The 72,089-nt window shown below is 29.3% G+C and overlaps 1 protein-coding gene and 1 long non-coding RNA gene across 3 annotated transcripts; both read left to right on the top strand.

Moving 5' to 3' along the window:
• The first annotated feature begins 1,712 nt into the window (after window positions 1-1,712).
• LOC129959740 (uncharacterized) lies at window positions 1,713-3,743 on the top strand. Its single transcript, XM_056072632.1, has 2 exons — window positions 1,713-1,727; window positions 3,384-3,743. The coding sequence occupies exons 1-2, from the start codon at window positions 1,713-1,715 to the stop codon at window positions 3,741-3,743; spliced, it is 375 nt and encodes a 124-aa protein (XP_055928607.1).
• Window positions 3,744-38,039: 34,296 nt separating this feature from the next.
• On the top strand, window positions 38,040-54,899 carry LOC129960612 (uncharacterized). 2 transcript variants are annotated; one of them, XR_008783637.1, is made up of 4 exons: window positions 38,040-38,181; window positions 45,625-45,998; window positions 54,599-54,664; window positions 54,778-54,899. It is a non-coding gene; the product is annotated as an uncharacterized LOC129960612 (long non-coding RNA). The 2 variants fall into 2 exon arrangements; XR_008783638.1 differs by lacking the exon at window positions 45,625-45,998.
• The last annotated feature ends 17,190 nt before the right edge of the window (window positions 54,900-72,089 follow it).

Here is a 72,089-nt window from a genome sequence, read left to right on the forward strand (position 1 = left end):
GAGTGATCGAAAGGGACAACAAGCAAAGTTTTTTTTTAAAGACTTAGATAAAGAGAAAATTGCTCCGACTTTCCTGATACAACCTAAAAGGATATATGAGGTTTCGATTAGTCTTAATCTAAACCTTTTTTGCATATTTATTTTTTTATTAAAGAATTCATTAAAAAATTGCTGCGATCCAAGACAATGGTGGATTTCCAAATGGCAGCAAGATAGAATAATGCGTCTGAAAGTTGTAGTGCATGCAGGTCGATTAAAAATTTTATTAACCTAGTTGACAAATAAATAAATATGCAAAAAATTCAAATTCTATTATTTATAAAATTTTAACACTTTGCAAACCATCACTGGTCAGGTATAATATTTTTCATTACATTCACTTTGTTGCTAAAATATTTATAAAGATAGGGTATCTGCTTAGATAAAATCGTGTACAGACATAACAGTTATTATTTATGACTAATAAAAACATAAGCATTTTCGTAAAGTCACGAAAAATTATCTAAAAATCCTAATATGCTGATTAAGTTAAATATTGTTTGGGATTTCACCGCCGGGTTCGCTTGATAGTGGGTGTATGGTGTGAAAACACAATCAGAAGGCCTCAGTAGAAAACAACGACGACGTTTATTCACACGAAGAACACGAGCATACAGACGAGGCAAATATTTACAGCCGAGACGAACACAGGACAGCACACTACAGCAGACAGTAGCCCACAAGTAGTAATCGACCACAGCACACTAAGCGGTCAGACAGAATCCAGTAGGAGAGGGGATCCTCGGAGCTTCGCTCTACGGTCTCTCCTGTCCTTCTCACTGTCACCTCGTTTAGCTGCCGACTCACTACTTCTCACAACTGGCTACTACACAAGCGACAGTACGCCGCATCCATAGTAGACAACAGGACTAAGCACACAGATTAATTCAACACTCTTTCCACATAACGCTGGCATTTCACCGTTGCTTCGCTATCCTCTCGAAGACTCGTTACTTGTCTACGACTCCGCTTCTGATCACGATTCAATTCACCACACCTTGCAGCTTGAGACAGCCGGCCTTTTTCAGTTCTCAGGAGGTAGAGAGAGACCTTCTGGGCCAACCAGGAGTATCTGGGCGTATCTCAGTTCCTATTGGGAGGATCGTGAAAATTTTCGAAATTTCCATTATTATCCATTTTGTCGCCAAATTCGTCACCAAATAGTCGCCAAGTTTGCACACGATCAGCACCCACAGGTCTGAACGTACGACGGTCTTTCTTACGATGATACTATTCGTGCTGGGAAACAAAATTACAGGTTTGAAACAATATGTATTGTAATGCGATAAATTATATTGACCAGTTTATTAACAAACAGATTACACACGTACAATTCTTAAATGTTAAATCCGGCATTGATTTAAAAATTCAAAGGTTATAATTCCATTAAAAAATATTATTTTGATTTGTTGCTCAATTTTTGTAAGAATTCTCTTTCAAAGAAGAGTCAAACAGCATTTAATTAGAAAGCATACTCGGTTCTAGAGTCTGGAAATTCGAACACGTATACTAAAAAAACATTAACAATCCATGTATCAACAAGTCATTTTAAACTTCTTAAGAGTTCTGCGTAAGAAAAGTACTATTATACTGTTATCGTCAAAAAAATGTTTCTTCGAGATTTTCGTTACATTTTAGACAATCTCTTATTCGAAAAGCGCAAATCTGTGAGCATGACGAGGTGGAAGGTATGAAATTCGACTTGCGATGTTTATATAAAAATTATAGATTTTTATCAAATTTTGAACGAAATCCGTCATTACGATGTCTGCCAATCCATGAACATATAAACTCGAAAAGTCAATAAAGTTTCACGCTAATAATATTGAAATGTTTCTAAATTGCTATATGATATTTTATCTTCAGATTTTTTTTCATTGGAGCAAAATTTGTTCAATCTCCCTAAAGTACTTGTTATGCAGAAGGATATATCTGATAAAATTTTCAGATATACCCTTTGTATCTGTATTAACATTATTTTTCGAAAACTCTAACGAATATGAAGGTAAAGTCCTTCTATTTGAATTCTACGCGGAAATGAAAAAAATCCGTATTCTAACAGTGTTGCTTTACAATTTCAAATGTCTGCTGTATCATTATTATTAGGAAGTGACGAAACACGTTTTCCTATATTCTAAACTGTATACCATTATAGTCTATTATTATTATTATTATTGATGAAAAATAACATATAGTCATTTTATGAAGTATCTTTTCTCGAAAAATAATATAGTCTTAAATTTTGTGCTAAATTCGCATTTTGTATAACATACTTAAGTAGAATTGGAAAAATTTTTCTCGGATTAAAAAAAAACACGCATACTTATTTGTATGAAATAATCAAAAATACAAACATTATGAAATTTCAATTAAAAAAATTATTTCTGAATCAAATTAAAAAAAAACTAACAAAAATTATTTCTGAATCAAACTAACAAAAATGATTCAATTGTACAGGGTGGTTATAATAAAAGTTACCCTGCTTAGATCTACATAGCGTCCGCTCTAGTGGAAGGATGTCGAAGAAACTTGATATTGAGGTTGTATGGATCATGGGGAAAAGAAATCTGCAGTAAAAAAAATAGTTTAAATTTTTGCCGGTAGATGGAGGTTTTCATGTACGATAAAGGCCGTTATGCAAATTTAGAGTAGTTTAAAATGCCAGTACTCACTGCCACAAAATCATTCTTCGCCATGCCTTAGAGAAGAAAGGAAGAACTTTACTGATAAAGTTGTTTTATCAGAACAGCAGTAATTTGACAGCTGCACTGCGAGAATATCGGCGATTAAAAGACTTACGGAAAGGGCCTATGTCCAGGCAGGTTTTGAAAAAGATGATTATTAAATTTGAAGAGACTGGAGAGTTGGGTGTGGTACAAGGAAGAGGACGGAAACGGATTTCAAATGAAATTGCGGAAGAAGTCGCACTTGCCGCGGTCGAAAGAACGTCCGATTCGCAATATTCTTCACCAAGTGCACGTGATTTGTCCCTCCCTTGGTCTGCAGTACGAAAGGTTCTTCGATCCATTGTAAATTAATATCCGTACAAGATCCATCATGTGCAAGCGCTGCATCCTGCAGACCCGGAGAAACGAAATCAATTTACTACAATTTTTTTTTTAGCCAGAATAGGCGTTGGTAATTCATGGCCTTGGAACATTTTGTGGTCGGACGAGGCTCCTTTTACCTTAGGCGGAGCAGTTAATACTCAGAACTGTCGCATATGGGGTACTGCAAGTCCTAATAATGTGCATGAACAGTCTCTACATCCTGATTACATTACTGTATGGTGTGGTTTTACTGCTGATTTCCTTCTTGGTCTTTTTTTTTTTTTTTTTGAGGAGAACACTCCTCATGGCCCTCAAACGTGTTCCGTTACGGGTGCCCGTTACCGCGACCTTCTTCAACAGCAAGTCATTCCTGCGTTACAAGAACGAGAATGTTTAGGGACTACTGTCTTCATGCAAGATGGTGCACCACCTCACATTGCTCGACCAGTGACGGCATTGCTTCGTGCCCTCTTTGAAGATCAACGGGTAATTTCAAGAAGTTTTCCAACTGCCTTGTCTCCGCGTTCTCCGGACTTGAATCCCTGTGATTTCTGGTTGTGGGGATTCCTGAAAGATCGTGTCTATGTAGGAAGCATACGGACTTTGCATGAATTGAAAGCAAGCATAACACGTCATGTTGCTGCAATTGATTGAGAAACCCTTCGTGCCACTGTTGAACACGCCATAACACGCTTTGCACATGTGCTTGAAGTAAATGGAATGAACACTGAACATGTATTGTAATTAAATAAAGTTTTTAAGTTCCAAATTGTGTTTTTGTTTTTCATGCACCGCCTTCTCAACTGGCGGTTGAAATTTGAACTAATTTTTTTATTGCAGATTTCTTTTCCCCATGATCCATACAACCTACGTATCAAGTTTCTTCGACATCCTCCAACTAGAGCGGACACTACATAGGTCTAAACAGGGTAACTTTAATTATAGCCACCCTGTATATAAAGAGCGCTAATGCTGCAATTACTAAAATATAGATGAACTTTACCAAATTAGTAAAAATATTAAGTTAATATAATCAAAAAAAATTGATGAATAAGGTCTGAAGACTTTCTCAAGAGTCACCCTCAGGCACGGATTCAAGCAAGGGATTTTTTTCTGTGTAGGGTCTGACTTTCATCCAAAATATTGACCCCACGTGACCCGAAAATCCACTGAAATTGAGGCCTTAGAGATAAACCAGTTTCACAGAAATGAAACAATAAATTATAACTTCCAGATCCAAGCGAAATTACAATAACACAACACAAACTGCAAAAGATCACTCACAAACCAAAAATATCATTAAAATATAAAGGAAAAAACATACCCGTAGCAATTAAAACTCCAGACTACTCTACATAAAGGCACCACGCCAAACTATATTCAAGCTTCCCGCTTCCATAGCTGCACCTGCAGTATGACTCCCTGCAAAGTGCTTCGTCATTCTAAGTAATAATTGGAGGGCGTCAGCGCCATCTATTGAGTTAGTTAATATGTGCAAGAAAGCCTGTTTTTAGTTGTGAAAAAAGTTTAGAGAGAAAACAAACATTCTTTTATTAAAACTTCTATATTGCAAAAGTTTTGGGGAAATTCATTAGTTGTTAAATTTTTAATGTGATTATTTGTTGTTTAATCAATATAAAAAATTTTGTTATTGCAATTTTTTTAAAATTTTATTAAATAGTGAGAAGATTAAATATTTGACAATTTTAGAATTTAGATTAAAATGATAATTATTAAGTTTAATTATTTTAAAGTTGAATTCATCCTTTCATCGTAAATATCTAATAATGTTTTATCATTAGAAATTTCGATTTTTAAATCAGGATAGGTGGCTTTAAGTTAATATTCGTTTGTTTCAGTTAGAACTAAATCTTTTGGATAACAATTAATATTATCTAAGTTTAACAAAAGTAAGTCATCAATATATCTCCAACCGTTTATTAAACTGCGCTTAATTATTTTTTCTCATAGTAATATAGGAAAATATTTGATAAACGTGAGAAAGCTATTCCCATTGGAATGCCCTTCACTTATTTATAAAAATTAATTCCATTAAAAAGTAATTTTCGGTAATATTAAATTTATATAATTTTGGACAATTATTTTTTGTAATGATATCTACATTTAAATCTTCGTCATATATAAAAGTACAGACTTCTATTAATTTTCCATTTGGGTAGATTAGTGTACAATTTTTCAAAATCATAAGTATTAAGTTTATTAATGTTGTTATCTTTCAGAAAATCCAAAACTTCTTTGTTATTAATAATTATAAAGTTATCTTCATCTTTAAATTTATTCAGGATAATTTTCAAATATTTAAAGGAATGTTTCCCCGTATAGTAATTATAACTGCCAGTGCTACAAGTCACTAATCTAAATTGTAATGGTATTTTCTGAAATGGTACTGTTCGGAACAAATTAGGATAGTTCAAAGAGCAAGTCTAAATTTTAGTTTTTTTCGCGAAAGCTAACATTCTTTTATCTAATTCTTTTTTCCCGGTATTATTTAAAATGTCAGTTTAATTAGAGTTATATTGATTAATTAATAGTTCTCTATAATAATATTTAAAAAGTAAGCATAAATTATTTGCTTATTTATCTATTACTGTAATAAAAAATCACTCTTTTAAATTTTTTATTTCTTTTTTCAAAGTTTTTTTTAAAATAAATCTCTCGATCTTTAGATCTGCCAATATCTGCATTCATTTTTGTCTTAATTTCCTCTAAAATTCTCATATTCCATTCTCCGAAACCTTCCGAAGGCCAATGGTATTTTCTAGATAATTTAGAAATAAAAATATCGAAATCTTGTCCAATAGAAATTAATATTTTTTTAATTTTTATTTTTTCTCTCAATCTAAATTTGGTTCCTCTTTCCATTAAATCTCTTAAAGAGCTGGAATCAATAATTTTTAAATTTCTTGTTATAATATGGCCTTTATCAGCATCTATATAATTTTTATAAATTCCCTTGTTACAATTACAGTCTGTTTTGGTTTATCTTATCTAAATTTTTGCTATAGTAATTATCTTTACAAATTCATTTCCTTAGAGTTGCTGCATAACTAAGTGTTATTGTAACAATTGCTTTATCCTTTAAAAGAAAAAAGTACAATTTTAGGTAATTTTAGGTTTTCGAAGCTAATATCCAAAAATCTTAACACACAGAATTCTTTATTTAAATTCTTTTTATTTTTAAATAATAAATCGTTTTTTGACCAATATTAAATTTAAGTTTAATTAGACAAAAAATTATAAATTTAGTGAAGGAATTTTCAAACTTTATATCTTCTAATCTATTATTAATAAACCATTTAATTTTATTTTTTCTAATGCCAAAAAGATATTTCCTAATTTTATGAATATTCTCTCTATTATGATCTAGATTACAATAATTCTGAAAATCCTCAAATATAATATAATTGTCATCTGTACCTTTACCTCTCTTAACCATTTTACTGTAGTTTTCCTTATCCATAAAATCTTTAAAAATGTTAAATTTGTTATAAATGCAGACATTATTGAAATTCCCGTAACCCTCCCCCTTTAACTTACTATTGAGTCCGTAAGGAAACAAAGATTTGAAGTTACAAATATAAATATTTTCTAAGTCTAATCTTTTGTTTAAGTCAGTAACATTATCTTCCAAAATGTAGATATTAATATTATATTAATTTCAGAGGATTTTCGGGTCACGTGGGGTCAATAATTTGGTCGAAAGTCAGACCCCTCCCATAAAAAATCCCTTGCTTGAATCCCTGCCTGAGGGTGACCCTTGAGGTAGTCTTCAGGCAGGATTCATCAATTCCTTTTTTTTTAAATTCCTTTTGCTTATATTAACTTAATATATTTTTTTTTTTACTTATTTGTATTAAATACAAAATAGGCTCAATTGTGTAAAACCGTTTAAAAAAAATCAAAAAATATATACTTTGACAATAATAAAGAATATTCACTGTACAAATGAGGGTAAATAAACGTCATAAAGGCAATAAATAAAAAGATAGGAATCGCCTTCAAATTAAATAACAAATATTTGGCAACAAGAATAAAAGTAAAGTCAAAAGCGAAATTAAGTTCATTCGTAGTTCACTGTATTTTCATGTATCGATAGAATTTACATAAGAAGAGCCTCAAAATAATTTAGAGCCTATGGCCTCATATTGTTAAAATCTGCCACTGCGCATATAAAAACAACAACATCGTGAAAATTAGAATACAGAATCCGAAAATAGTATTTACGTTTCACACATTACGAGCCCGCTGGTCGCGCGTACGCGGCTCTTTAATAACGGCTCATAAAGTAAACTTGCTTCATGTAACATGAGTGTTAAAATGTTTTTACATAGTGTTTTGCTCTTGTCTTGAATTTAGTATAAACTGAAATCGCAATATAATGCGTAGCTGTAGTTTCTTTTTTCAGCTTGCTTCTAAATTTAGCAATTTTTGTATAACTTTATCTTCAGTAGCAAAAAAAAAAAAAAAAAAAAAAAAAAATTCTTAAAAAAAAGTAGTATTGTTCTAAAATGGCCATATGTTAGTTATATACTCCCTAAAATATTATTTTATTATTAACATGGTTGCCCCTCAAACCTGGAAAAAATGTCCTGTGTTTTCCATGTACATATATGCAATATAAGAAAAAATGCACGATGAGCACTCATGTACTAGTTATAATGTAATAACAATCCTCCATATTAGTGAGAAAAGCAAGGTTCTTTAATAAATGCAGTTTTGAACAAGATGCAGTTTTTAAAATAGTAAGATTTTTGGATGTGCATTCAGGTATATTTTTATGGTATTCTTCACAAGTAAAAAACACTCTGACAAAAAGCATCTTTTTTTTTTCAGTGTCAACGGCTCAACTAGTAATAAAGTAACTTGTAGTCATTATTCCAAAAACAGCATTTTATTTTATCCTTAGATTTTTAGGATCATCAAGTTCTATCAAAAATAAATGTCCAATGTTTTTGCTTCTTCGATTATGCTTCTTTTGACAATGTGTTTTATTAAATATTCAACAAATTGAAAAGATTTTTTTTTGAAAAAATGGCTGATGAATATTAGCAATATAAGAGAAGCTAATTTTAATTAGAATCAATTTATCCTGAGAAGAATTTATAACATTATAACTCGTAATAGATTGAGGGGGAAAAAATCTTTTTCTTGAAATCTATGTATTTCTTAATGTTGTCAAAAACCTTTAGAATACTTTCGCAAACACTAATTTTTTACCCGGTAGAAGGAACAATCTTCAATGAAAATTCAGAAGAACCAGTAACTGCCAGGAAATTAGCGCGTCTAGCTGCACTATCTTTAAATATTCTATACATTGCTCTTAGAGTAACATCTATTTTCCATTCAGAATATTTATGTTCAAACTGGAAAGCTCAGTGGATTATATGTAGTCCACAAGTATCTAGATCTAAAATTTTACAGTCATTTTCTCAGGAAAGTTTCTCTTGGAAATGTTTAAAAAAAATTTTAATTTACATTTCTCCATCCATACTAATTTGTAAAAATAACTGTATGTCCAAACTTATATAACTTCTTTAAAGTTCTCAAACAAATCTAGAGCAGTGAAATACCTTTAAAAATATTGAATACCAATATCTTGTGAACACTCTGTTGGTTGATTCATACTAATATTTTACAATAAAATCCATTTGGTGTTTTTATGAAATGTGGTTCAAAGTTTCGTCTAAACATATTACAAATTTTTTTATTGTTTAAAGATTTATTAAGAGATTGTAGAAAAAATGGAGCTAACCCGTAACAAATTATATACAATATTTTTGAACAACCTAATGTACATTTTTTGACTGTCTTTTATTCTTGTAATGTTCAAAGATTGACATTTTTTAGATTAAAAAAAGGAACAAAAAAAAACCCTTAAAATTCTCTGTATTTTCACGGTTTTCATTTATTTGTTCTAATTTCCCTATTTTTTTAGTCTAATTTTTAAACCCCTGTATTTTTTTGGTTCTCCTGGTGCCGTGGCAACTCCGATAAATTTATATTTATATTAATTATATCAGAGTGCGCTATCATCATTATAAGTCATGATTTAAAACAGCACTTTTTTTGTTTTTATAAAAGTTGTTTTATCAAAATTCTTCGACATAGTATCATTAACATGGCCAACGAGGAGAGTTTGTATCGATAAAATAAATTTAATCGCGTCGAACAACTTTAATGAACTACATCTCATCACAACAAAAGTAAATATACAATAATATAAGAAAAAGTTGCACAATAATGACGGAGCATTCTGATTGCTTAGTTATACTTCAAACCAGCGATACTGCCAAGTTAACGACGAAAATCGGCGAAATTTTTCCAATTGTTAAGGCTGAGGGCAACGATATGCTATATCTTTCGAAAGGGAGAGGCGAGGATAGACAACCATTGAAAATGTATCGAAGGGTCATGAGCATCCACATGAAACAAAAATTTTCGAAATCGGTTCAATAATTTTGGCTGGAAACTATTGAGATTTACTTCATAGCTTGGCCATTTTGTGTACATGTAGAACTAAATTATGATTTACAACAACAATTTTAAAAAATATAGTCTAACTGTTAAAGATTTTTTTAACGCTTGCATCGAAGTACCTTAAGAAAACATATTTAACAGATTCTGCATCTATGCAAATGCTTGATATTTAAAACATTCTTTTATATTACTTTTCATATATTGTAAACTATATGATGAGCTATAATTTATAGAATTTGCTGTATGTAATTTTATAAATACTATTGAAAGGAATAAATTCATAGATATTTTAATTTTAGACTTGAATTTTCAGGAACACAGACCATCATTTTGAAAAAAATGTATATTAGAATGGGATAATTCCTAATAAATATGAATTGGGCTTGATGTATATAAATTTTGTAAATATTTTAGTTTTCGTCGTTTGTAATAAATTTTGCTTTGAATTGATATCATTTACATATACTTGCATTTTGCTTAAAGTTGAATATGTGCTTTTGTTTCGATGCAGGCATAAATTTTTACCATTGCAATGCATATTATTTATCTAATTTTTAATATATAAAGCAGTTAAGATCATAGACATGTATATTAATTCATATCTCTAATATTTTTTCAAAGAAAATTAAGAACTTTTTGTTTCTATACGTTAGCAATTAAAAATATTTTTTTAAGATTATGCGATAGTTGTAAGACATAATTTTTTTTCTATATTAATTTTACATGATCGGAAGGTATATAGTTTAGTTTGAATGGAAGGTAAATGTAAAAAGGAGTGTAAGATTGTTACATTTTTAAATTAGCATCTAGCAATTAAAAAAATTTCTATTAGCATTTTTGTTTATTAATTTAGTGAGTTTATTTGTTAATAATAGGATGTTTATATTAATTAACACTTATATGTGTTTATAAATAGTTTCCCTCTTTGTTTAAATGCTGAGTTAATATTTATCTGAATGCAACTAATTGTTTGTACATAAATGTTCCTATATATTTACAAACAGAATTATACTTTTAGAACATATACATACATATGATGAACACGCTATAAAAATATGTGAAAAAAGTCATTCTAAACAAATATTTAAATTTTATAAATAATGAAGTATGTATAACTGCTCAATATTATTAATTACTTTGGATTCAATAAGTTCGGCTTATAAAGAAACATTTTAGTTAATTATACTCATGCAATAAATGACTTTTATAATTAATAAATATTTTTCAATTCTAATTTTCTCAACTTTTTTTTTTTTTTTGCTGTTTTAGTGAACTTGAAGGAAAATAATTACCAGTTTACTTAAACTGAATTTTAATGACAAGTCAAAGTAAAATGTCTTTCAATCAATGAATATTACATGCTAACAATTAGTTTGTTTGAGTTGCATCATTTACTAAACAGAAGAGAAGAAAATAATTGTTTTACTGTATGATCTACAGAAGTTGTAGTTTATAAAGGAAGTTTTCAAAAACTTGCATTTAAATATGCATGAATTTCCAGTATCTGATTGCAATCTATTGATGAGAAATCATTTTTTCTTTTTGTCACAGGCTATGCAAATGAGTGCTTTTGGTTGTTGCTACAAGAACTTAAATAAAGTTTTCAAACAAGTACAATGTTAAAATGTAAATATAGGATTTTCGAAAGACCATTGCTATAATTCGCTTTTCCATTTGTTGAAAGAACAGCTCATTTCATTTACAGTTTAAATTATTTTAGACTTTTACAATTTAATCTTAATTTATTCAAATCGGAGCAATGTTTTTTTTTGATAAATTTTTAATATTTTCTATTTTTGTATAGAAAGTGCTTTAAGAAAGAATGGAAACGAAAAGTATATTCTAGCTCAATTAGCTGCCCATGCCTTGTGTCCTAATATTGCTCAACATTTTTTCAAACTTTTCGTTAAATACATCGAAATCCACATTTCATTTCTTACAACAAGTGATTTTCGATATAAAGTGCATTTTCTAATATTTGAAAATATAATTTTGCTTTTACTTTAATTTTGTTTATCTCGTAATTTCTTAGAAACCATGCATCATTTACTGTTTTGAGAAGTGTATTACTTCTAATTAATCATGAAAAACATGTACAAGAATGGGTACATACATTTTTACATAGTTTATAAAAAAATAAATGATAAATCATTCTCAAGTTACAGAATTAAACATATCTTATGATTTTAAACTGCTAGAAATATCCACTCAGATGCAAAACCTTTATTTTAAACAGTATCAAACGATTTACTAAAATTTCCTGCAAAACGAAAAACTGTTAAAAATGAAATGAAAACAGAGATCTTATTTATAACAATTAAAATATATATAAAAAAACAAATTCCAATCAACAACAAAACTTTCCTTTTACTTTTTACGTTAATATATTCCACAGAGAACTCGAGTGCCATCATTTAAATCAATTTTATAAATTCTAATAATTTTAACAATCACAACTAGTTATAGATGCCACTTAAAAAATGACCACAAAATCTATTTCAAGTATTTTTATTTCAAACTTATGCTAAAAAATTTATTCTAAATTTTATTACAAGCACTTTTAGTATCTGTTGGAAAAACACAGATAAACATTGCAATTTTTCATTAAAGTTGATATGCCAATACTATGCTAATCAAAGATAATACATTAAATGCAGTATCTTAAAAATGCCCACCAACATGCATTTACACTTGCAATTCTTAAAAAATGAAAATGAAAAATTTATTACCAACATTAATAACAATAAGAGTTCATCTCAAATAACAAAATGTTTAGACGTCCGAAGAAGTTACAATTTGTACTCTTGTTTTGAGAAGTCGTATATAGGTGGAAGCAGTGGCTTCATACTTCTTAAAAATAAAAATGAGTGCGTCCATTGTACAAAGATACCTTGGAATTCTTATTAATAATCCAGCTGCTAAAGTATTAAATGGTTCGATAAATTCCATATCATTTAAATCCTCTTCACATTTTTGAAGAACTGATTTGGCTGCATTCAGCCAATCAAGCTTGAATAAAATGTCTTGGTAAATAAACGGTAAATCACTGTAAATATTTTTTACGCGTACCAAACGGAAACTACGTTCCATCGTTACATATTCAATAATTATGTTGACATCGTCACAAAACTCTTTAAATATATTAATTACAGAGTCAGAAAGTTGAAGATTTTCTTCAAGAGTCGTAAAATCTCGAACGATTTTCATTCCATGAATTTCTTCGTTAATATATCGCTGATTGAAATCCTTGTTTAAAATTATATTAATACTTTTTAATTTTTTTATGGTGAAATCATTATCCTCCTCAGCGACTGCTTCTGGGGAAGGAATTTCTTCCCCCACATACTTTAAAAGATCGTAGACACGCGAATTAGTCTTTCTAAGGTGTTGAATACAAGGAAACATTGACAAAATAAACTGCCTTTGTCCTTCTATAATATCTTGATGGCAGGAAAATACATGAAAATTGCATAATTGGTATTCTCTTTCGAATTTCTGTATATTAAATTTGATAAGGATTAGTCTTGAAATCTTAACTATCATTCCTGTGTGTATATTTCGTAAATGAAGATAAATACGAGCTTTTTCTTCCAATGAAAACTCATCAATTAATTCTAAATTAACCATAGTTTTTCGAATATCCTTCGAAATTCTTTCAAGTTCGAATCGAAAATGTTGAAGCGATTGAATTTGTTCCGAAATTTCATTTAAAATTTCGATGACATTCATATCGATTCTATCGATTTTAGCAACTTCAACTTTGGCAATCATATTCTCCGTAACCACTTTCCAGATTTTATCTATTATGGCTGACAGTCTTAATTCATTTTCAATCTGTTGTAATTTATTTATGAAGAAGTTACCATTGCTTTCTTCAGCCATTTTTTCTTTAGTAACTGGTATATTCTTCTCTCATCAAAAGTAATCTAAAAAAAAAAAAGAAAAAGAAAAAAATTTTTTAAATTTGTTTCTAATAAGTAGTATAACTTCATATGCATATTTATAACATTGAATTCAATTCTTTTCTACATCTGACAGTTCAACAGAATCGAACATTTATGAATTTGATTTCATTTTTTCCAACAAATTCACATTTAAAAAAAATTAAGAATAGACAACCAGATGAGAGGTCGTTTTCTAATTGCTTTAATGATATCTGGTGTGATATAAAATATTCAATTTTAGTTTTATGAGGCCAGGTACACTATCAGTCTGCTAAAAAAAAAACACTCTGCCTCACACTAAAACCCACTCTGCCAATCTTGGATGCGAACTGTGATTCTGATAATCCTCAGGAGTATATTTAGTCCAAAAGGTAGTCAAAATTCCCCTAATTATTAAAATTATATTTTTCATTAGAAATTACAGAAATGCTTTGTTTCTTCAATACTTCTTGCAGCTTCGGAATGGTGTTTTATTATTATTTCAGATAAGTAGTTTATGAGCAATCCTTATTTTATAGAACCTTCATTAGTATCGCGTTTATTAATTTATTTTAGTTTGGATTGAATTGATCAATTTAAGGTTCTTTCTTTAAAGCCACAGCTATTAGGATAAACTTCGTAGTTTTAAAACTTCAGTAAAATGACGATAAAGTCCCATGGCAATAACATTTTATTATTTCGGTTCAAATGATTCCATATTTCGAAACTTAAGTAGTTAGTGTTTGAGCTCGGATATTTTCAACTGTATTCAGTGTTAAACGTCTTATAATCGATGTTCATTTGAAATTTAGAGTATAGATAAATGCATATTAGGTAGATTCCTGAAGGAAGACAACCTAATGTAATGGTTCGCATGACAAGACTTCGGGAAAATTTTTTCAAATTATATATATATATATATATATATATATATATATATATATATATTGGGTTTTAATCGGCTTGGAATATGTTATAAGAAGTGTAAAAACTTCGGATGAGTTCGTAAATGGGCCATCTAGCTTAAACGGGATGGAAATAATACTGGTTGAAATTTTCATTTCGCTATAACTTCCTTAGTATTGACGACAGAAGAATAAATCCACGTAGCCAAATTACCGTCTCATTAAGACTTTGTGTTTAAAGTTTTTTTTTAACTTTTCTGTTTAAACTTTTTTGATAATTGCAATATCTTAGAAGTTAGGGGCTAAAAAGTGATTTTCAAGCCTTAATTTTGACTACTAACATCAACAATTTATGATGCCAGTTTTGAAAAAAAAAAAAAAAGAAAGAAAGAAAGAAAACTTTTTTTTTATTAAAGAGCAGATGAACAGTAATAATTGAAACATTTAAATGCCTAACATTAAGTTCTTAGTTCCATTATTAATTATAAAGAGCAGACGATTTTTTTTTCTAATATGAAAATAAATTTCTATAAATGAAAAATCAAACGACAAATTTATACTTTCGACCATAAAACGCATATTAGTTAGATTCCTGAAGGAAGACAACCTAATGTAATGGTTCGCATGAAAAGACTTCGGGAAAATTTCTTTAGACTATCTATCTATCTATATATATATATATATATATATATATATATATATATATATATATATATATATATATATATATATATGTTACCGTTAAAGTATATAACGCAGTTATTTCATAGAATACCTAGTTATTCCATGAAATAACTGATCGTGTTCGTTAAAGTGTGTAATATGTTATTAATTTGACACTTTAACTAGTTATTCTATGAAATAACTAGGTATTCTATAAATTAACTAATGACAGACAGTTAAAGTGTAAAATAAACAATTTATCTAAAATGAAATTAAACTAATGATAGACAATTAAAATGAAAAAGAAGCAATTTATCTAATTTATGCAGCGTATAAATGGTATTTATGGAAACGTACCATAAAATCATTTGTTACAACAAGATTACTAAAATGACACTTGGAATTACAAAGAACATTATTTCTAAAACAAAAACATTTTTTGTTGACATACCGGGTTTTACACGAACATTTTTTAAATCCCTGACCAGTACCTAAACTTTGAGCTGTAGCAACCGACCGGAGCGATATTTCTACATCCGGTACTTCTTCGATTTTAATTAATTTTTGTTAGCAGACACTGAACTGCGATCGGGAATATTATTGTTTATGATATAGATATATGATATAGATTATTTTACACTTTAACGGGCTGCAGATCGTTATTCTATGAAATAACTAGTTAAATCATGAAATACAAGACAGTTTTACACTTTAACGGACACGATCAGTTATTTCATGGAATAACTAGGTATTCTATAAAATAACGGATTTCATACTTTAACGGTAACATATATATTGGGTTTTAACCGGCTTGGAATATGTTATAAGAAGTGTAAAAACTTCGGATGAGTTCGTAAATGGGCCATCTAGCTCAAAAGGGATGGAAATGATACTGGTTGAAATTTTCATTTCGCTATAACTTACTTAGTATTGACGACAGAAGAATAAATCCACGAAGCCAAATTACCGTCTCATTAAGACTTTGTGTTTAAATTTTTTTTTTTTTTAACTTTTCTGTTTAAACTTTTTTGATAATTGCAATATCTTAGAAGTTAGGGGCTAAAAAGTGATTTTCAAGCCTTAATTTTGAGTACTAACATCAACAATTTATGATGCCAGCTTTGAAAAATAAATAAATAAATAAAACTTTTTTTCTTATTTCCATTGTTTGAATGTTATTTAAATGCACAAAATTAAAAGTTTAAATAAAACTAATTAAATAAAAATAAAGGAAAAAAAATATTTATCGGCAACATTATGTAAAAACAATCAGACTAAAAATTTCTAGAAGCTGCGTGTTTTTTCGTTCTTCATACATTTTTTTAAAAGAACCATACTATTCCGGAGTTTTTGTTAATTCGATAACCCTTTGGTTTGATGTCTGCTGCAATACTGAGAATATAATGCATTAAAGAAATTGTAATAATAAAAGATAATCATTATGGATTTAACCAAATTATGACTTATTTTTATTAACTGACTGATAGCAATTAAAAGCCAAAAAACATCGACAAAGAAATCATGTTAGCATATTGTCTGTGTTTGCCAATGACATGCGATTAAACCTAAAGTTTGCCAATGGATGCAGTTAATAATAAATATAATAGTGCTGAAAAATTTAAAATAAAACCCCTTGATGATAAATTTCCTTTTACTCTAATTAACAGTAATAATTGAAACATTTAAATACCTAACATTAAGTTCTTAGTTGCATTATTAATTATAAAGAGCAGACGATTTTTTTCCTCAAATATGAAAATAAATTTCTATAAATGAAAAATCAAACAACAAATTTATACTTTCGACCATAAAACGGTTTTTTTTTTTTTCATTTATTTGAGAGAGCAATATTTAAAAACGATGGTTAATTTCTTCAAATGCGTTTAAAATGAAAAGTAAACTGTCAGTTCCTGCCAAAAATACAAATATTTGGCATTTGCTGAAAACTTTAGAGTTTTTTAATAATATAAGCTTTGTAACAAGCCTAGTTTTGTATATTTTTATATTATTTGTACTTTGGTATTATTTATTTTTCAATAAATACTAGATCATTCGATAACCATATAAACATTACCTATGGTTGCATCAATATATAATATTTCATTGCAAACGAAGTATACAGAAGTTATTGTAATCGCCAAAAAATTCAAACACGAGATTTTGACGAAACTCTTCCTTTCTGACTTCCCCGATTGGCGCAGTATGGCCAAAATTGGCTTTTGCGCCATTAAACCCAACAACAACAACAACTGACTTCCCCGAGGCCGAAAATTATATTTTTAACATTCTGGCTGTCTGTCTGTAACAAAGATAACTCAAAAACACTTTGGCATAGTCAAATGAAATTTCATATATGGTCTGTACACATAATTTGTAGATTTCTATCAAATTTAAAATAGATGAAAAGGAATCTACCTTTGCCTTCCAGCTTGCCGAATGTTTTTTCTTTCTTATTGGAATCAAATAATTTCATTTTCTTACTCAGTACCGAAGATGCGACTTTATTATCATGCTATGGCGATTTTTTCTTATTTTTTTACCATCATGTCTTATGTTTTTTTCTGAAATATGGACGAAGTAATTGTTTTTCTTCTAAAATTAGTAAGAAGTAAGAAACAGAAATTGCTTGAAACAAGCAGTGAGATCACCAGAGAAACGGTCTATTTTAATCTTTGTATTTGAGAGAATAAATAAATTATAATAATTAAATTAGGAAAACAAAACAGTGCTTTGACCTCATTAGAGAAATGTAATCTTGCTCGGGATAGCAATACACATTCTTTTTGAAATTTTTATACAAAGATAACTATAATCATGTTGTCACGGAGCGTGCAATTAATATTCAATTTAATCTGTTGAGTAACAATTTATTTGAAGAAGTGTTTCGCAAATAGAAAAGATTTAGTATATTAGTGCATGAAGTAGAACTAATGTAGTACAGTTTATATAAGAATATATTTTTATCTTCGGTATGTAGAGTATTCAGAGGACATCAGATAGTTAAAATTACAAAGCAAAAATGACTAAATGAAGGAAGTAAAATGAAAACAAACTAATTCAATCTCTAACAAAAAAAAATAATTAATGGCTTTAAAGTGCACAGTATTTTTCAAAGTAAATACCTATATATAATTGTTCATCGCATTGTTTGTAATGTGAGGGTCTTTGTAAATTTTATGCTTATAAAAGCACGACAGCTTTTTATAGCGCATTGCTTCGATTCGAAGAAAAATTTCAAGGAACTGCGCAGTTTTGTGCTCGCGAACGGAGTGGAGTTTTGTGCTTAGAAAATGCGCAGCATCCTTTCAAAGTGGCTTTCATTTCTATTTAGTTTTCCTTTGCTTTTGCCTGATTTTTCCAGGTTTTGTGAAAATTCCCCCCGCTCTTTTCAAACATATCTAAAATCTTCGAAATTTCAGATTCTTTCTTTTATTTATTGCAATAAAATATATGCTATTATCTCTTTGCGTGCCACTGCTCGATACCACTAGACGTCACATTTTGGTTGAATCGATTTACTATCTAGTATCAATGGATATAAAATACCTAATTTAGTTTCCCTAAAGTTCATGTATTGTGTTTTGCATTTATTCCAATTGATTTATTTTGTTCTATAAATTAACTTTAACCTGACTTAATTGCACTATAATAAAATCAATGAACCGCAAAGAGTTACTTACTCCCAAATCCAATCCAAGCAGTAATTTCATTAACAGATAAAAGCTTAATTTACAAAAACAAAATGAAAACCGACTGAAAAAATATTAGCAATAAGATACATTTTTAAATAAAAGGAGTATTCTATCAAAATAAAAGAAATTATTCAATGACAACGTAGATGCATTAACTTTTAAATAACCAACTGTAATAAAAAAGCTCTTGCACTTCAGTGGAATATTTTTCCTATTTGTGCCATGGATAGAAAACTGGAAAACTAGTCTTTATCGCCTAAAATTTTCTTTATTTCATAAACGGAAAAACGTTTTAGTACAGTAAGTTGAAAAAATGAGAAGTGACGGGAATTAATTTTGTACATTTTTGTGATAATCTATCTCATATATAGGATGATCATTGCAGTCGTTTTAAGCCCTTTAAATTCATAATGGGGTCTCATAAAGCAAGGGAAGTACAGATGGTTATCAAAATAATGGAAACACCTATGAATAAAAGTGACATTTTTTAATGCACTTCGTAAGCATTAAAATATTATAATAGCCATCCGTTTTTTTATAAATAGCAATATATATATTCTGGTAGTATGTGTTAACCTTATTCAAGTTCCGTAATTCTTGAATTTTTTTCAAAAGCGTAAAATGTTGGCCATCTCAGATTTTCAAAGTGGCCAAATTGTAGGAGCCAGTCTAGTTGGAACAAGTGTGACCGAAGCATCCCAACTTTTAGGCGTTTCCAGAGGTACGGTATCTAAATTCATGACGGCATACACACAGCGCTTCAAGACAAGCTCGGCAAACGCAAAATAGTGGGCGGAAAGAGACGTTCAGTGAAAGAGACAGACAGGCATTGAAGCGGATTGTAATGTCTAAAAAATGAACAATGCAGCAAACCGCAGAGCTCAATACCCATCTGGATTCTCCAATGTCAGTGATTACAGTTCGAATGCACCATCATAAACAGAACATTTATGGCAGAGCAGCAATTACCAAGCCACTTATCACAGATGTTAATGATAAACGTCGTCTACAGTGGTGTCACACTCATAAAACCTGGTCAGTTGATAAGTGGAAGTAAGTAATGTAGTTTCAGGAATCGTGTTTCACACTTTTCCCTGAACAGGACGGGTGCACATTTAGAGGATACTTGCACAAACATATGATCGTGATTGTCGCCTTCCAACTTTCAAGCATGGAGGTGGATCTGTCGTGATATGGACAGCGATGGCGAGGTTTTCTGCTGGACCTATCGTAACCCTGAAAGGAATAATCACTGGGGAGAAGTTACAGAGAAATTTTAGATGACCAGGTCCATCCTATGATGCAAACTTTGTTTCCTGCATGTTTCCTGCAAATTTTCCAAGATGATAATGCACCTATCCAACTTGTCCAATCATGGTTTGATGAACAAGAAGATGAAGTTAAATATCTGCCTTGGTTCCCTTAGTCACCCGACCTCAATATAATTGAACCATTAAGGTCTATTTTAGAGTGTTCAGTACGGATTCGATATCCTCCACCGGCATCTCTCCCAAAACTTTCACAACATCTCCAGGAAGAATGGTACACTGTTCCTCTAAACAGTATTTAACACTTGTATGAATCGATTCCTAGGCGAATCCAAGCTATATTTTATGCCAAAGGCGATCCTACACCATACTAATAAAGGATTCTTTACAAACCTAAGGTGTTTCCATTATTTTGATAACCACCTGTATGTACTTATAGAGAGTGGTTATGCTGACTTTATTGAAAAAGGTTATAGTATCCCTAGAGGCTAAATTAGGAACTTACAAAAACTAAAGAATATCGACCAAAATGTCACATTAGAAAAATGTACACTATACCTGAATAAAAATACCAGAAAACGTTTCATGGAAGTATCTGCAAAATTTGTGGAGATATTTGCAATTAATATTATGAACTTTCTGTTACTTGAATCCATGACATCTTAAAAATTTAAATATATATATATATATATATATATATATATATATATATATATATATATATATATATATATATTCACGAGAATTTTCATACATTTTTTTCAAGATAAGCATTGGTGAAGTGAAAAATAAGCAACGAAAATAATAATAATAATCTTTAAAAATACTGAAAAATGCATTCGGTTTCGAGATCTGAGGATCAGAATTCATAATCTTCATGTAATTACCCAAATTATACGATTAAAATCTCGCGGCCATACAGCTATGAAAGGAAATTCACAATTCAAACATTTTATCCTGATAAACTTTGTACAGACGGGAAAATGTCAAAAGCAAATGCGCATTATTCTGTGCGGTACATATTAAAAAGAAAAGACGAAGATGAATAAAAGTAAAAAAAAAAGAAAGAAATGTACTGTTAAACAAAAAATGGCGAATGTGTTCAACAAGGCCACCACTGGCCACAATACACATTCCGGTATGAAATCAGTGATACACCACCGCAGATCCAAAAAATGTTTCGGAATAGTTTCAGGCACCTGATCTTTGATGTTACACTACAAGAAGAAATCAAGTGAGGTAAAATCCGGTGATCTTGGAGGCCATTCAACAAAGCCATCATAGCCGATAATCTGTTACCATATGTGTTTTTGAAAAATTGTTGCACTGCCTGTGGTTTGTGTGGTGGGACGCCATCAAGTTTGAACGACAAGGAAGACAAGCATGCTAGAGGAATATCATCAATAAAGTCAAATAACGCATTCTGTAACAACTGAGAATATTGTAGTCTGTTTAGCGAACCGTCATAAAACACTGATCATATTAGGCGATCCTTCGAAATACCACACCATACATTCCGGATCACTTCACTTGCTGTCTGACGGAAATTCCCCATGACGGACTTTCTCGTGCCTAGAATTCACGTTGTATCGGTTCAACATCCCTATCATTTAATGTTTGAAAAAAAATTCAGTAACAAAGTCCATTTCGTTCAATGCCCAATTGCAAAAACGTCTTGATTTGTCTCCTGGTAACAGTCTTTGCTGCGGAATTGCATAGTATGGATGTGCACCAATGTTGTGCAGTATTTTCAATGTTTGCTAATTTGTCTAGTAATGTTTTGGTGTTGGTGAGGTAATTCGTACGCCAGTGTGTTTTGCAAGTATTCTATTAAGCATACTGAGACTGTTTCAACGATGTTGGTTATTATTATCTCTCACATGTTGAACGACGTGTGAGAGATACACAAAGTCTGCACAAAGTTTATCACGATACAATATTTAAAATGTGCATTTTTTTCCGCGGCTGTAAGAATGCAAGTTTTAATTAGGTAATTTGATCGTTGGCCTGAGATTGGGAGTTCGGATCCTCTGACCCCCTCCCCCCGTCACGAGTTTTTTTCCAGCATTCCAGCATCAGAAACAGTGATAAAAGTGTAGATAATCCTGAGATTTAGTGTAGATAATCCTGAGAAGAGAACCTTTTTTTCCTTAAATATGATAAAACTGTGGTAGATTTTACCAATTTGGTAATTGCTATTAATCGTTTAATGTGATCAAAATTCGTAAGTCCCGAAGTGATCACATTAAATATATATATATCCATATACTACTGTATATGTATTTGCACATTTAATGTGAGCATATATTGCGTTTATTCAAAAGAACATCCATTGTGAGTTAATTGTAGGGAAAAATTATGAGATGAAAACATGAAATTTATTAAATTAAAAAGACATTTGGAAACCAAACATAAGTAGTAAATTAATCTAAAATATTCTTTAAAAAAGTATGGAAAATCAATATATATATTTGAAACAATACTCTATTTCTGAGAAGGCTTTACGGACATCCTTAGAAGATTTATATATATAAGGGGAATTTTGAAATCATAAACAATTGATGCCCAACTCATTATTCCTTCAGAAATTAAAATAATATCAATTATATATGGAGAAAATATGACACTCATTTAAAAAGGATGCCATTATCAGAAGATACCATTCTAGCGAATTTCTGCTGTATCATGTAATAAGGAATGAGTTCTATTAAACTGAAAGCAGAACTCTGCGGTATTTGCTCTACAATATGACAAAGTTATTGATATAACTAAACTCTTTTAATTCATTGCTTATGTGAGATACGTTGATGAAAACATATCAAAAAAAATTTATGATGTAAAAAACTGGAAACAAAAACGAACGGAGAGGAATTATTTGAAATTATTAAAGATATTTTGAAACAAATGGCCAACTGTGTCGGCGTTTTTACCGATAGCGAAGCAGCAATAATAGAAGTTAGTAAAGGATTAAGAAGCAGAATAAAAAAAATTGCTATCCAAGTAGCATTCAACCGTTGCATAATAAATATACTTTAGTTACAAAATATAATGACGAAGTATTGCAAGAGATAATAATACATCGTGCTATTATTGTAATTAATTATATTTAAAGCGATAGCTTAAACAATCTCTATTTTTAACACTCTGTCATAATTACATACCGAAGTTTGATCGCTCTCTAGAATCTTTTTGGTAGAAAAGAAGTATATATTGGAATGTTCATTCATTAATGAAGAGTAACTCGAAAAATTCAATAACATGGTTGACATTTTCAAAACAACTTTATGATCTTTGTAGACTTAACTAAGTCTACAAAGAGAGAGAATTAATATTTTGATGCTGAGTAATAGAAATTGAAATATTTAAGAATAAATTGCAAATTTCACAAGGAGAATTGGACAAAAATAAAATTAACATATTCTTGTGTTTTACAAAATAACGATATAGACATCTTATTATATTAAAACATTAATACACCTCATACGATAAACTTTTCGAAAAGATTCGAAAAATGTCCAGATAAAGAATTAGGTTTGATAATTGATTCAGTTTTTGATATTTTCAAAAATAACATTCGTTTAAATGAAAAAGAACACTTAATTTGTGTTTCAAATCATGAAACATTGCATATTAAATTTAAGTGTTTGACTTGCCAAAAATTTCGGTTATCAATTCAAAATAAATATGCCAATTTGAAGATAAAGGCATGTAATATTTTGATTCAGTATGCATTGACCTACTTATGCGAATCCGTCTTTTCAAAATTAGTTGCCACTAAAACAAAATATTATCGATATCATTTGCATCCAGTCTTACATATACGACTTTGGATTTCAAATACAGATCAGAGCATAAAAGCAATGCTGAGCCCTTTGCAAAGCTATATCTCAAATGAATTTTCTTTATGTAAAGTTTTTGAAAATATTTTTATGAAAATAATATTCAAACCCATCTTCTTAAATAAAACCATTACTTTATAAAATAATATTATTTTTTCTCACTTTCAATAAGCCAGAAACATAAGCGAAGATCTTAAAAGTAATTTCACTTTAATTCCTCTATCCGCGGATCGCATCAAAATTTTACACAAAATAAAAAGAGAGTCGAAAATAAAAGTAGTTTGTGTATTACTGGCTTAAGCGATGAGAAGAAATTGTCATTGTACTACGCATTCGAAATTCTCATCCCATCGACTTTGAAATAAATTTTTATCAGTCCAAATAAGTCTCACTGTTGCGTGATGTTTGGAGTCTCGTTGTTCCATTGATTTTTATTTTTACTGTTTTCATGACACGGGGTTTTTTCCTCTCTCTTTTTGTATTTCTTTTCTCAGTTTTGTGTCTTCAAACTAAATTTCATTAGACATGAATCTTGTACTGAATGATGTACTGTCACATTGGTTAATATCATAAAAGCAGAAATTTCATCAAAATCAAATAATTTTATATGTAGTATCATTCATGTATTATTATGTTCAGGATATTTTAAGAATATTTCAGAATTTTCCACTTTTTCTAACATATAAGTTGGTTTGGAACAATCTAGCGTTCAATGAAAGTCGTGTTGAAAATTTGTAGAAATACATTTACAGTAGAGTATCTGATAGCAAAGAGGCATTTGTGAGAACGTCCTTGGAAAAAATGTCTTGTCATTTTATATATTCCAGCAATATTCTTTCCTTGTATAATGTAGTGTTGAATAATTTACGCGGTAAGGGTGGGGAGATAGATGCAAAACACATGGGTGCAGGACACGTGGTTCTGTAAAAATCAGCCTGTTTATCATTATTCAAGTGCATAAAACAAAACAGGCTTTAAATAACCATAGAAAATTTCTAATTCCTAGTACAGGTTTAAAAATGCCGCTTTCTAAAAATTAAGATTTAAAAGGGTAATTCTAGCAATAGAGTTTATGATGGAGAAAGGTGTTTGGAAAATTGTGATAAAACCATTTTAATCATTGTTCCGTGCTTGTAAAATCGCGCCTTTGGTGGTGGAGCATCGTCCCTTGGCGCATTTTGTAACTACGTCAACCTGGTGACCATATAATATTCCAGAACAGTTCTCAAACTATCGCTAAGCACGCATAAAAATAAACGCATTATTACAGTCCGCTAATTCCTTTCATTCATCAACGCAACTCCGCACATTTTGGTCCTAAGCAACCCGGAGACATCCAAATCCCATGGAATAATTCTTATCAATGAATTTAATAAATTCATTACGCTAAATATGGCAGGTATCACATCGCTTAATCGCAAGCATGGCAACATCAAAAGCCAGCTTACGAAATTAAATAATGCCCTTACAGAAGGACGAAACAAGATGCACATTCCCGAACTTCAAACTCAACTGGGAATTGTGCTAAATATCGAACGCAAATTCGAAGAATTAAAAGATGACTCCTACAAAATCGCCAAAGAAGATACCCAGAAAATCGAAACCTCTCTATTCGAAGTCGATGAGGACATTCAAAAATTTGAGGTAAGCCTTAAAACCTCTATTAATAAATTAAAAACTATGAAAATAGACTCTGCGCATAATCAGTCATGATAATTCTATTATTAGTGATCAGACTAAAATGGCATTCATCAAACTTCCAAAAATTTCACCCGTTTTTCAGCGGAAAATTCGAAGAATGGAATTTATTCAAAACTCAATTTAATAACCTAATCACTGAAAATCCTAAATTTTCTGAAAATGAAAAACTGCATTATTTGCATAGATTACTTAAAGGAGAAGCCAAAGCCATAGAAACTGCTGACGATAACTTTTCTTCTCTATTTAAAGCTTTAGAGCAACGCTATGAAAACAAAAGAATAATTGTTAATTGTCACAAAAATAAAATTTTAAATCTTCATCCTTTAAAGCATGAATCAGGCAAAGATCTACGCAATATATTGGATACCATCTTAAAAAATCTTAGATTTCGCAAGAGATAAATTATCCGATTTGATATTAAATATTATTGTCGAAAAATTAGATCGAGGCACCCGCAAACAATTTGAGTGAACATTAAAAGACAACGAAGTGCCTGAATTCGATAATTTTCTAGAATTCTTAGAAAGAAGGTGCCAAATTTTAAATAATATTCAAACTGACATTCCTTCTAAATATAACCCTGATAAATCAAAATCCTTTTTTGTCGAAGCAGATAAATCTCCTAAGTTGTGTATCGCTTGTAAAATTCAAACACATGCCCTGCATCGTTGCAATGTATTTAAAGAAATTAAATTATCCGATAAATTAGATTTAGTTAAAAAAAAAATTGGCTTTGTAAAAATTGTTTGAGTGAATTTCACCCATTTTCTAAATGTAACTCTAAAAGTTCTTGTTTCGTTTGTAAAAAGAAATTGGACCATCATATATTGCTTCATAAATATTCTACGCCGTCAATCATCCCAAATACTCATAATAATCGAGAGAGTGAAACCAGACTCACAACGCCTACGCACTTTCTGGAGGGGAATCCTCAAATTAATAAATCACAGTGAAGTGATGCGCAGGTGTCAGGAAACCCTCGTCTTTCGTTTTTCTGAAATGGAAATAAGAGCATTTTGATAAACACAGCTATAATATATGTCAGAGAAGCATGGGGAGAATTTAAGAGCTTAAGAGGCGTCCTTGACTCTGCCAGTGAGTCTTCTTTTCATTCGTCTACCGAGGCAGATTTATTTGGATTGAAAAAAAAAATATTCCGATTTGCGGTTTAAAGGATACATCATTAAATACCAAGAAAAAAATATATGCTATTTTATCGAATGAAAATTATGATTCGCATTGGGAAATAGATTTATTAATTGTTCCTAATATAACTAGTTTCACACCTCCTAAAAGATTAAATATTTCGAACTTAAACATTCCCAAGGAAGTTAAACTAGCTGATCCATCATTTTTTATTCCTCAAAAAATAGATATTCTATTAGGTGCTGAATTATTTTTCTCATTATTGAATGAATATAAAATATAAAATTGGCAAACAATTTAATCTTGCAATCTAGTTGTTTCGGTTATCTTGTTTCAGGGGTTATTTCAGGCAATAATCTTTATAATACTCCTAAACACTGTTTTTTAACTAAAAACTTAGATGCTCTTAATAAAACTCTCAAACGCTTTGGGGAAATTGAAGAAATCGAAACAAATGAAATTTCAGATGATGAATTAAAATATTATAATGAACATTTCGCAAAAACGCATTATAGGAAACCGGATGGTAGATTTGTTGTAGAAATGCCGTTCAAACCTGATCTTTCAGCAGAAATGTTAGGAAATTCTAAGGCAGTCGCAACAAAAAGACTAGATCAGTTATGGACGCGTTTAGAACGTGATCCCATTATGCAAACGCTCTATTCAGAATTCCTCAGAGAATATGAATTATTATAACATATGGAAGAAGTAAAATAAAATTCAAATGTCGAAAACGGATACTATCTACCACATCACGGTGTATTATGCCCATCAAGCTAACGTCCAGTGGACATTCATTAAATGACTTACTGTGCAAAGGAGGAGTGCTTCAGGAAGATCTCTTCTCTATTCTAATCAGATTCAGAAAACACGTTTACACATTAACCGCAGATATCAAACCGATGTTTAGAATGATTGAGATCAATCCTTTTCAAACCAAATTTCTAAAAATTCTATGGAAGAACAATAAAATCACACCAACTAAAGTGTATGAATTACGCACAGTGACATAAGGAACCGCATCCGTTCCATACTTAGCAAAAAAGGTTTTGCAACAACATGCCCTAGAGGAGGAAGAAGACTTTCCATTAGCTTCAAAGGCAGTACTCCAGGATTTCTATATGGATGATTGCCTCTCCGGTGCTTCAGAACTTAGCGAGTTTGAAAAACTCAAATCAGAACTAACACAGTTGCTTCAACGAAGAGGCATGACTTTGCTCAAGTGGTGTTCCAACAAGGCTTCATCAACTTCAAAGAATTCCCACTTGACCGCAATTCTGAGGAAATAATGATCAAAACTCTAGGAATGTTTTGGAACAGTTAAAGTGATTCCTTTACGTATAAGGTCTGTGCCAGCCCCAGCATAGATTGCAACTACATCAAACGAGATGTGCTTTCACAAATAGTTCGCATCTATGACACCCTCGGACTCCTGGGGCCGATCATAGCCAAAGCAAATATTTTCATGCAACAGTTGTGGTTATTTAAATTGGACTGGGACGAGACACTACCAACAGATGTTTCCAAACAGTGGAAGAACTTCATTATGATCCTATCAGATAATATTGAATCCATTCCGAGATGTTTTTTTTAAGATTTTTTCTAAATCTGTTGTGATATTTGGATTTGCAGACGCCTCTTCAAAATCTTATGGTGCTGCAATTTATGTACAAACTGTGTCTAACTCCAATGAAGTAACTACCTAACTCCTTTGTAGTAAGTAAAGGGTAGCACCAACCAAAACCATCACAATCCCCAGACGTGAACTTTGCTCTTGTCTACTTCTTTCAAAACTTACGCAAAAAGTCATAGCTGCACTGAGGCTACAAGCAGACTCTGTTATACTATATTCAAACTCAACTACATCCCTCGCAGACTGTTTCTAACTTTCTCAAGACATTTGTGAGCAACCGAGTGTCTCAAATTCAGAAACTATCGAAAGATTTAAAGTGGCAGCATATTCCATCGGAGCTTAACCCTGCTGACTTACTTTCCAGAGAACGTGATGCTAAGACCCTTGCAACCAGTGAACTGTGATTTAAGGAATCAGACTTTTCAAAATTAAACTTACCTGCTTTTCAGACTGTGCAAATTTCTAGTGGCTCCAACCGACAAACTTTATATCGATGAGCTCAAGCCAGTTTCCAAAATAACTTTGACTTTAAATAATAGCTCTAAATTTTTATATAATTTACTTGCTACTACAAATGATTTTTATAAACTAATCAATTCTAGTATTTATTTTTAGGTTTGTTCGAAATTGCAAATTTCCTGAAAAGGAAAAGGTTTTTCTCAAACAAGAGGAATACATGAACGCTGAAAAGGTACTCTTAAAATTGGTACAGGTAAAAGATTTTTCAACCGAAATATCGGCTTTAGTAAAAAGAACGTCAGCTCCATCTACGAGTAAGTTGAAATTTCTTAATCCCTTCATAGATCCATCCGATGGACTAATTACAGTATGTGGCATACTTTCGCATTCTAATTTAAATTTTAATCAGAAACATCCAATTGTTCTGCCAGTGGGAAATAAATTAGTTACACTTATTTTTAAGTATTATCATAAAAGAGACTTTCATGTAGGCCCTCAACCCCTTCTAAATAGTGTTGGTTTAAAATATTGGCCAATTGGTGGCTGAAATACAGCGGGCAAAGTCATTCACGAATGTATTAAATACCTCCGAAACAAGCCCGTTATCGCGAATCAAATTACGGGAGACCTTCCAGCAGAAAGAGTTACACCTAGTTCAGCATTTTTAAATGTAGGGATAGATTTATGCGGGCCGTTAGAAATAAAATTTAAGGGGCAAAGAAAAGGTACTCTTCAGTATACCTTGCTTTATTTGTATGTATGGCAACCAAAGCTGTACACATAGAGTTTGTATCGGATTTAACTTCTGAAGCTCTACGCTAAAAAGATTTTTTGCTCGACGTGGCAAAAGCTCCACAATTTTTAGCGATAATGCTATTAATTTTGTAGGTGCTCCCGCAGAGATTAAATGCTTATACAAACTAACGATAGGTAGCGAAAACGTTTCGAATATGCTTTCTTTTGAAGGTATCAGATGGAAATTTTTGCCCCTAGGACTCCCAATTTCGGCGGTCTTTGGGAGGCAGGCGTGAAAGCTTTTAAATATCATTTTAAGAGAGTGGTACGTCCTGCAAGACTAACGCTCGAAGAGTTTTTAACAGTAATTACTCAGATTGAGGGCATCCTCAATTCGCGACCCCTCTCTCTGCTTAAAAAACAAAATTTAACTGATGGCATGCTAGTTCTAATAAAGGACATTCAACTTCCAATTTACCAATTGCCTTTAAGTCGAATCATTAAGGAAATTTCAGGCTCAGATGGTAATGTCAGAGTAGCAGATATACGCACTGCAAAGGGAAATTTTAGAAGACCCATTTCTAAAATTTGCATTTTACCTATTATAGTTAATTTTGATTTGAATTGAAATGTTCCTTTGTATTTGTTTAATTATTACGCTAATTGTATTCATTATGCAATTTATAATTGTGTTATTAGTTTTTTTTTACTCTTATGTATCAAAATTAGTGATGTAATTTTATATACATTTTCCTATATTGAAACATATGCATATTTCAGCGCCGGGAGGGATATTCCGGATTTCCACGCCTTTGGGCGGTAGAGCCATGGGATCATGGCGCACTTTGTAACTATGCCAACCTGACAACCATGTAATATCTCAGAACAGTTCTCAAACTGTCTCGCTAAGCACACATAAAATATAAACGCATTTTTACAATCCACTAACTTTTTTCACTAACCAACGCAATTACGAAGAATCATTAAAACTCTATAAAAAATTAAAATTCGCAATTAGAAAAGATGCTCACATGAAAAAACACTTAATCAATAATAAAAATTGTTCTGAATATATATATATATATATATATATATATATATATATATATATATATATATATATATATATATATATATATATATATATATATATATATATATAAAATGATATTTTAATATCTAATTTAATCCGAATTAATTTCTTAAATTTTTGCTTAATTCGACCTATGTCGGGGTCATTCTAAAGTTTTCTCTTGCTTCCTGATCCCATTCCACTGTTAAATCTTAGTAAAAATGATGCGCCATCAGTTCCACGTGTCAAGTGAAAAAGATCCCTTCGGTACCCTTATCCAAGGTCAACACGAGTATTGAATTGACACGTGGCCGGAAATCCCATGTTATATAAGAATAGTGATCATTTGTTTCGGGCCTTCCTTACTTCTGCTTTTGTTCCGCGCTGTTGTGGTCATGTTCTGTCCGCGCCTGCTTGTAAATAAATTGCCTTCCCAGGATGGATTAAAATGAATTTAAAAATGTAAAATGTCTCTTCTGTGTCTTCGGACCTGCATTCTGCTTCAAACAAAATAAGCTTTCATATTATTTAGTCGATAGTTTTGTGGTGAATAGCATATAAGCCAGTTAACAACTCCTCTACCTGAACGATCGTTTTGGTATAACTGTTTAGTTACTAGACTGCTAACAAAAAGGTCCCAGGTTCTTTCCTAGCACATCATATATCGTTAAAATTTCCTGTGAAAAAGTTTTAAAAGAATTAAATCCCCGGGATGAGATGAAATTTGATGTTACGGTACGGCTCCTTGATTTGCCATTACTCTCAAGATGGTTCCGTGCTGGCTGGACCGCTTGCTTGCTGACCCTGCTGGGTTACCTGCCGTGGCATAGCGTCTTCAGATCCGACCACGTCGCTGAAATTTTACGAATGACGATGCTTCCTTTCTTGTTACTGCATCGCCGATGGTACCTTCTATAACCTGTGACCGCATCAGACACTCTGGCTCAACACTCTTGTGTTTTTGTGCTGCTTGTCATCATAGAGAAGTACCAGTTAATCAGTGCTAGAAATTACCTTTTGTGATTTCTTAGAAAGGTGATTCGTGTTTCTTGGGTCAATGAGTGAAAATCAAGATTTATATTGTGTTCTTTTCTTTTCTTTTGATTTTCATATTTAGATTTTAGAATTATTGCAAATTATTTTATAGTATTATTTACAATATTGAAGTTTTAGTCTTTTATCAAGTCTATTTTTTAAAATACCATGCATAAATTAATACTGTTTTTTATGTGAAAAGTACTTTAATGTTGTTAAGATCTTGAAAAATGACTGACCAAGATAAAACAAATATGTCTGACCCTCATAATTCAGAAAATAAAATTGATAAAGAAAAAAATGATCAAATAGAACCCTCCATAATCTCCTTTGATCCCGAAAACGGGATGAAAATGGATTTATGGTTGGGATATTTCAAAAAAAATTGTCAAGAAAATAAAAAAAAACTGATTTGGGGAAAATTTAAAATATTGCTAAATTTCTAAAAGGGTCAGCTTTAACCCATTATATAAATAGTTGCTTAAATATTGAAAATTTTGATGAGTTATGTTTTGTATTAACCGAACAATTTATTTTACCCAATATTGTCAATTTTTCTGACTTTTCACAACTGAAATTTGATTTTAAAAATGTTAAATTAGTTGATTATTTTCATCAAAAATTAAATTGTAGCACACAGTCAGGCCTTACTCCACAACTGATTTTAGGTCTTACTGATGGACTGCCAACTCAACTAAAATAATTGGTTAGCATAAAAGCTAACCAATTGTGAACTCCTTCTACTCCTACAGAATGGCTTACAATAACAACTAAACTATTAAAAATGGAAGAATCTTCAGAACCAAATCCAGGCAGGAGTAATGAAACTCGAATAAGAGCAAGGCAAAAGGCACTTTTTACACCTAGGCATAATTTTAATGATAGATTTCAAAATTCATATGTACCTCGAGTTCAAAATTATTTTAGACAAAATTATCAGAATTCAATAAGGCCATGTCCAAATAATTTCAATAGCTATGGTCATGATTTACATTTCCAACAGAGATTACCATCTTCTCCATGTAGAATTTGTACTCAAAAAGGGATTCCATATGCTTATCATTGGACACAAGTATGTCACTTTCATCAACCCCAATTTATGATAAATGTTCCAATAACAGCCAATTTGACTTCCCCGTGCACAGAAGTCCCTCTTGGTTGTTCTCAAAATCCAGGAATGAGACAAAATTCTCCTAATGTGGCCCCTTACCCAGCACAGTGACAATTATTTGTGTCCGGATACTTCTCAACTTTACCAAGTCTAGCTTACTTAGACAATGTTTATAACCCTCAGACCAATGTAATTATTGTTATTGACACAGGATCCATTCTTTCAATTATATCTGCAAATATTGTGCAAAAACTTAACTTGTCAAGAAAGAATGTAAACCCTATTAGAGTCATACAAGCTCATGGAACATTCCAATTAACCCAAATTTGTGATATATATTTAAAAATTGGCCAAATAAATAAGAAAATCAAATTATATATTACGGACAATCATTTACCATATATCATCTTAGGACTTTCAGATTGTAGTTTATATAAATTAATTATAGATTGTGACAAAAATAAAATATTTCAAAATGGAAAAATTATCACCAACTTTCATATCAATAATAATTATATGTCTTTACGTATCGTTGAAAATAATAACACTGATGATAATAAGGTCAAGGTAGTGAATACCTCAGAGGAAATGTTCCCACCTCTGACTGTAAACAAACTATCTGAACCTGTGTTATCTCTGGTGTCAGAATATTCTCATGTGTTTGCGGAAAATAAATATGATGTTGATAGAATAAGAATAGAACCTTATAGAATAAATTTACCAGTTTCACAAAGGGCTTATAGAATCTCTGCAACCGATGAAATTGAAATAAATAAGCAAATTAAAAATTTGTTAGATGCAGGTTTAATAAAAGAATCTACTAGTAACTATTCCTCTCCTGTAACTTTAGCATATAAAAGAGATGAAAATAGAAAAAGTAGACTTTGTATTGAGTATCATAAAATTAATTCCCTTTGCAAATTTGAGGCAGAGCTTCTACCTAGAATAGATACTTTACTAGAATAAATTAAGTACTGCTAAAGTTTCTTAAACTTTGGATCTTGCATCTGGATATTGGCACATTATCTTGCATGAACAGGATAAACATAAATTAGCATTTGTAACTACTGAAGGTTTATATGAATTTCAAGTCTTACCTTTTGGCTTTAAAAATGTACCTGCATTATTCATTAGAATTATTCGTAGAATTTTAAATAAACATAAATTTTCAAATTTTGAATGTCACTACTTTGATGACATAGTAGTTTTCTTTAACTCATTAGAGGAACATTATGATCATTTAAATCGGATTTTTCAAATGTGTGAAAAAGAAAACATTAAATTAAAATTTTCTAAATGTGTGTTTGTTCGATAAAGTTAATTTCTTGGGGTATGAAGTCAAAGAAGGGTGCATTTCTCCTGATAATCATAATATTGAAAGTAGTAAAAGATTACAACCTCCAAAAAATGTTAAACAACTTCAAGGATTTCTTGGCTCGGTAAAAGTTTATTTCAAGATTATTGATTTTTATGCTAAGATTAGAGAACCCTTAAATAATCTCCTTAAAAAAAGATACACCATGGCAATGGATAGAAAGACTGTCAAAAAGCTTTTGAAATATTAAAAAATAAATTGATAATTAACCAGTGTTACAGTTATATAACCCTAATTTACCTCTTCATGTTTTTTGTGATGCATCTGAGGTAACCATTGGAGCTGTTCTAAAACCGCCCGAGTCTTTTGATAAATTACATCCTGTATCTCATCATGTAAGAACTTTACGCCCTTATGAAAAAAATTATTGTATAACTGAGTTGAAATAATTAGCAACAGTAGATGCTCTTGATAAATTTTATTACTATTTACATGGGAAAAAATTCATAATTCATACTGATCATGCTGCTCTTGTTTGACTTAAAAATGTTAAAAATTTAAGGGGAAGATTATTTCGTTGGTCTTTAAAACTAAGCATGTTTTATTATGAGGTTAAATATTTAAAGGGAACAGCTAATGTTGAAGCTGATATGTTATCAAAGCATCCTTCTGCTCAGTTGTCCAACATTCTGTGCATTTACTGGAATTAGATGAGATAAAACACTATCAAAATTTAGACAATTTAGATAATACTTAATATAAAAATATTAAACGATATAAAATATTAAAAATTATAAATTTAATTACTTCTCAATATTATTGGCCCCATATTACTCAAGATATTGCACTTTTTGTTAAACATTGTGATATTGGTCAATTAAATAAAAAGAAAAAGCAAAAAAGATTTGGCCTTTTACAGGCGGTGCCCCCCACAGATCCTCCTTTTGAATGTCTTTCTGCCGATACTGTTGGTGGATTGAATTATTACAATTCAACAAAAAAATTTCTTCATATAGTAATTGATCATGCAACTAGATATGTATAGGTTTTCCCTTCCAAAAATGAAAATTCTGAAACTTATATTAATATATTAAAATAAGTTTTTCAAACTCCCTTCCAAATTATTAACTGATAGAAACGGTGCTTTTACCTCATCTAAATTCAAACATTTCCTCAGAAATTACAGTGTCAAGCATTTCTTAACATCTTCACATAGTCCACAAACTAATGGGAAATGTGAAAGAGTTAACCAATCAATAGTAACTAAATTAAAGTGCAATGTCAATTCTTCTAATACTAAAATTCATTGGACTAGACTTTTAGAACAAGTAATCAATGAATATAATTTAACACCCCATTCAGTTACAAAATTTCTTCCTGCATATTTGTTATTTGGCATTTTACCTCATTCTCCTCCCTTAATTGAAAATCAATTCTATCCTCCAATAGAAGAAGCCAGAAAATTAACTAAAGATAATACAATAAAATATCATGATAAAAATAAAATAAGATGATAGATTTATAGATTCCCCATTCAAACCTGGTGACATTTTAATGTATGAGGAATTTAATTATCCAAATCGTAGAAAATTATCTCCAGTATTTTCAGGTCCATATGAAATAGTAACTAAAATTTCAGATGTAAATTATGAAATAACTAAACCCAATGCATTAACAAACAAAGCTATTGATATTGTCCATGTATCAAAATTAAGAACATATTATCCAAGAGAAAAATTAAAATTAAGTCATGAATAATAACTTAATTTTTTTAAAAAAAATCCTTTTATTTCCCATGTTTCTTCCACATAAACCCCAACTTAGGTTGGCCCTTGTCTCCACTCGAAAGAGTTCGTTTTTCTTTTCTTCATGATGATGATGTGATAGGCGCATCACAACATAAATTCAAATACCTCAGTCTTATTGAGATGCGGGTATAGGGTCAACCTCACAATTAATTTCTATCTCTTTCTATTTTTGTCCTGGATATGTTGTTCTCCACTTTGGAAATAAATATTCCTGGGTGAGAGTAGAAAGAGAATAAGAATTACGTCCCCCTTCTTGGTGTCCTAATTTTAGGTCATTAAGTTTCACCCACTACTGGAACTTAGTGAAGATTTAACTATTCACCACTAATTAGCTAACTAGTGGGTTAAATATTTTCTAGTGGGTTATTTTTCTAACTAGTGGGTTAAAATTATACATTTTTATCTCATTTGTTTTGAGTATTAATGTTATAATGAGTATTTGAATTTCATATTTACTATTTTCAGATTCAAGTGTTGCATACAAAAATCAGAACTATGTTGATATTTTATTATTATATAAGTTCAATTTATTATCCCATTATTTTATATCCCATTTGATGATTTTGGTAAGCCTTCTACTATTAAAGGACACTTAGTGCAAGCATTCTTTAGAGACATTCCTCACCAAAAAGAGACAATCTTACAGAGTGAGAGACAATAAACTGAGTGTCTGCTGAAAATCATTTTTATGCTACACATTTTAATATTACTATTTTGGTGTTGTTGAATACTTAAATTTATTTAATATTTTCACAGATGTCACTTTATATTTTTTATGTTCTAAATTATCTTGTTCAACATGATGTCTGTATTTAATGTAAAAGTAAAGGAGACTTGGGAATCACTTGTAATATGCCTTTAAATTGTAAGTTCTTGCCTGAATACCACTATAAGGCGCACAGCCATACCTTATGAGGGGTAATACCTTGTGGGGGAAAATTGTAATGATATTTTAATATCTAATTTAATCCAAATTAATTTCCTAAATTTGTGCCTAATTCGGCTCATGTCGGGGTCAATCTAAAGTTTTCTCTTGTTTCCTGATCCCATTCCACTGTTGAAGCTTTGTAAAAATGATGCGCCATCAGTTCCACGTGTCAAGTGAAAATTATCCCTTCGGTGTCCTTATCCAAGGTCAACACGAGTATTGAACTGACACGTGGCCGGAAATCCCGAGTTATATAAGACTAGTGATCATTTGTTTCGGGCCTTCCTTACTTCTGCTTTTGTTGAGCGCTGTTGTGGACGTGTTCTGTCCGCGCCTGCTTGTAAATACACATACACACACAGAGAGAACTTCAGTGAATGGAGAAATGACAGTTTTTGAGACTGAAAATCTCCAAACTCCCGCAATTAATCAATATCAAAACTCTATATTTGTGAAAAAAAATTATTACCCCGTTCGAGTGCAGGAAATATTTTTTTTTTTTAAAAAATGGGATCATCGAATCATCGAACATATCTAACTGTTCTACTAGATACTTTGTATCTGTCTTTTTCAGGTTACTTTTATTCAAAGCAATAGACTTCTAGAGTAACCCTTTCACCCAACACATCTATTATGCAAATATGACTAAGACATTAATGCTAAAGCAAGAACAATTTTTTTCCAAAGGCTTTCTTTGGTCATTAAGTACAGATCCTAAAAATAATGAAACAGATTAAATTATTACAATCGAATGCTCGAACCCGTATCCTCTAACTTATTTCTGCCTGAACGAATACAACTTCAAAAATGGTGACCCGTACACAAAGATAAAATATATATAGCCCCTTAAAAGCAAAGTAAACTTTCAAATTCCATTTCCCTGATTGATAACCAATTAAAAATAGTTTTTAAAATATCGAAATTGGAAGAAATATAACTTTTTTTATTATAAAATTGATGGAAACGTTGAAACTCGTGATCTTACTTCAGCAGTTAATTTACTTTCTCATAGCTATCAGAAAACTAAAAATGTCTTAAAACTACAAAACAAATGTATATACATGAAATAAAATTCTTATATTAGGAAAAATATTTATACAAACATTAAATAATTTTAAAATGATTTTATCATAATTTTGCAATATACGTCACTAGGACGCCCGCCTAACAGTATTTCACAATTGATATTTCTTCGGTTCACACAACTCCGCTTCACTGTATATGTACCCGAATCAGAAAACCATGCACAATTTTGAAAGCCAGTATTTCGATTAATTCTTGTTTTATAAGAACCGGGACGTAGATTATTTTATGAAATAAAAATATATGTGGACTTAAGTGTATGAATATAAGTAGTCAAGGTAACGTCGACTATTTAGTATTATTTCATTTTAGAAAATTACGACTTCCTTTATGACTATGTAACAACTTCAACCTTTCAATATTATGGTTATACACCTTTCATCGAAATTGAAAGTTTCATGACTAGTTTATTAAGGATTTATGGTTAGCAAAATGACATTCAATATTTTAAATATGTACGATAACACGATTCAAAATTTTTATTAAATGCTTTTCTTCTTTTATTTAATAAAATCAAAGAAGCAAATTCATAGGTTAAACCTCTCTCCACTCTATTGAAACAGCAATATTATTATATATATAAAAATGGAAGAATGCGTTCATTCACAAATGGAGGCTTTATTGTAATGTTTTTTTAATCATCCTATTAAACTGGCAATGCATTTAAAAATTGTCTTGCTATGCTCAAATATATATGATGTCTTCCATAGCTGAGTAAACTAAATTCTTTCTTTCTTAAAGACATAATTCTAAAGACCGACTAAAGATTTGATATTTCTGGTTTATTCCTTACTAGTTCCTCCATGATTTTTCATCATAATTTTCTGCCATTATTTACCTTCTCCTGATATATGAATGTTAATTTCTGAATATCTGTATCTATTATAATCCTTGAGCCAATTTACATGAATAAAGATTTTATTTTTGCTCATAACTAAAAAGCCAGCATCCAAACTGAACAAAACTATTATTCAAATTTATTAAAATATAATTAAACAAATACTTAAACTATTATCTTTTAAGAAGTGTATCTCCTTATTTTATGATATAAGCATTTATTTTGATGCCTCAGACATTTTTTTATTATGCATTCTACTTTTCTGTAAATATTAAGCCTAGGTTACATTTTGTTAATGTTTTAGACTTAAAAAAAGGTGTAAATATTACATATTGAATTCTAAGTCATTATATCTATAAATATGTTTTTAATTAATGTTTTTCTTTAGCTCAAATAATACTGGTATTCCAGAATTGCCTTCATTTACGATCTTTAGATATATTGATGTTTACCTGCACATATAATTTCAAAGAAAATTGGAGTGAATAAGATCTATTTTATATAACTTTTAAGGTCTTTCAGAATATTATAATCATACAGTGTATCAATACATATTTTTAACCAGGGAAATACAAATGATTAAAAAGAAAATAGATATTGTTTTGAGTTTTCATATATTAATTGTATAAAAACCTTGATTTTTCATTGTTATATTTAGTTTTCTAGTGACTTAAGGAAATGAAAGATGTTAAAATTAACTACAATGAATATAAATGATTGTTAAATATCATGTTATTTTGTTGATATATTAAAATTTCAACTAGAAAATGATGTTTTGACTAGTTGTGGTTCATTTATCATAGTTTCATTTAATCATCTTGCTAAATTAAGTGTCGCATATTGATCGAATTTTTATTGCGAGGCAATATTTTTAAAGGATGAAATAGAAATTATAACAAATCTAGCAAGATTATGAAGAAATTAAGACACAACTAAAACCAAAAGAAATTCCAAACATCTATAAATTAAAACATTAAAATCCAAATTTGCATATAGTATTTCTATCTCAACCTCGGTCTGTTACAATTTTGTTTTGATGAAATAATGAAAGTAAGACGCTAAAAATGTTTTAGCAAGATGAAATTTAAAGAAAAATCAACTAGGAATACAGGAACTAGAATATTTAAGATAATTTAAAACATTCAAATATTTATTCTTATAAATTTAGACTACTTAAGTCTTTCACTAAGAAATTTTATGTTCTTACTTATAATATTGATGCAAACTTAAAGAAGGCTAGACATTTGGCATACTTCTTTGCATGTGGTGTGATCACGTTCTATTTCTGAATAATGCTGAGGTATTTTACGCCTCTATGAAAACCTTCAGAGATAAAGACTTAAAACTTGAAACTAATAAATATATAAGTATTTTTAAATTTATTTTTAAAATTTAAAATAAAAATTTTTTAAATTTTAAAATTTTAGCCAATTATCTAAATAAAGATAAAGAGAATTTTATCATAAGAAAAATTGAAGGTTAGAGTAAAAATCAATGCCTTTTTAGGTTTAAAAACAGTAGGAGAAAGTTATGAAGCCACAATAATATATCGGAATTTATAAATCCTTATAAAGATCAGAACGATTTTTGTCATTTGAATTTAAAGTTTTGCTATTTGAACATCGTGCTTTCCCATGATTAGTTTTGACTTTTAAATTTTTAATAAATTATTTTTCCTTATTAATGCAGTATTTTTTATTAACGTTATGATTCTTTTAAATGGAATATTTTATTTTAAAATAACAGTAAATAATATAAATCAAAATTCTGCTTATTTATGAAATCATTTTTGTAATTTAAAATTACAGTTAAAAACTCATAACTGAACTTTTAATATTGTTGAAACAAAATTCAGTAACAATTTCATTAGATTATTTTATATCTAATTAAAATAAAGAAATTGGCATAAATCTTACTATTTCAGAAAATAAAATTGTATAAGCATTTTACAAATCCTGTTAACATCTTATTCAGTTTTAATTTTCATATAAAAATATCACATAATCAGTTTTTTTATTACAAAACTGTACATTCATAGTTTTATGAAATTAATTGCATTAGCATATGATATAGGTTAATTGAATAACAAAAGTTTATTTCTGCAGCTCTTTAGTATTCAAAATTTATTTTGAGTCATAATATCGGTTTTAACTAAAACTGCTTTGACCAGTGGCAACTCATGAAATGTAATATACTGCTATAATGTATATTTATACTGCTTACATTTTCTGATTTTTAAAAAAATAATTTTGAAAAAGTTAATAGCTTAATTTACTTATATTTTTATTTAAAAATACATAAGTATTTTGAAGTCCATTTTTCAATTCCTTTTCCCACATTGTTTAATATATTTAAAAAGATACTCACAAAGGTGGTTAAACAATAAAGTAAGTGCAAGGTGTAAATTTAAAAGAAATCTACTTGTGGGGAATTAATTTCTTTTTGATTTATGTGAAAAATCTGGGAGATATTCAGGGTGGCCAGCTTACTGGGAATTCTGAGAAATCGGGAAAAGTCGGAAATTTATTCTAAAACTGGCAATTATTTTATATCAGTAATTCTTTTAAAACTTATCAAATCGCTGGTATTTTTCATTAGTAGAATGAACCGTTGTTGGTAACCAATGAAAATCATTTATGATAGTCAAAAACAGTGACTATCCACATTTCTGTGCATGTTCCAGATAGCCAAACATTTACATTTAAAATTCCAAGAGACCAAAATTTCATCTGTGTGGCATTGTCAGTGCTGTATTTAAGAAATTTCTTCAATTCTGTAGAACAAATTTTGTGCATCTAGTTTATAATGGATTCTTACTTAAATTGTATTGGTTGTTTTATGACAATTAACTTTGCCTTTCTTTTATATTCTATCTAAAAAAGTTATATCTAAAAAATTTACTCCGTCACTCTATTTTCATGCATTATTTATGGTATTGCAATGATAATCTGATGATATAATAATTCATTGTTCTTAGATTGAGTGGATAGCGAAAGAAGCTAGGTTTACCATTTATCAAAACAGTTAGTCAAATTAATATTTGGAATAAGAAAAAAAAAAAAAAAAAAAAAGATTAACCACCATATCTAATTCATTTCATATATATAAATCTATAATATTCCACCTTCAACCCACCCTGCAAAGTTATCAGTTCTTTGGAGGTCAGCAAGTTATTGACATAATTAGTGAAAATAGTTTTGATTTTGCTTTCTTTAAGAAAAAGCAGCCTAAGGCCCAACTCCCATTAGTGTTATGATTTTAAGTTTTAATGGCTTTTTTATTTTAATATATATATATGCTCTAATCTCCCCCCCCCACCCACACACTTTTTCTTTCTTTGAACATGATGTCACTCATGCCATATGTAGTGGAAGCAAAACTATGAATTTTGAGTTTTAACATTCAAAGTTATTTTAAACTGAATATAAAATGTTGACCCATTATTATAATCCCCTAAACAATTTACTGTAACTAAATAAATGTTCCACTAATTTTTTTTTTCCACTTTAGAGTTTTTTATTATTGAATTATAAAGTATTGGACATTAGACGAATTTTCTTAATGCTTTTATTTATTTTTAAACATGAATACAGGTTTATTAAATTCTTCATATGGATAGATGTTATGAACGACATGGAATGAATGTTATTGCTAATTTTTGCTTTAAAATATTTTAATTTTGAGTTTGTTTAAAATTCCCCATACACTTAACAAAATGCTCTATAATTTAAAAATAATATTAAACATAAAAAATAATTTGATTTATTATAGGTACATGTTTTTCCTGTTATTTTCTCAGAAAAATTTTTAAAGTGAAGGACAATTTTTTTTCATGTTTTGATGTATCTGAAATCAATTGCCATAAAAATTTATAAAATTCATTCCTGCTATAATTTTTTTTTTACTTCACACCTCTAAAACATTTTTCTTTTAATACAATAAAGAAAAAATTTGATTCTGATCAATTTTCCATTTTTTTTCTTACTAAATATTCTATTCACTAATTGTGCAAGTGATTTTTTATTACAGTTGGTGGACTAAAAGTTAATCTAATTTTGCCATCATTGAATAATAAAGTAATATTATTCTGAAGTTATTCGATACATCTAAGAAAAGTCAGGGAAATTGGTTATAAAACCTGGGAAAAATCAAACAGCAGAAATGATGACCACCCTGATAACTCAAATATTATATTCTTATTAATATTGAAAACCAAACAAAAACATGGATATTGTAACAGAAAATGACAGAGCAAAAAAAGCTGTGCAATTTCTGATAATCTTTAAATAACAGTCTTCTTTGAAACCACCCATATTTTATTTTGTTAAATTTTTGGTACCTAAATAGGGTTTTTATCCTAAAAGTTTTGAAAGGAAATTCTTTTAGACTCTTTTACCATCTATAAGTAATGTTAAATCTCTGATTAAGACTATGCTGGGAAATAATATGCAAGTAGATTAATTTAAAAAGTGTCATTACTCTAATTGCCAAATAAAGGAGTAAAAATTAGAAATTATGTGAGTTATAAAATATAACAATATGCGTTTATAATGATTTCACTAAAATCATTATTAATTAAAATATAGTTAATTACTCGTTAATAATATATTGGAAAATTAACTATTCATTTAACTGATAATGTTATTCCATTAATTTTTAATGTTATAATTAAATTACTTAAAATTTTTAATGCTGTATTTTATATTACTTTATAATCTGTCATAATTAATAAATGCTTTTTAACTCTAAACCATGGTAAATTAAAACCTACAATTTCTTGCTTTGGATGAGTAATAAAAAGAAGCCAGACTAGGGAAAAACATAGTCTTTCAAGATGATTTTTTTTTTTCTTCCTATGCAGCAAGATGGTGACAGGGTCAATTTCTAGTCAGAATAATAATTTAAAGAACTCAATTTTCTGCATCACCCTTAAGATTCAAAGTGTTTAAATTTATTTTTTTGGAAGGGGGGGGGACAACATCTACTTCAATCTTTTAAATTTTTATTTAAAAAAAACTTGTCATTTTACCACAAAAATTATTTTAATGGATATTTAAATGTCTTTTATATTTAAAGAAATTGTTACATCTTCAGAAATTCATAAGAATATCTTTAAAATTTTAAATTCATACTTTTTCTGATGATGAAATTCTTTTTCATTTGAAATATAAGAAAATAATTTTCAGAGCAAACATTTGATGCAAAGTAATATTTAAAGCTTATTGAACATGTTTCTAACGAATAGTCATGAAAAATGTTATGTCCTTTTCAAATATTGTAATTGAAAAAGGTAATGTTCCTCTGCACATCTAAGGTCTGTCAATCAATAGAGGATAACATCGAAATTTATGAAGCGGTTGTATTTAACTTTGTTTGAAGAGCACAATGAAATAAAAATATTTAATAAGGAAAAATAATTCTTGAAGTGCAAATGCATTTTTAAAAAATGCCGTCATTAAACAGATTTTGAGCAGATTTTTTTTTTTAAACTAAAATAATGATTTATGTAAGCGAAATAATACTGGCAAAGATATGAAAAAATTCTTACCTATAGTACTGTACTTTCCAAGTCCGTCAGATATCCGGTAGAAGCGGACGCCTTTACAACATTGGGTGCATATTCCTAATAAGAAAAATAAATAAAAAGTTATCGCTTACTTTTTTGAGAAATCATATATATCATTCAGAGGTATTAATAAATAGTTAAATCAGTTATGAATTTCTAGTGTGTTATAGAAAAAACTGTCTGTGAATGTTTTAATACAACTGAAAAAGCGATGTGAGAGTTTGTAATATATATTACGAATTTCGAAGCGCTTCACTCTGTAAACACTTCTAATACGTCTAAACTTTGTGTTAATTCACTAATTATTGTAACTAATACATTGTATACTTACATTTCAGTCGAAATAGTATTTGATTCCACTTGAACGATAGCTTTTCGAAAAGGAACACCTTCTCTCTGAAGTGAAATGAAGCCATGCGAGAGAACTAATTGTGTGGCGGGAAAAGCTCATAAAAATATCTTATTAAACTATAGGAGTTGATTTGAGGGAAAATTATGAAAGAAAAATTAAAAATCCTTAAATTAAATTTTATTGTGGGAAAAGAAGTGAAATATGTTTCTCGGAATTTTCTTGGGAAATTTTTTTATGTATTTACCAAGATTTGCCCTTGTTTAGGCATGGTGGCGCCATCTTTTAATGAAATCTGAAATGCGGTTAGTATTCTACCACTGAACAGAAAGATCAGAGGGCAGCACGAAACTAAAATCAACAATTTCTAAAGAATTTACACCAAACCAGGGTTTGGTATTGTGTTCCAAAGCCATGATTATGAACAGACCAAGCAGAGTATATTTGATATGCAATGAATAACGGGGATTGCTTCATTTTTTGAAATTTAAAGGAGAGGAGATACTATTTTAAGTTAAAACAACTTTTATTTTAGATTCTTCATTACCTGAAATGTCTTTCAAAGTGAATGTTTACCATTATTTTTCCGTTTCAGTTTATTTCAAATTTTTATTAATTTATTTCATTTAATTTTATAATCAACCACAATAATTTGTGATGTTGTTTGAGATTTACGCAGCAAATATTGCAAAACATCAAAAGCATTTTTACACCTGGGGAGGGGGTAGAGGGAGTTAAGGAGAGAAAATGAGCATTCATATTTAACAATTCTTCCTCTCAATACTTATTTCACAAATATACATTGTAGCAGTTACATTAACTCTACTATCTTTTCTTTTGATACTACAGATGGTGTTACCTTATTGTAATTTTCCAGCCCTGGAAATATTTTTATTTGTGTTGCTTCTTCTCGTCCTGAGATGATAATTTGGAAAATCAGATCCCTTAACGCCTTTTTCCCTCCACAGGGATGGTTTTGATTTTGTTCCTTCTCTCCAGTCTAAAAGAGGACAATCAGCTCCTGTCTTTAGAAAAACCATCCGATGCAGGAATTATCGTCAAAACATCTGCCATTCTCCACGAATCCAACAAAGGAATCCAGTGATCTTCTTTTGCTTAATGCTATCTTACATGATGTCATGTTCAGGTAGATGTTCTCAATGAGTCCATTCCAGAAATCCTCCTGCCATCAACAGTGCTTTTTAATTTGGAAATGGACAATACTTGTTGTCTAATGTTACTTGATGAGAATATCGATTCCCAATGCATGTAATAAAAAATGTGTGCAATTGGAAAGAACTTCCAGCTTGATCTGTACAAATCAACTGTAGCATCATCCAAGGTACTGTATTTTACTTTCACTTAGAAACAGACTTCTGGAAAATTGATTGGCCCATAATTACGTATTTAATGCCAGTTAATACCGAATCATCTGTCTCTACTATTTGTTATTTACATCAAAATTGGGAAGTGGTGTACAGCGGGGTTTTTTTTTTTTCCCCATTCATAATATAAAATTCAAAATATTGTTTTAAATTGAAAATTGCATTTTATTTTGAAATTTATTAAATCTTTTTAGAATACTCAGAAGAAGTTTCAGTACAATAATTTCTGAGTTAATAATGTTTCCTCAGTATCTTGATTGTTATAAGTTTTTTTTCTTGAAATATCTTTATTGTGTGTTTTGCGGTTTTTCAACCATTGTAAAGTTCTGAAGAGTATGTGTTTTAAATATTAAGGAATTCTATAGAATTTTAAAGTTGTTGTTGTATTTCTGTATTTTATTTAAGCACAAATTGATTTATTTTACCTGATATATTTCTTGGTCCATAAGTTTAAAAACCAAAACTGTCTGTTCTCATGTTCTTATACCATTTTATGTGTTAATGAGCGGCGTTCCAAGACTCGTTAAGTGTTCATAATCTCATTTGTGAAATACTCATAATCTTAGTCTCTTTCACGGTCCAGAATTCTTTTGTTAACATTCAGATAAAGAATTATATATAAGAATATATAATATATTCTTATATATATTAGAATAAATTATATATATGAATTATTTATATATACACTTTTTGAGAAAGAAAAGTGCAATTCAGCATATTTTGATTTTGTAATAATATCATTAAAAGATTGCATACATACCATGAAACATAACTCTGAAAGTGAACACACATCTGCATTGAAAGACATAAATCTATCAGAAAGAGTTATTTCATATTTCTTTCTCAGAAAAGCTGCATCGTAAAACCGTGCAACTTGGAAAAGTGAAAGCATAATCAATAACCAAATTTTATTGATTTTTAGGATATTCAGACCAAACACTTGTTTGATTATAAGCTGAAAACCTTCAATAAAATTTTGATTAGAATGCTATCGATAAAAGAACTACTGTCGAAAGAATAAGGTGAAAATTCTTACCTCTCCCCCCCCCCCTGCCCTTTGGTGGAGTGGCTTTTGGAAGCGAGAGGTACGAATAAAACAGAAACTTCATAGAATTTTTAGAAAAGCCTGTTTACAGTATGAAAAAGTGGTTATTATCTCATCTCTCAAAGCAGTCATCAACTGAAGACCTCTTGCATGTCTGAAGATTCTATTGACCTCATTCCTCTCACTCCATCAATGTTTTTACATTTCCATGTTTGGAAGTACTGGATTTGGATAAACTTGATGATATTGATGTTAGAAGGCATTAGAAACATCATTAAAACCCAAGGCAAAACAGATTGTTTTTTTCATGTTAATCATAAATTTGTTTCATTTGTTATATGATTTGATTTCATAGATCAGGCAGAATTTACAAAAGTTTTAAATTATACTTCCTCTCCAAGTTTGTCAATTTTGTCTCAAATCTTCATATTTTATAAGTATGACAAGGGTCAATTTTCAATTAAATGCCTTTTTTATTTATTTATTTTTTGTGGTCGAAGTTTTCACTCAAAGTATAGTTAACTTTTAATATATTCTGTTCCTTTTAAGTGCTTTTTTTAAAAATGAGTTTGATTCTCTGGTAGATGGAACATATCCTAGAAAACCAATCATTTTTTTTCCCCTGACTTCTTTCTACATTCTTTTAAAAATTTGAGATCACGGGTATTATAATTTTCTTATCGTCTAGCATTTTTTCTGGACAGAATATTTACCACTACTTATTTTTTTTCTTTTCTTTATCCCTAATATATATTCCAGCCAAATTTTTGAAGTTATTATTAAATTTTTATAAGAATGCAAAAGACTTAGAATTTTCTTTGGTCTAATTTATTTCTTGTGTCATTTAAATTGGATTCAGTTAGTTTCATAATTTTGTTTCTGCAGATTTTTTTATCAATTGCAGTGAAAAAATGTGCACTTCACTTTTACATAATAGCAAATCTAATATTTCTTTGTATTGATCTCAGGCATCTGTGTATTTTCTGATGGTAATATATAATTTAAATGAAAACTTAGATCCTCTTTTATTTTAATGCAATATAAATTTTATACTCTGGGATATATAATATGGTTGAATTTCATAAGAGATTTTTTCTATTACTAAGATTTTTTTATTATTTATTATATGTGTTTTGATATCAGATTTTAGACAGAATTTATATGAGTTTTAAATCGTGTGTCTTTTTTTATTTTTTAAAAAATCTGTAATTTCTCTCTTGATTTTTCATATTCTATGCTCTGAAATAGTAGTGCACTAGATCTGAAAATTTTGATTAACAGGCAGTAACAGAGAACTCATTCACTCAAAAACATATGATTATATAATTAAAAGCAACAAATTAACATAATTTATTTCCAGTCTAAAAATTTATTGGAAATATTACTAATTATGGTATATAATTATTATATATAACTAAGGAAAGAAGGATTATCAAATATAATTGCAAATCAACATTAAACTTTAAATTAGTTTTTGATAAGTATATAGCAAATTGATATTTCAGAATTATGTTATTATTTTGAAAATTTTATCTTAAAATAAACTGCAGACTAGCTACCAGTTTCTGTATTTTTAAAGAATATTTCCTATTAGTGATTATTAACAGTTCAAAAATATATTACATGTGGTTTACTACTTCAAGGAAAGTCAAAAAGCATTTTAATTCTCTACACAATTATGCAACTATCTTAATAATTATTTCTGCATCGAAATCATCACATAGTTCGCTTTCAGTGGAAAATAGCACAGAAGATTCCAAGTTCCTCAGACAGTGAATTTCTTCATCTATTTAGAATGAGCTTCAGCTGTAAAATGTATTTTCTTTGCACATTTGAGTGATTAATCGCATGCGGACGACCTTTATGAAGTTCATAAAGGTTGTCATATGCTTTATCATAAATCCTGTTTGATGTTAAAATCTTTAATATTCATGCTGTACAAGCATTGCATCATTTAATGTTATTGTATTAAGTTTTCATTAGTGTTTCAAAAAACGGAAGGTTAGTTGTGCTTGATTTTGGCAGTTTCTAAAATGTTTTATGCATAATTTTCAAAGGTGCTTTCCAATATCGTAATGAAAGTCTAATCAATTGCATTGTTTCATCGATTCAGTATTTCTAATGTTGCTTTTCTGTTAGAAATCTGAGCACATAATTTATTTAATTTTTGCAACAAACTTTTTTTATTTTTACAAAATATAGTCCATTTTAATTGATTCAGTTTGTTTCTTCAAACAAATTTACATTTTTGGGGGCTTAACTATGTTATTTTGTTAAATTTATTTTTTAGTCATGCTTTGAATTCTCATGTCCCCTTACATTAAGAAAATCTTCTCCTGTGATTATGGTATTCATTTATTTATTGGTAGTAGCCTTTGATGATCTGTTAGTTGATTCGAATCGAAGACTTTTCTCAACAAATTATTTGGCTGCATGTTTGTACCAAGTAGCAATTTATTGTTTTGTTTACTTGGTTTCTAAAGGTAAAGAAAATCCTAGAAATTCTTAGCTAGAATATACTCTTCTCTTTCTTGTTCTCTCTTACTTTCCTGTACCAGCCTGATGGCCCATATTGTCATATGTGTAAAGGGCCCACTTGTCATTGTTAAAACTGGCAACCTGACTAATCTGCCACTTATGAGTTTCTTTTTTCGGATAGAAGTTATCATTCGAAAAGCAGTTTCTTATCAATTTATTCTTTTTCCTTCAAAAGCTCTTAAAAATATTATTTTGTCTCTGTGACAGATGGATATCCTGCAGAACTTCTTGTTAATTTTTCCAAATTCTTACATTATTTAATTAAAATTTTTAATTAAAAATTACCTTTATTCTTTATATTTCTTTGCCTGAAATATCTTTAAGATGAAATGTGTACTATTAATTTGTTCATTCTGCTTTTTCCTAAAATATATTTTATCCAAATGTTTGAACACAATTTCCTAGCAATGCAAAACATTTAGAATTTCTTTGTTAAGACTAAATATTTGAATCGAATTTTCATAATTTATTTTCTGCAGATTATTTTTTCAATTTCCATCATGAAAAATTCATACATTTAGCATTTTCCCATAATATCATATCTAATGAATTTTTGTATGAATCCAAGTCATTTGCTGTTTGTTTTGTGATGGTCGCATATAATTTTTATTTCAAATTAAATCCGAATTTATTGTAATGCAATATAAGCATATATATGGTTAATTTCAATTGGACATATATATTGTTTTTCCTATCTTTGAATTAATTTTTGTATTGGCTTTATTTTTAAGTAAAACTGTTTTATCTGTAGGAAATAAGTTTCTTTTATTTATTACATGTAATTTGTTATCAAGGTATAGACAAAATTTACACAAGTTTTATATCTTTTATTTTCTTTCTAAATCAGTCTTCTGTCTTCATATTCTGTGGGCAGTCGTTCTGAAAATGGGACAGTTTTCTACATAATATCAAATGTAATGAGTTATTGTATCTGGCTAAGTCTTTGTTGTTTGTTTTGTGGTGATCATATTTAATTTTCATTTAAACTTATGTTGAATCGTATTTTAGTTCAATATATATTTTATGCTCTGAGAAGTATATATTTTTTCATTTGAATTATCAATAAATTATTTTAAAATAGCCTCTGAATATATAGATATTTTTTTCCCACAATTGAATTTTACGTTGGCTTTATTTTTAAATATATCTGAAGAAATTCTGAACATATAATCTGTGCTTGGTTGTTTACATTTGAGTGGTTCCATGCCAAGGTATGGGATATTCTATTGTTATGGTTTATTTTATTTTTTGCGTGTGATTGGATTTGAAATTCAGACAACATTTACATGAATTTTAAATTAGGTTGTGACAGCACTGGAAGAACAAGGAAAATTGAAAAAATAGGAATTTAAAAATTATTGATAAAATGCATAAAGTGCAGGGAATTTTGAAAATTCCCTTAGAAGCCAGAAAAGTATGGGGAAATTTTAATTTCTTAGTTTTTTCATCTAAAAAATGCTTATCTTTGTAAACATTTCTTGAATAAAAGAGTGCTGCTATAGTTATAAAAGCAAAACAACACAATTCATGATTGTTGGAATTGTGAAAGTGCATCCCTTTTTTACTGCCTCCCTTTTTCTTCTGCATAGACAAGACCTGTTTTCGGGACTGAAAAAATACCTATGTTGGAATAGTGACTTCAAGCTAATTGAATAATAAGAAAGCCACTGAAACTGAAAAAAAAGAGATTTTTTAGCAGAGTATTTTATATTTGTTAAGATTGGTACAAAAAAAAGTATTTGAATGCATGTCTAAAAGTTTTGCTGTTATAAAAGCTGCATCTTGTTTAAACCTGTTTATTGAAAATCATTGTAGTATTATGCATAAAGCAAATGGTGGATTTCTTTACATTTCTTCATTCTAGTATACAAATTTCCACTGCATACAAATTTCCAGTGCATGATAAAAAGATGAAATTTGAAATTTTCCTGAAAAAACGAAAAAGTAAATTTATAGAACAGCTTGATTCATTTAATGAAGAAATTCCTTGAGATGTTTTCCATTCTAATGTTTTGAGGTTCAAAGAATTTTCTGATTTTTGGAAAATCAAATAATAATAATTCTTGTATTGCCAGATGGTATTGCAACTATGGAAAGTGGATTTAGTATGCTTGTTAAAAGTTTAAAAGAATATTCTTTAATTTATCTGTATATAATATCATAAAGCTTTATGGAGGTGTCTTAAATATTCCTAGCTCAAGAGATTCGTCTCAGTATGCAAAATTAGTGTGTATGAAATTATTTTAAAACTTTAGAGTGGCAGGAAAAATTGAAGGTGGAAAAAAAAAAGGTGTCGACAAACTGAAAGCTTTGCAAATTAAATTGTTACTAAAGGTCTTAAAAGACTGAAAAATTTCCAGAAAGTAATACTCAAATATGTTTATTTGTTAAGTAAGCATTAAATGGTTTGTCATGATAACAAGAATGTTATTTTGTAGTACATTTCATCCCAATTCTTAATTTTTTCTAATTAAATTAGAGATTACGAGGTATGTGATCAATATATATATATATATATATTTGCTTAACATTAAACATTCATTTAATATACTATTATTTCAAGTAATGCTGAATTACTGCTTACTTCTTGATTTTTTCATTGATAAAAATGGAAAGGGGGGACAGTAGTATCATTCTATTGTACTGTTTTGTTTATATTCTATTACACTGCACATGAATACTGTTTCCTTTTATAGTGTGTATACATACAGGGAAAACAGAATTTTCCCCCCATATTTGTAAGGCAACCCTATTTAAATAATACTTCCTCCCTAAAACTGTCTTTTGGTCTCAATCTTTCATATTCTTTGCTCTGAAGTGAGACAATTTTTCTTTGAATAGCTTTTTTGTGACAAAAGTAATCATAATGTCCTATCAATGTATTCTGTTACTTTCAAAAACGGTTTTTAACAAATTGGTTTTGACTCTGTGATAGATGGAGAATACACTACATACCCAATCTTGTAATTTTCGCTAATTTCTTATCAAATTTATTTAATATTATTAATTTATAGTAGTTATTATTTTGTATTTTTCTTTATCAGAAATACCTTTGAGGCAGAATGTTTACTGTTAATTTGCTCATTCTGTTTATTCCTAAAATGTATTTAATCCAAATTTTGCATGGAAATCTTTTGTTTAATTATGACTTGTGTTATTTATCAGAAGAATCAAATTTTCATAATTTAATTATCTGGATTTTTTTTTTGACCCATAATGAGAAATATGTACAATGACAATTCTGCATAATATCAAATGTGAATCTTTGTATGAAGCCAAGTCATTTGTTCTTTGTTTTCTGATTGTCACATATAGTTTTCATTTAAATATATGTTCAATTTTTAAAAAAAACTAAATATAAATTTTACACTCTTATAAACATCTACTATAAACATCTACTGGTTCATTTGAATTGTTAATAATTTGTTTTAAAATGGCTTCTGAACATGTATATTGTTTTTCCTATGTTTGAATTAATTTTTTAGATGCTTGTATATATTGTGAACTATTTGATTGGTTTCACACCAGAAGACGATGTTCTTACTGTTATTGAAGTTTTATTACTATTTAAAAAAGATTGTCTTGAATCATGAATTTTATCATGTGGAGATATAATTCTACTAAATTTGTTTTATTATTTTTTTATGATAGATTCTCGGATAAATCAATCACAAATTCAGTGAACATAACAGCTTTTAAACAAATTATATTTATCTTTTAACTTAATTCCTGTTTTAAATTAATGTAATTTTCTGTTTGTCATTTTTGCAATTATTTGAATGTGTTATTTTATATTTTGAATCGTTTTTTCATCATACAAATATTTGAGTTATATAGTTTTTATATTCTATTTGATTGTGTTTCATCCTGGGATCACAAATTTCAAGACTTTTTGCGTTTTTTTTTTTTTTTTTTTTTTTTTTTGGTATTAGGTCATAAAATCGTGTTCATTATCTCTTTCTGTTTCATGGGGGAGTTTTTTTATGTAATCCCCTGATATAGCCGATAAATGTTATAATTAGGAATTTTCATTTCATTTTATTTTATATATCTTATAAACAAGACATTATTAATTTTAAATATATTCATGTGTATTTCTTAGTATTTTTTCAGTTTTGGTTATTAAGTATTTGTTTGCTTATTTTTAAGTGTTCTGCACGTTGGCCTTTCCTTTTTGATTTTCAGTATATTCTGTTTATCTGCCTTTCAAGGCAATTTCTATTTCAAGAGATTCCTTTTGATTGTCCTTATGCTATATATATTTCACTTACAATTCTTATGTTAGGAGTAAAATTCTGTTTCTCTCAACTGTACTTTATTCCCTGTAGAGACCGAAGAGAAAATATTTTTAAAAATAAAAAATGCCTTACTTAAACTTTTACTAAAATAATCTACTCATTTGTTGAGGCAGATATTTCTTTATTTACTTCAAAGCTATAGAAAGATTTTATTGATTTACCTTATTGTAAGTTAAAAAAAAATGTTTGTGTTTTGGAATTAGGTTTCATATAATTTGGTTTTATATATCATGTATATCATATTAGTTTTCATATTTCATATATTCAATGTTTAAAGAGATGACATATTAACTGCATTTGTTTTTTTATAAATATGTAATTTGTAGAATATGTTTTACAGTTGTTTAATTTAGGAATGTGTGACTGATTTCTTACTTAATTTACAAAATTTTGATATTGGTACAAGTGTTGAGTTTTCACAAGTTTAAGCAATAGTTAAAGATTTAAGAAATTTTTCTATTATTTTATAGTGCACCTATATTTAAAAATTGTGAAAATACTAATCAATAATGATTTTGACTTTTAAAACATATTATCTGAAATATATTTATTCTGTTTAGATGGTGGACTTAAATTAATTCATTCTGAATTCAATTAAAATTAGAATATGTTTGTCAAGTAATTGTAGTACTTTATTTATTTACATACTAACTTTTATTTATATTTTAAATTTTAGATAGTAAAGCTCTGCACAGTGAATGGATTTCATTGCTTTCAAGAACTATTAGCTGTACAGACTGTGGTATGTCTCTCCTACTTGTTGATTAATTTTTTCTTTTTGTTTTTATTGAATATAAGTAATTTAAAATTCGAATTCAGTTATATTTGTTCTCATGCACCTTCTTCCCTCTTCAGCTCGTGATGTCACAATAGAGCTCTGATTTCCATGGCTGCACCAACCCTAATTACCGTCATTAGATACATATCTAATGAGTGCCTTTGTATTGACATAAATGTAATATGTAAAATAAAAATTAGTTTTACTTTTTTTAAATGTGTCAGTAGTTTTTCCATTGTTAAAACCTACCCTCAAACGCATTTATTAAAGAATTATACATATATTTGTTTAAAAGAAATAGTGTTGCTCACAAAACAGCATGTCAGATTAAATATTCTTAATACCAAATGATAAACATTACATATATTAACCTATGTAATATGTTAAATATTTGAAAAATAAACTGCAAAGGAGAAATATGTACATATGAAATAATATTTTAATTATTTATTAGCACCACATTATATTAACTTATTATATCTTTTTTCACATAAATTGTGTTTGATCACATTGTAATAAACATATAAATTGAAAAAAAAATTTAAAAAAATAATTTCGACATTTAGTAGGGGTTAAATTACAGAAATTGAACTTTTTGGCATTTGTTTCTAGCAAATCGATTCATAAGTAAATCAATATAACTGTTTGTAAAATATTGCTTTTTATAGAAAAATTGCAAGATATGCCCCTCTCTCTTCACCCATAGTGGATCTTGAATATTTTTTCGGTTTTGATAATAGTCTCCATACTATAGCTATTGAGATTGGAATAGTTAAAAAAATAAGTAAAGTGTTAGGAAAGGAGTGAGTAAATTTTTATATAACAATATAGCTTGGATTTTCAATTGGTGGCACTATATTTTCTCCAATTTTTTTCAAAAACTGTAATTCATGTATAAGTTTTATACTATTTATATTACTTTTTTTTTGTATCAGTTAATGCCTCTTCCAATTTTTGGTATAAATTGACCTGATCATGTTAAATTCATTGTGCGTATTTCTTAAAATCAGAAATATTCTTCAAAAATTTCAGAATAAGAAGTTAGATCAAACCTTTTATTTTAGGCGATATCAAAACATGTAACACTCCAAAAAAATTTAAAGTTCACTTCCTTCTGTATAGGGTGGTCTTCACTTTCATAAAAGCATTCTTTCATGATTTTTCGAGGTCTCAATGTTTCATGGCTTTTAAAACTTGTATCAACATCTTAAGACTGTCCATGAACATATGATAGAAACAATTATCAGCTCTATATTCTTTCAGAAAGCAGTTAGTTTATTTTAACTTTCAAACGCCTAGGAAATATTAAAATTTATGGTTTGAGGAATATTACTAATATGAACTTAGTTTAATATTTTATACCCTAACACTACCATATATATTTCCCAGTTATTTCATATCGTACAGCAAAAGTCTGTCCTAATTGAAACATTAAAAGGGTTATTAATCTATCTGTTTCAATGCTAAATTTGAAACATTTCTTAAAAGCGGATTAACGATAAGTTGAACTAGGAGAAAAAGAGAGAGAGATAGAAAAAGCTCTTATAAAGACAAAAAAAAAAAAAATGTACTGATTAAATTGATAACACTGTCGATTACGATAGGGTTCAAGCACGACCTTCGGAAAACAAGGCCTCGCAACTTATTTGTGACGTCACACGAGTAGGATGATTGGCTGCCATGAGCAGAATCCCGCTTTCTTCCTTGATGTTTGGGTATATTTTAAATTCACTTAAAAATAATTTATTATTAATATTAAGACATTTACCTTGCATAAAATTCAAAATTATTTATTTTTTCCCTGTGTGAATAAAAGAAACGGCATGGTAGAAAATCTTAAGGTCCTCTATAGCTTATTGGCCATTTAGTAACATTCAAACTTCATTTAATAATATTTAAATCACAATGTAAATTTAATAGATGTATACATCGGGGTATTATTGTTAGTTTTTCTTGTTTTAATGGAGATTTTCATTTTTATTTTATTAAAAATCGTTTTGTTTTTCCCCTGAAAATATTTTTTAAACATTAAAATTAAATTGATACTTTTTAAAGCTTTTGATGATTTTTTATTGAAGTGACAGATAATACGTGTATTTTATAAGTTAACATAAAATTGTTTACTTCTCAAATTACTTATGAACTTTCAAATAAAATATTAATGTATTTAATATAAAATTTAAATTTTACACCAACCAATTCTGTTGATAAAAAAGAATTACTTTCACAGCTTGTTTTTTCACATAAAGAATTGTTTTCATTTAATATATTAGTAATTGATACAATTTAATAAACTAGCTTTTATTATATATCTGATTTTATATTTCAATGCATTTATAATTAATTTCAATTCAATCTGTAGAAACAGTAAAAGAAAACACAAATAAAAAAAATAACACACTATTTGAATCATAACATTTTATTTACAGAGAAACAATAACAAAATACATTTTGTTTTCCAATTTTAATATAAATTTCACACAGACAAATGAAATTAATTATAATATTAAATAAAGTTAAAATACAAACTTACACATTACTTCTAATTAAGAAGAAATTAATAAAGAATGACTTACCTTAGGAGCTTGAGAAGTGCCTACACAAATAAAAATTATTTTCTTTGATTTATGAATTATACTCCATGTATTTGATTTAAAGTTTTTAAATTTTAAAATTGAATCAGAAAAAGTGTTGATTTTTTCTATCTCCTCTCTTTTTACTATGTCCTGGAGACTGCTATTTAAAGCTGCTTTTAGGTTTTCCCATTTTTTTTTAAGTGTTGCCCTATCCATTGGTGTTTCTCTTTTTGCTTTTCATTCTGAGGAAAAGTAAGAGGGTAAATTAGGGAAAATTGAAGGTACAGCATCAGGTACAAGCCTAAAAAAAAAAAAGAAGAAGAAGAAGAAAAGTGGAATTCTTTAGATAAAAAAAACTTAGTAATTTATTAAAACTTAAAATCAAAAACAGAATAGATATTTTTTTAATACATAAACTAAAAGCTAACGTATGTTGGACAGTATTAAATAAAATCATATTGAGTATTAAAAAATAAAATTTAAAATCAACAGAAACATTCATTCATCCAAAATAAATACCTAGTTCAATATTATGTTGGAATATCTATAGTAATTATTTATACTACCATTCAAGTAATACAATATTCTACATGAATTAATCAATTGATTTTACATGGTATGAAAAATGGATTTAAAAACAATAACTTTTTTTACTTTTAAAAAAAGCTTCAGATATTTTGTAAAAGTTGCATTCATTTAAAATTAAAGATTGTGCATAACTAATGATATTTATAAATAATAATAAATATTAATTGTTTTATATATAATCTGATGATTTATAGATAAACAAATAAAAACTACATTTTCTAAACCTATATCAGCATGCAATTCATATTGTTTTTACAACTATATCTAACTTTTTTACATAATATTTTAGGATAAAATATAAGTTTAATCTGCTACAATCTATAGTCATGATATATATAATTAAAAATTAAGTTTTATTATTCATTAGATGATTTTAAACTTTTTTTATAAGAGCATAATAACAATAAATCACTTAAGTATTTTGTAAGATTTTGATGATAATTATTATAAATTTCTAAAAAAAAAAAAAAAAAATGCCTTTTACACTTTAGTGGTACTTGAATAAGGTACGCTAAGGTTGTATTGGTATTAAACGCTTCTCTAACTGTTAAAAACTGATTTTCTTGAAAATGTTTAGCACAGACCTAAATGTTAGCAACAAATATTATGCCTAAATCAGATTTAAAAAAATATGTATGAAGTATAATTAAAAAGATACAGAAACAGAACATTTTAAATATGAGTTACAAATAAACAAAAGACTATGAGAAGTAACAATAAAACAAAGAAGTTTTTTTATTTAGCTCAAGCAAGCAATACCAAAGTAATTGGAAGCATAAGCAATTAAATGTAGATCAAACAAAAATGACAGAAGATAAATGGAAATTATACATAATTTTAAATGTTTCGTATTTCAAAAGAATTAATTAACTAAAAATTGTACAAAAAAAAATCAAACTTACCTTACTATATTTAGTTGGTACGAAATCGTCCCGCTTTATTGCAGAGATCCATGCTCTTCTAGTGTTTTCATCGTTTGGAAACGAAAATACAGAAACATTGAAGCTATTTTTTGTGTAATTACTTTTACAATTGGGAACACAGCACGCACTAGGCATCATCATTATGATAAATTAAAATTAATATGCAAAAAGATCAGAAAACTACCAAAAAAGCCAATAACACATTTCTCATTCTTCCCTACGATAACGACTATCGTTTTCTACAGAACTCATCCAACCTCATGACGTCACGGGCTGAAACAGTTGGGAGTTGTAAGGCCTTGTGTTACGAAGGTCGTGGTTCAAGTCATGCATACGGAAGCGTATAAAAAGTGCTCTAGAGTTAATATCGGAATTTTTTTTTCTTCCCAAACCACTATATTTAACTTTCATGATTGAATTATTTTCGTATGCATGATCGCGTAAACTACAAATGTCTAAACCATTTTCCATTATAACAGTTAATAAGATTGTCAGTCCTTTTCCAGTCATATCTATTGCAGGACAAGGCAATAAAAACCTTTCTTCAACACTCACTTCTGTATTTTCTAAATTAAAATATCTCGTACTGATTTGTTCAATACTCAACTGATATCTGCTCTTGATGGCTCACATCAGGCGTAAAATAAAAAAATTAAAATAATTTTTATAATCTTATTTTTTATAGTTCCCCCAATGGCCTAATTTCTTCATTTTGAGTTTTATCTCCAAGGTAATGATGCATACTTTTTTGAATTTGAGTTCTATTAATATATACAGACATGATTGGATCAAATTTTGCAATCATTTCTATACACTTGAAAGAAAATTATCAATATTTCTTTCGAATAGTTTGTTACTGGAACCATAAAAGTTTTAAGTTTTGCTCACCTGACATGTGTATGGCATTATTATGGAATTATTTCAATTAAAATCGTACTAATGGGTAGTTTCTCTTTTTAATAAGTTTTGAAATTCGCTATCATCTGCTTTATCCTTTAATCGTTCTAAGAAATCGAAACAAAGGTATAGATTCCAGAAATGCATTTTATGTGAATTTAGTTTTAAGTGCTCATTTGAGTGATTTCAGCCATTAAATTCAGTACTACTCAATTTGACTATGCACAATTTTTAACGATTCTATAGCAATAAAAACAATAAGTGGGGTTTTTTTCAATAGAATATTGTAACCAATCCATTTTAACTCCTTCATTTGTTTGGCAAGATCCGATAAAAATCTCAGAAAATTTACATCCAATTTTGTCTTTTGAGTAATTGAGATTAGAAAGCAATTTCAATTACTATATTACAGGTTTTGATAACATCTAGTATCATTTTCTGTTAATGCTTGCACTTATGTTTGCAAAAATGGACTTGGCCATAAAGTGGGATCATCAGAGGCTGGCAAATCCGAATATTTTGTCCGGCTCAATTGGAGTTGAAGATGACTCCCTGATCAAAAAAAAAAAAAAAAAAAAAAAAGTTTCTAAATCATTTCGAGTGTTTGGTTCCTTTGGTAATGAGACGTTAATGCCCTGGCAGCGTTAGCTTAGTTATTCTCCGATTCTTTTAAAGGTATGGCTTATTAGGTTTTCCGTTTGCTCTCTTTTCAGCAGTAAATTCTGATATCCATTTTTTCACATTTTTCTTCAGACATCTGAGAAAAAATGAAAACGAAAAAAAGTTAAAAGTAAAAATAAAATAACTTCTATAAAAATTATTGCATAGAATACTTTTTCTTAAAAACGCTCAGAATATCACTGTGTGGTGGAATGTTGATTATTATTATACTTGCAGGAAGCAACATAACGAATGTTGTTGGGAACATTTCTTTAATAATCACAATCACGCACTAAACAAGCACAAGGACAAGACAAGACAAGACATTCACGCGCGCAGCTTAACAGAGCGGCATCACATCTCTTTCTAATTACAACCGCAATGCCCTATGGGATGCGTACCTAATCAGTCATCGCCATATAGTATCTAAAAGTGAAGGTAAGAGTACTGTAACTGCTACAACTGTTTTAAATATTTAACCTTACTTTTGAAACACTTAGTATATCTTAAGCTGTTACTGTGAAAAAAATATAAACTATTTTATCCCATATAAAAAAAAAGTGGTTTAAAGGAATGGTACTACTCTCTAAATTTGTTTATTAAAATTAAGAACATAAAATTTTAAGACAATGAGCTTACGAAACATTTTTCTCTGGTTTCCGTACAACTAAAAATCAAAAATGGCAAATTTTTAATTTTACAACATCTTTATATTTCTACTTCACTTCAGATTTCAAAAATATTTGGAGTTCAATGATTCTCCGTAACATATCGATCTTTTCAGGAAAAGGGAGATATTTTTATCATATCAAAATTCTACACCATGGTTAGGTTTTTAATTTGAGACATACTAACGTACAGAATATTCCATATTAAAATCTAAAATTGAAATCCTTTCTTACCAGAGTAGAAGAGATGTTAAAATATTGATTGTATAAGTTAAAACATGTTATGATAATTAGGGATTGCAATACCGGACCAAAAGTTCAATACCGGTATTCGGTATTTTTTAAATCTTAATACCGGGATACCGGTTTTAATACCGGTATTAGAAATTTTAGAAAAAGGAAGAAAACACAAATGTTTCCTTGTTTTATTTGCCAGTTTTGTTAGAGTGTAAATATCACAAAAAATAATTTGTAACTTATAAATTATAACAGTATATAATCACAAAGTAAAGGAGCATCTTATTTATTTAAATCACAAAAAAGTGTAAATATCTCTATTCAGTCTGGAGTACTATTGCAACTTTTTGAAATGTGATCTTAAAAACATATTGCATCAATTGTACTGTCATTAAGCCTAAAAAGTAATTTTGTATAAAAATTACCAGCTATCGAAACGCTCTTTCGGCATCTACGCTAGTTGGTGGTACTGTTAGCAATGCGCAATATACTTTTTCCAAGTATTTACCTCTAAATCCCTCATCTTCAAATAAATCGATTTCTCGTCGGATGGTTTTGGATATAGCTGATTTCTGTATTGTATTTTGTTTCGTTGAAATTTTTTTATTTATCGCTAATTTTTGTGCAAGAGACAATTCCTCTTCACTATCGACAGTAGTGACATCATAATCTTCGATAATTGAACCGAATTCTTCTGAATGTGGATAGGGTTGTGGGTAAAAAATTTTAAGAAAATTTACTCTAAACTTAATCAGATTTGAATTGGTTATTTTCTTTTCATTTTCATTTTTAAAATCATTATAATTATGTAAATACCGCAAGACATTTTCTATTTCGGTATGCCTTTCTTCTGTGCGATTTTTCAATGTAATATATAATTCTTCAGATAGTGATGTGTGCTGTTCTTTCAGTGACTGCAACATGAAATTTATTGTTGCATTAGCTGTTAATAAATTAAAATCTCTCCGACATAATGCCTCAGTAGTCAGTTTTATTGGAAGTAGAGCTGATATAGTTCCGGATATTAAGTCGAATTCACTATCTGAAAAATTAATTTACAGGTTTAAGTCGATTATTGCTTTTTGGATTGGACTTCTCAGTTTCAAAAATCGTTCCATCATTAGGAGTAAACTATTCCAATGTGCTTTAAAATCTAATATTAAAATATATTCTGTTTATTTTCAGTTAGTATATATCTTAGTAAAATATCCTTTTTATAGGGGAACGTTTAAATAATTTTTCTAACTTTATAAATTATAGGAAGCAATTCTTGATAGGTTAATATTTCATCCTCATTAGCAATATCTTCTTCAACAATTACATTGTCATTATCTTCACTGTCAATATCACTCTCACTCTTTTCAAAGTTGGAATCCGAAATTTCTATATCCACAGTATTTGGATTCTTCTGTTCTTTATTTTTTGCTATAATACATCTATTACTCCTAATTGAATTCCATGTGCATAGCACAACTGCTGACTTGCACCAATGAACTTTCCAAATTTTTTCATAATTGTTGCTCCATCAGTCGTTAAGGATACAATATTTTCTTTCAGGGATAATCCATGTTTCGCTAATTTAAATTTAAGCAATTAATTAAGCCGTTAATTAGTTAATTAATTTCGTCCGTTATGGAGACATAAAAACAAAAACGCATACTATTTTGCTATGTTCGCGATCCCTGAACATGTAGTGGAGACAATTTTAAAAATTGCTAGTAAATACCGAAAACCCGGTATTTAAACTTGTGAATACCGGTATTACAAAATTGCACAAATGGCTCAAAATACCGGTATTGCAATCCCTAATGATAATATTTCAAATACGTTCTTCAAAATTCGTTTTTTTATTGTTTTTTAAATAAACAAATGTTGAATAGAAAAAAGGCAATTTAGCATAATCACTAAACAAAAATATGACAAAAAAAGACAAATATTGCACAAATTATCACGATTGGTAATTTGAATAATAAACAGTTGGTACAAAATAAGGAATAAGCGAATTGTCAACCGTATTTGCCCTCATGTAGGCATCGACATCACGTTTAGAAACGCCAAAAGACCAGTTTTTTTTTTTTTTTTTTTTTTTTTTTTTTTTTTTTACCCTCCCTGTTGAGTCAGGCAATGAGACGGATTTCTTGCTTTGTTGAGTATTAGAATTTTACCATCACTGTAGATTTAATAATAAGAAAAAAAAAATTTTGAAGAAGTATATATATATATAGAACAAGCGTCTTTTGATTTGGTGCCCCACGTATTGACTACAAGAACTTGCCGAATTCGGAAAATATTTGTATCGCCATCAATTCCTTAATATTTCTAATAGCCAAATTTTCTATGCCAACTCTGGGAGTAAATTTTCTTCATTTTTCTGAGTTAGTGCCTGATCTACGCTACGAATATCCGAGAGAGTTCAAAATGGAATTTTAATCAATGGGCCATGTTAAAGAAACGTCTTTACATTCTATTAAAGTTATCTGTTTGGGCGATTCTGTGTATCATGCACTTTTATCTAAGTTTCTTCCGATTTCTAAATTATCTGATCCTAATCAACCAGTCAAACATAAGCTTGTTCCTTTTATAACAACGGAATATTGATGTGGAACATCGCAGATTAGCTCTCGATCCATTAAAAACTGCTAAAGTAATGTATTATACTAACATATGATTTAATTGGGATATTTAAGACCTTATGGATGATATGTTGTCTAAAAACAGAATACTAGAGTGGAGATGGATAGGAGATTTTTCATGCTTTGAATGAAAAATACCCGATTTCTTGTATAATTTATTTCAGATCTAAATTACATGATGCAAAAGCTTTTAGTTACATTGACTTAATAAAAGTGCATCATTAATATCGGTAAACCCGTATGATACAAAAACTATCTCTACGCCATTTGGATTATTGAAAGTGCACGCATGGAGTTTGGATTATACAAAGTATAATCCAAATTTCCTTCAACCTTTGCTACCTTTCAAAGATTTATAAATGAAGTTACTAAATATTTACTGGGTGTTTGCTCTTTAGTAGACGACATTTTAATTCTTTTAAAAGTTCATAACGAAAATATCAAAGCCTTGTTTCTGGAATTACAGGAATATGGTCTTTGCATTGATGTTGAAAATTGCCCCTTCAGTAAAAATTTTATTAACTTTTTAGGCTTTAAATTTTCAAAGAATTGAATAGAACCTCTCCTCGACCGAGTACAATGCATTCTAGATTTTTCTCAGCCCACAACAGTGATGCAATTTCGTAGGTTTTTAGCAATGTTTAACATTTACGTACATTTATTGAAAGAAAAGCTATCACCATACTTCATCCATTAGTGCAATTTTTAGAAGGTTATAAGAACAAAAAGAAATCTCGGTCTAATATTCAAAAATTCTAACGATTGAAAAGAAACGAAAAAGAAGAGAAGTCCTTCTTAGCAGTAAAACAAGCAACCGCGTAAACAACTCCTTTAAAACATATTCCTGGTGCATCCTTAAACATATGTATTGGTGCATCTGATTTTTAGAATACCATCCATGTAAAAAAAAATCATTATTTAGTACTGATGCAGCAAGAGGAAATTTCTTTCCCTCATCAATAGTAATTTGTTTTAGACTTCTCATTGCTAGATAGGGAGAATTAACCGTTTCGTAAGTAGCAATATTGAGCTGGAACACTTTAACTGATGTTAATGCCCTCCATCCACGGAATTAATTGGAGGTTCCTTTGACTGTCGTCAATATTTATCATTCTGTACATATGACGATTACCCGCTATAAAGGCAAAAATATACTTACGGAATCTCAATGGTAATGAAAAAAGGTCATCCTGTATGATTCCTCCGTTGTATGGAATAGAATTTAAAGAATTGCTGATTTGTTGTCAAAGTTGATGCATTAAACATTGTTCTCAACTTCGTTGTACTCTTTTCAGATCGATATGCACCATGATGAAGCATATAATACATTACCTCTGGTTCAACACTTTCTTCAATCTCACTCATGTGGCCTAAATCTCTATATTCTTTTAGAAAATCTTTATATAAAGCTAAGTACTTGGGATCTCTTATTAATATATTCCACAATGAATTCAGTCTTCTAAGCGCAATTTCTTTAGATCATCAAGATTCTTTGGGTCGGCTTATAATGACATACTGATTACATATCTACCGTTTCATCTATTGTATACGTTTTCTCATAATGTTCTTACTAATTTTTGTTTCTTTATAGATCATTTTGTTAGCCTCAGCACTTTCCAATTCACAGAAATTCTTATGATTCTTATAAAATAATTTTCCTTAATTAAACAACAATGCAGATAAATATTTGGAGCCGATACTCCGACTCTACCACTTGCAACAAATCCGAAAACAGTATTCTACAAAATTAATTTAGAATCCTGTATTTGACCTGGTCTCAAAACTCATAATATATCTCCACACCCAACAAAATATGAATTTCACCAGGCACATTAAATGTACCATCTGCTAACTGAATTTTTTCCGATCCCTCGATTTTAACTTCAAATAATTCAGATGGTGTAAAATCAATTATTTGTTCTACAACTAAAAATTCGAATTCTCTTTCAAAACTCTTCCTGTTATTTGCTGTTGAAGTTTTAACTATTCCTCTAATATGCATTAACGAATTGTATAAACAAGAAACTACGGTATTTAATTTATTTTTCTGAAGTTGGAACCTGTCCGCGAATTTTTGACTAATGAACTACGGCATGGAATCGCAATCTAATAACATTTTTACCGTTTGAAAATTTTCCCATCTATCCTTTACTAAATACTTTACTGTACTTAGTAAAACTGTTTTAGTTTTATTTTGTCCAAATGAAGTTGCTGTGACTAATTTCTCAATGCTGTCCATTTATACAATCGTAATTGCTCCCAGTTTCTTTTCGGGATTAACAACTGTAGACGTATCCTCGTAACACCTATAATGCAAGCTTACAAAGGTGTTTCTTACCACCCGCACATATTACATTTGAATTTTGCAATGCAAACGCTTTGTATATGAAACGCAGAAAGACAGCTTAAGTAAATATGAAGCATTTTAACAAATCTACTTGCTCTATCACTGATTTATTTTTATAAGCTTGGCACTTGAAAAGAGGTACTTTTTTGCGTTTTATTATACAGAAGACTTTTTGAAAGTTTTGAGTCTATCAGTTATACTTTGAATCTATCAGTAATACTTCTCATAACCTCTATTGAAAGAGTTCGCGCGTTGCTTCGAGAAGTGATTCTTACTTTCGAGCTATGGTTTTCCAAATGATTTTAAGTGAAATGTCAGGTTCTTCGTTAATTCAAGTGGCGCATACTAGCCCTCACCTTGTTTAGTACTTATATGGGCCATAGTTTCTTTATATAATGTCTGAAATCTCTTATTAGAAACAATTATTTTAAAGATTCGAAATCAGCAATTTTTCTTAATTGTAAGAAATATTCAAAATTTGTAATTAGGGAGAAGCAAACTGCGCATGCAATTCGTTAGTGCATTGAGCATTTCTAAAATTTCCAGAGAAATTTGAGCAGTCGGCTCAAATTCTTTTAATACTATCGATTTCATCTCTTCATAGTTATTACGTTCGTTATCTTTAATGTACACAATATTGTTGGAGGCACGTTCACATAATAGATTCAGAAGATTTTCCGCTTTAAGTTTTTTAGGCACATTTTTCGTTACGAAAGCTCTTTCAATATATTAAAAAAAAAGAATCCCAAAATCGTCAGAGTTTTTATGCTGTTTATTACAGAATCTAAAGAAGAATTCTGGCTGTTGGTTTCGGTTTGCACAGCACTTTTGCTTTCGTTTGAATTAGATTGAGATTTAATCACTTCTAATTCAAGCTTTTATTTTCTGTTTTAGTTTTTTCAGTCCCAAAAGTTTTAATTCTTGTTTCTTCACGAGATTTTCTTTCGTTTTAAGTACACTATTAATGAAATGCCTCATCACCTTTAAACTATTTACAGTTTTTAATAAGATCTTTAAATTTATTCACCTTGACTTCTATTGGTACATCATCTCACAATTCCTCGCCAATCAGTCTGAGGAACATCGTTGAGGTAACTTTTAAACACTTTCTTCATAATTCGCTATCACCGCAAAAATGAAAGATAGCACAAACTATCCACAATGATAATTGGAAATCCATTAAATGGTCCAATGGCTAGTAATTTCTCTAACGACGGACAATGCGTGATCTGACAACTCAGTTACAAATATATATATATATACATTTTCTCTTTTAATATTTTAATTTTCATAATTCACAGACGCACTAACTGCACAATCGACACAGCATCACTTAAATATAACACTTAAGGCTTAGGCACAGATATGGCGCCTCTGAGTACTTCAATATTCTTTGCACTAAGCATGCGCGAACAAATATATTTCTTATTAAAGCTTTTGAAAGATTTGCTCCATGTTTTTTTAAAAGTATCATACAATTAAAAAAGTTTCAATTAATTGTAGTATTTATTTATATATTTTCTTTGCTTGGAATGTAATATTTCGCAAGTAAATTTTTTCTCTCTTTTACAATAATGCCAATAATGGAGGGGCCAATGCCAATAATTATATAAGAGCACTTAAATTAATAAAAATAATGTCATTACTTATTTCTAAATAAATGAAAACTTCTAAATGCAGTCCATGACAATTAAACATCTTCAGAAAAAAGTCTTCATTTATTATTTGTTTACTTTCAATCAAATTAAAATCTGTTGGAAATCCGTGCCAGTTCGTATTGCAAATGGAGATAGATCGTTTTCTATTCTAAAATGAATTAGGAACTACATGTCGAGTATCAGAATTGTAGTTTGAAAAGAAAAATAAAATTTAAAAAAACTGTAGACATGCTCCCCCGATTAAAAATAAAAAAGTGAAATTCTAGTATATTGAAGTCTCTCAATATCTGTTTCTGCGTTTGTAAAATTTTGCTGGCATTTTCTTAAATATCTTTATTGCTATTCCAAAAGTGCCATTTTATTGCTACTTAAAATGCACTTTCTCTAAACTTTGATTTAATTTTTTGTTATTATTCAGCATGATAATTTCTATAATTGTCGTTCAAAAATGTCTGTTTACTTTTACTTTTTTTTTTATCAGAAAATATGTTAATAAACTAGATTAAGTATGTCAATATCTTTTAATTCATATTTCTGTTTAAATGTATTTTGTAGGAACTCGATGTTTAATTTTGCAGTTTATATAACATGATGCAATTGTATTATATTACATTATTCATAGAAAATGAGAAAATCTTCTTACGAGTGATCGAAAGGGACAACAAGCAAAGTTTTTTTTAAAGGCTTAGATAAAGAGAAAATTGCTCCGACTTTCCTGATACAACCTAAAAGGATATATGAGGTTTCGATTAGTCTTAATCTAAACCTTTTTTGCATATTTATTTTTTTATTAAAGAATTCATTAAAAAATTGCTGCCATCCAAGACAACGGCGGATTTCCAAATTCGCAGCAAGATAGAACAATGCGTCTGAAAGTTGTAGTGCATGTAGGTCGATTAAAAAATGTTATTAACCTTGTTGACAATAAGTAAATATGGGAAAAAAATCAATTCTATTATTTATAAAATTTCAACACTTTACAAACCATCACTGGTCAGGTATAATATGTTTCATTACCTTCACTTTGTTGCTAAAATATTTATAAAGATCGGGTATCTGCTTAGATAAAATGGTGTACAGACAGTACGGTCTCTCCAACGGCTGGACTTCTCACTGTCTCCTCACTTTAGCTGCCGACTCACTACTTCTCACAACTGGCTACTACACACGCGAAACAACGCCGCTTCTACAGTAGATAACCGGACTCGGCACACAGGCCAATTCAGCACTCTCTCCACACAACGCTGGCATTCCGCCGTTGCTTCGCTATCCTCTCGAAGACTCGTTACTTGTCTACGACTCCGCTTCCGATCACGATTCAATTCACCCCACCTTGCAGCTTGAGACAGCCGGCCTTTTATAGTTCTCAGGAGGCGGCGCGAGACCTTCTGGGTGAACCAGGAGTATCTGGGGTATCCAGGAGTATCTCTTTTCCTATTGGGCGGATCGTGAAAATTCTCGAAGTTTCCAGCATTATCCCTTTTGTTGCCAAAGTCGTCACCAAATGGTCAAAAAGTTTATCGCCAAGCTCTGAGGTCATTGATGCGGCACCGGGTCAGCACCCATAGGGCTGATCGTACGACGGTCTTTCTTATGATGACACTATTCGTACTGGGAAACAAAATTACAGGTTTGTAACAATATGTATTGTAATGTGATAAACTATATTTACCAATTTATTAACAAAGAGATCACACACGTGCAATGCTTATCCTGCATTGATTTAAAAATTCAAGGGTAATTATTCCATTAAAAAATATAATTTTGATTTGCTACTCAATTTTTATAAGAAGCGTTTAATTAGAAAGCATATTCGGTTCTTGAGTCTGGAAATTCGAACACGTATACTAAAGAAGCATTAACAATCCATGAATCAACAAGTCATTTCAAACCTCTTAAGAGCTCTGCACAAGAAAAGTAATATTATCATAGATCTGATATATAAATGAAGGAAGCTAGTCACTTGTTTCTAGTCTAAACAAGTGTACGCAACATGAGCCATGTAACTTGGGAGAAATCTGGCCTTTTTTGGCGCCATATCGCAAATCTTGGCATACACAAAAACTGCCGCGCAACATTTTGCTTCCCGGCATTGAGTCTGGTCGGTTTTTATTTCCGGTTAACATTTCCTAAATAATATATATATATATATATATATATATATATATATATATATATATTCATTCTTTGAAAACTAAGCTAAAGGTTTCGAAAAAATTTTTTTCTTTTTTACATCAGTAGCCGAGTTTGTTGATTTAAATTATGTTTACTTTGTTTTTGTGCATTAATTAAAAGTGAGTATTTTTCTTCTTTAAGTAAATATTTTATTTCTTTTCTTTACCTAAAAATATCTTTTAATTTTACATTACATGTTCAAATACTTTTATCATTATCTCATACAGATAAAAGAAAAAACTTTTTATAATAAAAGCAGATTATAAAAGTGACCCAAGTCTTTTTTTTTTCCTTGAATATTCTGCATAATATTTATTTTTGCATAAAAAAGGAAAAAGATATTAATTAAAACTGTTAAATTAATTTGAAATAATTTAGAAAGAAAAGAACAATAGCTCAGAATCGTAACCCAGGTATCCTGAAAGCTACGCCAGTACCCTAACCACTACACTATTCGAGCGCCCGTTCGTGTAACACATTATTAGTATATAAGCTAATTTGAAAGTTTTAAGGTTGACTATTGAGTCTTAATATTTTCATTAATAAACATTCTAAATGTATACTATCATTATACAAAATCTCATTCCGAACTCAGTTTTAAACCTCCTGCTTTCTTGTTCATATCAGTTTTAAATATTTCGCTTCTGGTTTATAGTGTGGGCGGTAACTTTGCTTCTAACTACCGCAGAAACAAAATTAAATCATTTTTGGAATCTTAAATGTGTTGATTTAATAGAAAATAATAAGGAAATTCGAATTTTTTACGAAAACGGTGATTTTAGGGTATGTGCATATCGCAATTTATTAATAAATGTTAACATTCAGACAAAATTTTTATCTGTAAAGATAGCATTTCTTTCTTTAATAGTTTATCTTTAGAATATCCACTAGTTTCTTTTTAGATCTTAATTAAAATTTATAAAAACATGCAATTACTGCTAGTACATTTATGAAATTTTACTATAGAACATTTTCAATAAAACATACGTTTTAGTTTCACTATTTCATTCACAATGATGCTTTAATATCCTTCACGGTATAATAAGATTCAAATATTTATGGTAAAAAAGAAACAACATATTGGAAATAATAAGGAACTTTATTTGCACTAAAATAAATACACAATTATTAATTGGTCAATAATGTTTATGTAAACATTTGTATTGGCGAGAAAAAATCGCGCCAAGCTTGCAGCCAAGCACTTGCAACACATTCGAGATTAAAATAAAGCAAGTAACAAAATATAATGCAGTTACATCAGTTTAAATGAAGCTTAATAACAAATTAAATAAATTTAATACAATTACTAAACCAAACTATGAAATATTATTTAGTTTTAACACCAAAATCACTGAGTGATGGAGGTTACGAAATTTTAAATTGACTTAAAATGGATATAAACAGAATATGTTTATTGTACATACATGTGAAATGATACAGGACTATCCTTAGAAGCTTTTCCTTTGCATCCAATTGCACAGCAATAGTTAAAAAAATCCGTATTCAAACAGTGCTGCTTTACAATTTCAAATGTCTGCTGTATCATTGTTATTCGGAAGTGACGAAACACGTTTCCCGATATCCTAAACTACATACCATTATAGTCTCGAACACTGCGTTTTAATGTTTTTCAAGAAACAATTTTTACATGAATAACTCTCTCTCTCTCTCTCTTTTCTCAAAATTTAATATATAAAAATAATTTGAAATTGTAGAGCACTTTTAGAATATGATTCTTTTTATTATTATTATTATTATTTTATTGATGGAAAATAACATATAGCCTATTTTACGAAGAATCTTTTCTCGAAAAATAATATAGTCTGAAAATTTTGATAAATACACATTTTATATAAACATACTTAAGTAGAAATGGAAACATTTTTCTCGAATTAAAAAAAATACGCATACTTATTTGTATGAAATAATCAAAAATACAAACATAATGAAATTTCAATTAAAAAAAGTATTTCTGAATCAAACTAAAAAAAGATGCAATTGTATTTAAAGAGCGCTAATGCTACTAC

Source organism: Argiope bruennichi, chromosome X2 (assembly GCF_947563725.1).
Source record: "Argiope bruennichi chromosome X2, qqArgBrue1.1, whole genome shotgun sequence".
NCBI lineage: Eukaryota > Metazoa > Arthropoda > Arachnida > Araneae > Araneidae > Argiope > Argiope bruennichi.